General features: G+C 43.1%; 1 protein-coding gene across 4 annotated transcripts; it reads right to left on the reverse strand.

Moving 5' to 3' along the window:
• Positions 1 to 28960: 28960 nt before the first annotated feature.
• On the reverse strand, positions 28961 to 51966 carry LOC112669652 (L-threonine 3-dehydrogenase, mitochondrial). Of its 4 annotated transcripts, none has more exons than XM_025462914.3 (10): positions 51345 to 51445; positions 50906 to 50944; positions 41354 to 41552; positions 39662 to 39704; positions 39365 to 39435; positions 37356 to 37505; positions 37083 to 37255; positions 35987 to 36077; positions 34176 to 34445; positions 28961 to 33853 (listed from the first exon to the last, which is right to left on the reverse strand). In XM_025462914.3, exons 3-10 carry the CDS (start codon positions 41535 to 41537, stop codon positions 33714 to 33716), a joined length of 1122 nt encoding a protein of 373 aa, XP_025318699.1. In that variant the 5' UTR covers positions 41538 to 41552; positions 50906 to 50944; positions 51345 to 51445; the 3' UTR covers positions 28961 to 33713. The 4 variants fall into 4 exon arrangements, with proteins under 4 accessions (XP_025318699.1, XP_035575012.1, XP_025318700.1 ...); XM_035719119.2 differs by lacking the exon at positions 51345 to 51445 and adding an exon at positions 41665 to 41748 and having other exon boundaries at positions 50906 to 51195; XM_025462915.3 differs by lacking the exons at positions 50906 to 50944; positions 51345 to 51445 and adding an exon at positions 51702 to 51966.
• Between the last annotated feature and the right edge of the window lie 6680 nt (positions 51967 to 58646).

A 58646-nucleotide genomic window follows, 5' to 3' on the forward strand; every position in this document is an offset into this window, starting at 1 on the left:
AAGGTGGTAAATTGTATGTTATGTGTATTTTACCAATTTTTTTAAGAAAATGAGGAATAAGGGATCCCTGGGTGGCGCAGCAGTTTGGCACCTGCCTTTGGCCCAGGGCGCGATCCTGGAGACCCGGGATCGAATCCCACGTCGGGCTCCCGGTGCATGGAGCCTGCTTCTCCCTCTGCCTGTGTCTCTGCCTCTCTCTCTCTGTGACTATCATAAATAAATAAAAAAGAAAGACAAAAAAAAAAAAAGAAAATGAGGAATAAGAGAAAGATACAAACCAGTATGTGTTAACAGGTTACTTTCATGTTCAGAAAAAAAAGGTGTGTGGGGTGGTAAGGAGGTGGGTAAGAATCTAGTATTTTATTTTCTTGGATTTGCATTTTTAAAGTCTGGAAAGAATAAAGTTTACCTGGATGGGGGTGTGGGAAGTGGGCAGCTGGAGAGCCAGGGTGAATATGACAGTTGTCACAGTATCCTTTATAAGTAGGTCTAAATGTATATAAACAGGTCTCAGAAATTCCCAGCTGCAGAAATATCCCAATTTGAGAGTTATATAATGGTCATGTGACCTCAGAATGATAACCCTTTCTGGCAAGGGTTTACCTTGACCTGCCATGGACCAGTGCCTTGTTTTCTCTCTTATCTTACTTGAAACCCAGAATGAGCCCTTAAGCCAACTCAGCAGAGCACGTTCCTCTGGAAGGAGTCCCACTCCCTTGAGAGCAGTGAATCCAGGGGGCAAAGAGCCAGCTCAGCTGGGAACCTTCCCTTCAGAAGGTAGTTCCATCTTTCTCCTTGAATTTCCATCATCTCCATGGACATTCTTTCATTCTGTGATCTTTCACTCGTCAGTTCCCAGACCTACTTGCCAAGTGCCCCTTTATCTACTACGGAAGGCTCGAGGGTCCTGTCTCAGGTTTTACTGAAAGTTGACCACACCTGTCACTGTCAGGGAGCAATGAGAAACCCAAGTGAGGTTGGGCAAATCTATTCCTCATCACACTTCTGAGGGGCTGGACCATTGCTCATGGCAATCTCTCTTTCTCACTGTAGGGAGTCTCACTTCCAACGCTGGTCAGCCTCATACAGATGCACAAGGGCACTCTCTGGGCACCATTCCAGGTATTTGGTTGTATAAATGATATGAACCAGTATCACCTGCCCTTGCATCAGAATTACTCGAGTGTTTCACCTGCCCTTGCATCAGAATTACTCGAGTGCTTTTAAAGACATCCATTTGGGACGCCTGGATGGCTCAGCGGTTAAGCATCTACCTTTAGCCCAGGTCGTGATCCTACAGTTCCAGGACTGAGTCCCACATCAGGCTCCCTGCATGGAGCCTGCTTCTCTCTCTGCCTATGTCTCTGCCCCTCTCTCTCTGTGTCTCTCATGAATAAATAAATAAAAATCTTAAAAATAAATAAAGACACTCATTTCCTCAGCCTCACTAGTGAAGAAACTACTAAGAAGGAAACTCCAGAAAATTCTCATTCATTGGGCCCCTACTATGTACCAGGTGCTTCCATCCATCAGCCTATTTATTCTTTCCCCAGTCCCACATAAAGTTGGTACCTCAATTGTCTTCATTCTCCAGGTGAGAAACTGAGGCTCAGATGAGGTGAGTAATTTGCAGAGGGTCACATGGGCAGGAACAGTGGAGTCAGGATTTGAAACTATGATAGTGTGGCTCCCAGGGCCATCCTTTCCCCCGCAGAGATCATTCTTTTCCATATCACTAATTTATTATCTTGTAGAACAACGTTTCTCAAAAACATTCACGTGGAACTTAGCTAATTCTGACTTGGCGGGCGATCATGTTTGGTGTCCCTTGCTATGAGCAGCAACACAAGAAAAGAGGTAGAAGTCACATTACTAGGACCAGGCAATCATGGGAGTTTCTGTTTTAAGGGTGGGTGAGCTAAGGTGCTATAGACCAAATGTGTTCCCCCAAAACTCATCTGTTGCAAATTTGACCCCCAATGTGAGCGGGTGGGGCCTTGGAAGATAACTAAGTCACAAGGTAGAGCCCTCATGAATAAGATTAGTGCCCTTATAAAGAGACCCTAGAGAGTGCCCCCTCCCATCTGCCATCTAAGTACCCGGCAAGACGACCATCCTTGGACCAGGAAGAGGGCTTTCACCAGACACAGAGGTTGTGCACACCTTGATCTTGGACATCGTGCCTCTAGAACTCTGACAGACAAATATCTGCTATTTAGGTCAGTCTTTCTATGGTATTGGTATAGCAGCCCAATCCAACTAAGACATATGAGAAACTGGACGATCTACCTCAGCCTGGGGGTGCCCTCATCAGGCTGCTTCCATCTGCTGACGTCAATCAGACACAAGGCCCAGCCCTCTGCCTGCTTTATACCATGACTGGAGACCTTAGAAACTTCGCTACAGATGTGAGAGGGGACAGGGGGCAAGCTCTCAGGCCACATGCCAGCTTCTCCCTCAGCTCTGCTGCCTTCCTGGAAGGCCACACTTGGGACACATGGTCCCCCTGGGAGGCTAGGTCAAGTCCCTGCTCCAGAAGTTTCTCTCTCAGGGAGCATCTGCTCTGACAAGTCTCTGGTGTCCCAGGGAATAAATGCTCTTCACCACATTACCTCTCCCTCAGAGAAAAATATTGACTGCCCTTTGCAAATGCTTGTTCCTATTGCTGGGTATCTTTTGTTTAAAGGTTTTATTTATTTATTTGAAAGAGAGAGACAGAGATAGCAAGAGAGAGCCCAAGCGGGGAGGAGAGGGAGAAGCAGGCTCCTCGCTGAGCAGGAAGCCCAATGGGGGGCTCGATCCTAGGATCCTGGGATCATGACCTGAGCTGAAGGCAGATGCTTAACTGGCTGCACACCCAGGAGACCCTCTTATTATTGTTTTTAATGTAAATTCTCTTCCCACTCGCTGGAGAAAGACACCAAACACAGTATTTACTGGCCACTCCCAGGCTTTCTCCAACTAATTGTCCTACTCCTAATGATTCGGGCTGGGGCTCTACTTTGAAGCACTTTCTGGGGTTGGCTTTCCAGCTCAGTCTGGGATCAGTGATCATTCTTTCCACCTAGACACACAAGGAAGATGAGAACACACATGCCACATGCTGGAGTACAGGAGGCAGTGCTGCAGTTGACACAGTGTGCTCACCCTGAGGTTCTCTGAGGGTCCTGGAGGGTCTCCAAGAGCCCCCAAGGGCCAAGGGTATCCATATCTCTGCACATTTATGTTGCACTCACAGCACCACAGTTGAGAAGCCCTGGATGGAGATTCTTACACTCCCTTTGAGGACACTGGTTTCCCACACATTCCACTGATGCCGTCTATCCTCGCGGTGAGCGGCTACGGCTCACACTGTGAGGGCTTTAAGGGGACCTGGAAGTGGATCTGAGTTCCAAGCTCCGTCATCAGAACACAAGCCCACCCCATGTCACTGAGAAGGTGCCCTGCTTGCTCTTGTACCCCCTACCCCCCAGGACTGTGGCTTCTGACAAGTGAGCAAGCACTCTCTCCACACCCTCCCCAACCACGATTTTTCATCACATTGTCCTCTCCCTTGGCACCTGACCTGACACCCCGGGGAATGTTCTCTGCATTGGTGCAACCTGCCAGAAGATGCCACACAGCAACAGGCAGGAGTGTCTGCCTCTGAATCACAGCAGCCCCCTAAGCCTGCCCCACAAGGCCCAGGGCCTGCCCGCTGCCACAGGGCGAATCTGCTCCCAGGCACACTTGCACGCACAGTCGTTAACAAGAGTAGCAGACTGGCTCAGGGTTCCGGTTGCTTTCTGATCAGAGGTGAGGACCTGCCCGTCCCTGCTCCCTCCATCTGACCCCAGCAAGCTGAGGACCACCCATCGCACCTGCCCCCCATCCAGTCTGAGCTGCTGCCCCCCCATTCCAAACTGGTGGTTTGGCCTCATTTCCCAACAACATCCAGCACAGCCTCCCTCTCTCTCCCTCTTATGAATTTTGTTTCACAAAGAATGAGAAGGCAGGGCGCTCTCGGCTCTCTAAGTTCTGGAGCTACGATTTTGCCATAAAGTCATTGCCATGATGACCCCCCATCCAGCCGGATGTGCTTCCCAGGAGGCGTAGTCTACATTAATTTCAGATGTCTTTCTTGTCGGAACTTGCTTCTTTCTTCCGGAGGCTGTGGCCGGAACCCCGGCGTGGAAGCCTTGTGACCCTCGGGCCGCCCCAGGAACCTGCACCCAGCCGATGCCCCCTGGAGCATCCCTGAGCCTGCAAATGCTCAGCTCACTGCCATCTCTTCTGCACCCGCGGCCTGCCCTGTCATAATGCAGGGGCGTTTGTCCACCGCGGGTTCAAGGCACCCGCTTGGGTGCCCAGGTTGCATCCCTGCACAAGGCTCTGGTGTCAGAAAGACAGGGTCTGATAGCACAGGTGAAGAGAAACGTTCCCGGGGCCAAGATTTAAAGAACAGGGACTCTTGACAACAGATCCAGGAGAGCCCTAGGTGGGAAAGAGATGCCTCCCTTGGATTCCTGGTAGGGCCTGGGCAGAGAAAAAAATGAGGAGAGAAGCCAGAGGACCTGTCACTTGATGAAGGCCAAGCACACCTGCAGTCTTAGCCACAGGGCGGCCTTCAACCCCCTCCCTAGGAGTTGCCACCGGCTTCCCAGGCCCCCCGCTGTGTTGACTCTGGCAGTATCAGAGGGTGCTATCAGCTCACAAGGTCCGAGGCAAGGGCAGGGTGGCCGATAAGCTAAGTGGGGCTTGGGAACTGCTCCAGGCAGGGGCACACGCCCCCCCACCTGGCTCTTCTCCGGCCAGCAGCTGGGGCTTGGAGGGCTGCCCAGCTCAGCGCCGAGCCCCGGGCAGAGGCTGGGAGAAGGGGGCAAGGGGCCAGCCGTCTGAATTTTCTTCTGAATGCACCAGCAAGGATCCCCTGACACCATGGTTCCTTACCTCCTGGGGTAGAAGAGGACCTTTGAGAAGCTGATAAAAGCCAACTCCTTCTACCTGGAAAATGTGGCATCTAATGCACGGCTGAGTTTGGTTTTCTGACCGCTCTGAGACCTGGTTGATACACAGCCAGGATCAGAGGATGGCAAGGCTCCCTAGGGCGGGGTGAGAAGCTGGCGCAGGTCTCTGAGAGCCTGGAGAGGACAGAGAAGTGTTAACTAAGGTTAAACCCTGAGGTAAGGGGAAAGATGGCATTAAAAATTGGAGTGAATTTAAAGACCTGGTTGGCTTTATTCATCCATTCCTCACCCCGACAGCATCTTACCCAACAAACAGCTCCGAGGTATTGTTGTGCCCAAGATTGCGAATCCAAGAAACCACCAAGGAGCCGACACCGATGCAAACACATGAGCTCGAGCTTGGGTCCAAGTATACCCGACACAGCGGAGCAGGGACTTGGACTCCGAAGTGGGTTACAGCTGGGTTTTTATAGGCTGGTCTAGGGGATTTCCAGAAGGGATGGAAGAATTAGGCTGGTCTAGGGGATTTTCTACCATGGGCGTGGGCTGTTGTCTTTCTGATATGGGATTCTCTGCCGAGGGCAATTCTGAGCTCTGTTGTCTTTCTGATATGGGATTACCTGCCGAGGACATTGAGGACATTCTGCAGTTTTTCCCTTTAAAGTTCAGCTCTTATTCACAGGGGCCTAAGATGGCTGTACTTGTGCTAATGCTAAACTTTAGGTGGGATGGCCTTAATTTTTCTCGGCCTCCACAGTATAAGATAGGTTCAAAACTGAAGCCTTGTATAGGCAGAAAGGAGGTGTAAGATAAGCAGGGAACCAGCAGAAGGAAAGAAAGGATGCTTCAGGCAGGTCATCTTCCTTTAGGAGGAAGGCAGGGGTTTGGGGTTTTTAAAATATTTTTTAATTTATTATTTATTTATTTATGTATTTATGTATTTATTTATTTATTTATTTATGAGAGACAGAGAGAAAGAGATACAGGCAGAGGGAGAAGCAGACTCCCTGGGGGGAGCCTGTTGTGGGACTCGATCCAGGACCCCAGGATCACAACCTGGGCCAAAGGCTCAACCACTGAGCCACCCGGGTGCCCCCAGGCAGGGGATCTTATCAAGCAGATGATCTCACTGACCAAGAAATTCTGGACCGTTGGGTTTAAAATTCCACTCCTGGGGATCCCTGGGTGGCGCAGCGGTTTGGCGCCTGCCTTTGGCCCAGGGCACGATCCTGGAGACCCGGGATCGAATCCCACGTCGGGCTCCCTGCATGGAGCCTGCTTCTCCCTCTGCCTGTGTCTCTGCCTCTCTGTCTCTCTCTCTCTCTGTGACTATCATGAATAAATAAATAAAATCTTTAAAAAAATAAATAAATAAATAAATAAATAAATAAATAAAATTCCACTCCTGGGAGAGGCTAAAATTGCAGCTGGGTAAGATATGAAGTCTTTCTTTTTAACAATGGGAAGCACTCTCACTGGGATGGCTGCTGGAATAAAGAAAGGAAGCCACATTCTAACCTGATGGGGTTAGGTGTTAGCAAAGCTTTTTCAGATGGTCCGAACCTGATCGCCTGGCCATCGAAGTATCCAGCAGGAGACCAAAGAAGAATGTAGTTAATGAAAGGCTGAGAGTAGCACAGAAATATCTCCTTCCTTCCTTTTCTCTTTGGGTCTTAGTAAATAATTTAATGAATAATTTTTTAAAATATTTTATTTATTTATTTATTTATTTATTTATTTATTTATTTATTTATTTATTTATCTATCTATGAAAGACACACAGAGAGAGGCAGAGACACAGGCAGAGGGAGAAGCAGGTTCCCTGCTGGGAGCCCAAGGCGAGACTCCATCCCAGGACCCGGGCCAAAGGCCAGACGTCTTGCTCAACCACGGAGCCACCCAGGCACCCCAATTTAGTAAATGATTTAACACAATCATGTAGAATTCTACATATGGTTTTCAGGTTGCCAGACTATGTTTAAACTTGGCCACTGTAATGGACAAACTATAAGGTGCCACAATCCATGCCTCCTGGGGGGAACCCTCTCCCCTTGGACATAAGCAAGACCTGGCCTCTAACTGACAGAAAGCAAGCAAAGGTGATGGAATGTCATTTCCTTAATTAGGTTACATTATACACTACTCCAGCTTGCTAGCAGAATTACTCTGGAGACCATTCTTGCTGGTTGGATTATTTCATCCATGTTGGGAAAGTCTATATGACAAGAAACTTCCAAAAAGCCTCTAGAAGCTGGGAGTGGCTTCTGGGACCTGAGTGTGACCTCTGGTAATAGTGAGCAAAAAGCCAAGGATAATTTCAAGGAAACCTACCAGCAACCTGAGTGAGCTTAGAAGCAAATTCTTTCCTGACTGGGAAAGAATTTCCAGATGAGAACCTAGCCCTGGACAACACTTTGTTTGCAGCTTTGTGTGACCCAAAGCAGAGAACTCCTTAGCATCTCTTAGGATTTTGACCTGGACTCCAGATCCACAGAAACTACGGATAAGAACTATGCATTGGGGATCCCTGCGTGGCGCAGCGGTTTGGCGCCTGCCTTTGGCCCAGGGCACGATCCTGGAGACCTGGGATCGAATCCCATGTCAGGCTCCCGGTGCATGGAGCCTGCTTCTCCCTCTGCCTGTGTCTCTGCCTCTCTCTCTCTCTCTCTCTGTGTGACTATCATAAATAAAAAAATAAAAAAAAAAGAACTATGCATTGTCTTAAGCTGCTAGGTTTGTTACACACCAATAGATAACTAGCATGGCCATGGAGCGAGAAAGTAGCTAAATGGCTTTCTGCACCTGGGTGGTGGTGACTAGAAGTGTCCATATTGGTTGATAAAAGCAGAGAGGATCCAGGACATGGATATATAGTCTCTTGTTGTGTCTCATGCATTACTGTATTTGCTTTGAGTTTAGCATTTATAAAGTCTTGGACATTATGTTGGAAGAGAATTCCTTTTATTCTATGAATTTATTCTATATCTAAACCTTATTCCTGAGCAATGTTACTGTGAGCCACCACCTAGACTTCAAAGACCTGGATTTGCTTCATCCTCAAAAGAATCCAAAATAGAGATAAGAGATGTGCAGTTATTACTGATGGCTGCAAAAGCACAACTAGAAAAACTTGTCCAGACTTCACTGAAGTCTGAGTTGTCCAGATTGAGTAACCCTACTCATTTGGAGAGCTTTTATATAATTTGGGTTACTTGCGTCAACTTGAATTCTGGTTACCAAACCTTTCTCCAATTTGGCCAGTGAACTGTTACATAATGCTAACATTTGTGTAATACTCGATGATACATTTATTTCTCTTCTATTCACCTAGCATTTATCAGGTGCCAACTGTGATGCCAAGGACCACGAGAGGTAACATATGATGAAAAGTGGCCCAGGTTGCTTACGTGACTTGCTCATTCACACAGGTCTCATGTGATGGAGCTGAGGCTGGAATCCAGTCTTCTGGTGCTGAATGTTTGGGTCATAATGTGATAGTGCAGGGATATCCCCAACCCCTTTCTTTCAAAACTGCCCTTAATCTTTCAAAGAATGATCCTTGGGCAGCCCGGGTGGCTTAGCGGTTTAGCACCGCCTTCAGTCCAGGGCATGATCTCGGAGACCCGGGATCGAGTCCCACGTCAGGCTCCCAGCATGGAGCTTGCTTCTCCCTCTGCCTGTGTCTCTGCCTCTCTCTCTCTCTCTGTCTCTCTCCCTCTCTCTGTGTCTTTCATGAATAAATAAATAAAATCTATATGTAGACAATGGAATATTACTCAGCCGTTAGAAACGACAAATACCCACCATTTGCTTTGACATGGATGGAACTGGAGGGTATTATGGTGAGTGAAATAAGTCAATCGGAGAAGGACAAACATTATATGGTCTCATTCATTTGGGAAATATAAAAATTAGTGAAAGGGAATAAAGGGAAAGGAGAGAAAATGAGTGAAAATATCAGTGAGGGTGACAAAACATGAGAAACACTTAACTCTGGGAAACGAACAAGGGGTAGAGGAAAGGGAGGTGGGTGGGGGTTTGGGGGGACTGGGTGATGGGCACTGAGGGGGGTGCTTGGCGGGATGAGCACTGGGTGTTATGCTATATGTTGGCAAGTTGAGCTCCAATAAAAAAAAAATTAAATAATTAAATAAATAAAATCTTAAAAAAAAAAAAGAAACCGATCCTTCTTGCTCCTACTCAATTCAATCCACTAGGCCTACCATCAGTCTCAGAGACAAATAATGGGCTAAAGGGACCACCTAATGAACCTCTTAAGTCAGAATATCAAAGCTTTCAAGAGGCTGTGAACATGGCAAACTTGTCTGGTGACAAGTTTCTAAAAACAAAGACTCTGTGATTGACTTGGCTTACACGAGAACCAGGCAAGAAGAACTAGGACTCTGGGCATCAGGGTAGGGCAGCATGATACTGTGCTATGGCAAATATGTATTTTGACCTTTATCCCCAGCTGCTGGCCAGAACTCCTAAAACTCCTATAATTTCCTAAGTGATAAGAGTGATAGGAGCATCTTTTTATAATATTTGATTTTTGTCCCTAGTTCCCTAGATAGCTCTAGACTGATAAAGATGAAAGGCACAACTTTTGTTATTTGTACCATACCCCTTTCAATGCCCCCTGAGTTTATATGCATGGGGTGACTTTTGGAAAACCCCTCAAGATGGGACTGGTGGTCAAGAGAACCAGAGGGTTGGAACCTTGGCCCTAGCCAAACTTCTGAGAAGGGGACAGGTGCTGTAGCTTGAATTAATCACTAATAGTCAATGATTTAATTGATCATACCTACATAATGAAGCTTCCATAAAAACCCTACCTGGAGGACTTGGGAGAGCTTCCCGGTTGGTGAGCACATGGAGTTCCGAAGAGGGTGGCATGGCTGGAGAGGGCATGGAAGCTCTGCACCCCATCCCCATACCTTGCCCATGTATCTCTTCCATTTGGCTGTTCCTGAGTTGTGTCCTTTATTATAAACTAGTAATAGCAAGTAAAGTGCTTTCATGAATTTTTGAGCTATTCTAGCAAATTATCAAATCCAGAGATGAGTTTGGAGGAAACCCTTGAGGCCTAGACTTGCACTTGACATCTGAAGTGAGGGCAGGACTATGGGGGCGGGTCCTTAACTGGTGGGTCTGAATTAACTCTAGGTAGTGTCAGAATTGAATTAAATCACAGGATGCCCAGTTGATGTCCACAGAGAACTGCAGAAGCCTTTGGTGTGGAAAACCCACACATTGGGTGTCAGAAGTGTTGACCAATGTTTTCCCTTGTTGGAGGATTTTTCTTTTAGGCAGACATTCCTCCACCATCGCTACCTGAGCCAGGCCCAGCTCGCTGTCTTAGAGTTCAATCCCTGGGACAATCTGTCCATGATGGTGGCAGGGACCCCGGAAGGTTGTTTGGGGTTGAGCCCCCACGGCTACTTATTCTTTCCCTGCTCCCACAAATCCTCCTGAGTCTCCTCTCCTCCATCTGCTCTGGCTACTCACCCTGCCTGGCCCCTAGCTCCTCTGTGTCCTTCTCCTCTACCGCCTAATACTGATCCCCAATCAGGAGCACTCTCTTCTCTTTCTTCCTGGAGCACACTTCTGGCAAGAAGCACATCCTTTTGGGAACTGCTCTCCTTAAGCCCTTCATCAGGCTATTGCCCAAGCCCTGCTCCCTCCTGGATGGCTCCTAGAGCTCCTTTCCATAGGTCCCCAATTCTGGAGACCGATCTGTAGGACTTCACCTGGGGACTGTCTCCTTTTCCTGCCTGTGTAACCTGATCCCTGCCCTTCATCACCTGCCCCACCGCCGCCCCAGGGCTGTCTCCTGTGAAGACAGTCTAGCTGGACCAAGGGATGGGTTCTCCTGAGACCCACATTCACAGTCATACGGGCTTCCTCAGCCACATCTGCAGCCCGCTGGGATGCACCATGCACCATGCTGGCTGCTATAAGAGGTGGGAGCAGGTTTCTCTGCCTTTGTTAAGGGATCCCAGTATCTTGACTCCCGCAGCATTAAGTACAGGCCAGCCATTCGCCCCCCAGCAGTGGAGAGAGATAGAGTATCAGCACATGGCCAAGGATGAAAGTCTCTGGGGAGGTAGGAACCGGATGGTCTTGTTCCCAGGGGGCAGACGGCTGTGCAGATGAGAGCCTGGCAGCCTGTCTCCGAGGCCGGGCAGGAAGAAAAGGAAGAAATACATCCAGACCCTGACATGTCTGGCTGGGAGGGACTGCCCCTCCTTGGCTCCTAATGCATCCTTTTCATCTGGCTGTAGAAGCTTTCTTGAGAGGCTAAAGTTTTGAAATGCCACTTTTGGATCCTGGCCTCAGAATTTTACTGGCTTCACTGGGAGGCCGGTAAATATCAGGCTTCAAACGAACTAACATGTACTTACATGCATCTGCTCTGTTGTGGGTGCTTTTGTGTGCTTTTGCAATGCTCTTTCATTTCTTTCTCACAGCAGTCCTCTTAAACAAAGACAATTTTTGCACAGTTTTTGCATAGCATCTTTGATTCCCTGGCATGTAGTTCAGTATGATGAAGATGTGTTTGGGGTACAGAGGGAACACTCAGCTATCGGAGAGCTCAAAGTTCAAGAGAAGGCAGCTGTGTGAACAATAACAGTGTTCCTGGGAAGAAGTGCCCATGATAGTCTGGGTCCTCTGAGCATCTGACCTCAAGATGTGATTAGATGCGTAAGAAGTGTACTGCGGGGAAGTGCCTGTGAGGAAACCAGCGGTCCCTGCTTTGTGGTCTGAAGGAATTCCCAAGAGCTTTGAAAATCACTCCTGGGGGGAGTGCGGGGATGCTCTTCCCTTTAAAAAACAAAAGCCAAGCACCATTGTATTTCTCCATCACTATTTCTTCTTGTATAGCCCCAACTGTCATATGAATTTTTATAACTATAACTGTGATGCTTTCTATTTCACAGAGAAAACTGGGTAGGGAGGGGGCAATGGGGAAGATGGTCAAGGGAGAGCTCTTTGTCTTACACAAGCATCTGAACAGAATGGCAAAGCTCACAACCACACATAGTGCCACATTCTACAGCCACATGTGTCCCTTTTACATCTTCAAGTAGCAAAAAATGAACTCAGTCATTAAATTGAACCCAAGATACAGCCTCCCTATCACATAAACATAAGAAGCAACAGCACATAAAAGTAAATTTTGTCAGTAATCAATGTTTGAGTATTTTATAGTGTTTAGATGTTATCTAATGATTATCACTAAACTAACTGAACAATATTGGTCCAAGGTTTTAGATTGCCTTAAAGTCTTGGAATGATCTATCAGCCACAAAACCTCAATTACAGTTGGAAGAAAAAGGCTTTCAGAATGATTGAATTGAGCTGAACATCAATTTACATGGTTAATAATCCTAAGTATTAGGTAACATGAAGTGTTAGCTTATTCAATAAGTAATCCTATCTACAGTTAGAAAAGGTAAAGCAAGTAAAATATAGGGTATGATTGCATGACACGCTGATAAATAAGAGAAATGACAAGCTATTTTTTAAATAAAACGATTGAACTAGTCTCATCTGCCAGCCATTAATTTTAATTATACAAACATGGACTCTAAAATGTTTCTGAATTGGTATTAGATATTCAATTTCCTTATTTGCAACAAAACAGATATATAGAGAGCTTATCAGTTTTTTGTTTGTTTCCATAATTTCAGCTATAGAACAAAGAACAAATTGCAGAAGCACAAGAGTATGAGCTGACCTTACACAAAGTGGTAAAGAGCTGTTCTTCCCAGGGGTCACAGAATTCTTCATCAATTTGAGCTAAAAAGAGACAAACAGAAAAACTAAAAAAGCCAAATGGACCAGATTCTCTGTCGTCTTTTATTCACTAGAGAATGGATTAAAAAAACTCACAAAACCAAGCTCATCACTGCGATTTGGGGGATTGCTTACAGGCCATGTGGGAACCAGAAATCAAAACAACACAAAATCAATAGAGAGGGAAGAATAAACTAAAGAAACAAAGAATCAGCAGAGTTAAAGAGCTATTGCTGCTTGGATTTGCTCTGAAAATCTGGAAAAGATGTGTCAAGGCTAATGTCAGAAGAGAGGTACCCCACCCTGGTGACACAGTTTACCTTGTTCTGTCATGGGGATCCATTGGACATCTAGGTGGATGACCTCCAATACTCTTAAAAGATTTTTGGGGAGAAAGATTAAATTACGACTCTCATACAAATATAAAACAAAGGTTGTGTTTAACTTATTAATGAATGAGGGAATCAGTAAGGTGTTACAGTCAACTCAAAGAGTCTCTCTCTCTCTTTCTCTCTCTCTCTCTCTCACACACACATACACACACACACACACACACACACACACACACACATCCCTGTGCAAGAGCAATGAAGAATGCCAAAAAGAATTTAATAGGTACACAACTGACTTCTCGATGAAAGGAATCCATTGTAACTCCACCAAATAAAATCCACTTGCATTCTATGAGCAAGAATCACCTGCATGACTTTCAGTGAACATACGGAGTACACAATAACTCGACAATCATGAAAGGCACAGATAACCCAGAAGAGTATGCTGATAACTTTTTGCCCATTTCAAACTGTTTCACAAACTGTCCTGACAGAAACAAGAGATATATCGTGGACAAGCCAAGTTTGAGATGCCATCTGGATGTCCAGTTGGAGATGAGAAAAGTTCCGCTATATGGACAAGTCTGTCCACAATACAGAGACTAAGTATTTCCTCTTGAGGGAAATGCTTCAGACCAACATTTCCCTGGCCCTCACCTCACCACAAGACTATAAGCCCCTTCCTATAAATCATATGTTACCTTAAAAAGAATTATTATTTAGCATCTACCACAATTGGCCATAACTGCCTTTCGACTGGTTCTTGCTTTTTCCCAGTAGACTCTCAGCCCCTCAGAAGACAGTCTCTTTCTTTTTGAGGATAGGACCCCCAGCACCCAGCAGAAAGCTTTGCCAAGGAAACAAGATAGATAGGGCTGCAACCACACTGTTCTACCATTCTGAGATCTACCTAAGTGTTTGATAAAGAACTTGATAATCCCGTACTGACGTCATGGTGCTGCGTGTGATATGGTGGAAGTCAGAGAAGCAGGTTGGAGTGATCCAAGAATGTAACAAACTGGACCCACTCCAGCCATGAATAAATCAGTTAACTAACTAATTTATTAGTTACTTGGAAAATCAGTGAAGCACTGACCTAGAAGACTGAGCTCATGGAAGAAGTAGGAATGGATGATGCAAGAAAAGATGCCTCAGGAAAAAAGAGAAGGGGAATATAGAGGTTCTGAAGCAAAAGAACAGGCAATGTTTGGGGAACAGTAAATTGGTCAGCATTACTTGAGCTGAATGCAAGGGATCTAGTGGGAAGAAATTCGGCTGGATAGTAGACAAGAGCGGGAAACCTGGAGGGGCCCATAAGCCCGGCCTGAGAGGTTAGATTTTACACTGCAGGCAGTAAGCAGTTAACTGAAGAATTCTGATCAGGGGTGAGGCACACAGATTCCTTATGCTTATCAGTGCAGAGCTTTGATTAGAGGAAGGTGAAACTCGGAGCAGAGTGGCCAAGGCAGCTTGATGAGTCTCATACCCCACAACCTGGCCAGGGTCACCTATTCGTTCTAGGAGCTGTTTTCTGCACTCTATACAATATTTTACATAGCCCATCACATTTTCTGCTAATAAAGACAATTTTATGCCTTTCTCTCTGACTTATTTCACGCGGGCTAGAACCTCCAGATCAGTGTGGAATAGTAGTGGTGAGAGCAGTCCTCCTTGTCTTATTCCTGGTTTTAGGGGGAAAGCATTCAGTTTTCCACCATTAGGTATATAGTATTAGCTGTAGGATTTTTGTTAGTATTCCTTGTAACATTGAAGAAGTTCCTCTCTGATGTGGAAAACAAAGGCGGAAGGAAATTTAAATTCAAAAGTCCTTAAAACCTGCAGCCCATATAGACAAATACTTGAGATCAGCAGAGTTTAAAATTCTTCCCGGAAGCTCCCAACTGTCTTAACATTAATGCCTTGCTAGAGGAAAAACCTTAGCTTGACAATAGCAAGGTCTCTAGGATCCTGTGAGTCTTCTTTAGCGTATGAAAGCCCTTTGGAACTTCCTTTATCTTTACTTCCCTCAACCCAGCTTGCTCCCTACAATCCTGGGGCAGCAACTCTTTCTGCCCAAGATCTTGGCTTTAAAAAAATCACCTTTTTGCACCAAAGATGTCTCAGGAATTCATTTTTGCCATCGGCTCCAGAGCCCAACAACACTATCCCAAAAACGATATCACTCTTCATTCCTTTTTTTCTCTTTTGGAGACATTTTTATCATGAATGGGTGTTGAATTTTGTTAAAGGTTTTTGTGGGGATTTTTTTTTGCATGGATTAATATGATTGTGTGATTTTTATTTTTAGTCTATTAATCGGTTGGATTATATTAAATTGTTTTGGATATTGAAACAAGTGTACCCTTGGGGTAAGCACTTGTAATGTGTGTAGGATTCTTTTTATGTATTGCTTAATTCTATTTGCTAATATTTTGTTAGGGATCTTTGCATCTGTATTCATGATAAATATTGGTCTGGAGTTTTCTTTCTCTGTACTGGCTTTGTCTAGTTTTGACATTCATATAACACTAACTTCGTCAAATTAATTGGGAAGTATTCCCTCCGCTTCTGTTCTCCGGAAGAGATTGTGTAGAATTAGTGTTCATTCTTCTTTCGACATTTGATACAATTCTCCAGTGAATCTACCTGGGTGGGAAGATTTCCTTTATGGGAGTTTTTGTTCTGCTTCTAATTCTCTGAGCTCCCTATGGTTAAGTGTCTTATATTACTTGGAGAAATTTTATGTCATTATTGTTAAAAATATTTCTTTTGTTCCTTTCTCTCTTCTGGGCTTCTCATAGCTAGCCCTTTCATAGCTGCTCCACGATTCTTAGATACTTTGTTCTGAGGGTTGTTGGTTTGTTTCTTTTTTTCAGTCTCTCTGATTTTCAGTTTTGAAGTTTCCATTCAGATAGCCTCAAACTTAGATTTTTGGTTTTCTTCAACCGACAATGTCCAGTCTACTCATAAGCCTTTTTAAAAAACCTTCTTCGTTTCTGTTACACTGTTTTTGATTTGTAGCATTTCTTTTTTATGCTTTCTTAGAATTTCTCCCTCTCTGCTTATATTGCTCATCTGTTCTTGTGTGGTGTCTCTTTCGCCCACTAGAGCCCTTAGCCTATTAATCATAGTATTTTAAATTCCCAGTCAGATAATTCCAACATCTTCATCATAACTGAATCTGGTTATGCTCTCTCCATCTCTTTAAACTGTTTTATACCTTTTAGTACCTCTCCCAATGTTTTGATAACTGAACATGAGGTACTGGGTAAAAGGAACTGCTGTAAATAGGCTTTTGGAATGTGCTGGTAATAAGGGGGGAACAGTACTAGCTGAGGATGAAGCACATTGACAAGTCCTTGAAACAGGCAGAGCGACATTCCTCTAGAGACTCAACTGCCTACTTTGCTGAAGGCAAAAGGCAATCTTAGCCTGACCCCCAGGATCCTAGAAGTCTACTTTAACATGTAAAAATTCCTTTAGAAATGTCCTTTATAAAAAAAAAAAAAAAAAAAAATGTCCTTTATCACTACACCCCCAAAATGCGTGTTGGCTATCATTCCCCAAGTACATGGCCCACCCATATACACTCCGAAGGGTCTTATGACTTAGGTTTTACTAGACAGTAATAAATGACCTTTCCCAACAATACCGAGCCCCCTCAACGTCCTGGAAACCTTGTTCCAAAATTCCTTGGAGAGTACGCTACCCCTAAACCCCTCCCAGTTCCCGTATATAATCAGTCACTCCTCACAGGTCCAGGGCAGCAGCTCTTCCTGCCCATGGGTCCTTTCCCTGTGCTTTAATAAAACCATCCATGTTAAGAAGAATGGAACCCTCTGGCATATTTTAAATTGGTTCCTTTACCTCAATTCATGCCAGACTTGATGAGGGAGCGGAAGGCTAGCTGAGGACAAAGCGGAAGTTGACACCCGGCAACCCCTGCCCCCAGGTGGGATCTGTGTGACTTTCCTTAAGCACTCCTAACTGCCCTAAAGCTAAGAAAAGGGAAAAGTGGTTAACTTACAGGGATCACAGTCCCACAAGACAGGAGTCTCCCTCAGTTTATAAATATCTTAGTGATTTACAAGAACAAAGCATTTTTATCAATAATCTAGCTTCCAGAAGAAAATGTAGATATAATGAAATATCCTTAAAAGCTGCAGCCCATTGACAGATACTTGAGGCAGAGTATAATGTTCCTCCAGGAAGCTCCCAGGATCTTAATTTTAATGCCTTGCTACAGGGAAAAACAACTTGACAATAGCAAAGCCTCCAGGATCCTGTGAGTTTTAATTAACATATGAAAATCCTTTTGAAATTTCCCTTTTCCTTACCTCCCCCAACTCCCAAGTGTATAATCAGTCACCCCTCAAAACCCCAGGGCAGCAGCTCTTCCTGCCCACAGGTCCTGTCCTCATGCTTTAATAAAACTACCTTTTTGCACCAAAGATATCTCACGAATTCTTTCTTGGCCATTGGCTCTGGACCCCACCCCACCAAACCTCACCTATATTCCAAAATTACATCAGATTCACCATGGGCTTTTTTTTTTTTAATGTTCATGTGAGAATCCACTCAAGCTCATAAGTAAAATTCACCAAAGTGTGGGGACCCCGGGTGAAGAAGTCTCCCTGGGATTTCGTTTCAGACTTGTCCATGCTGAGCCGCCAGCAGCTCATCAGTTGCAGCGTGGGCTTCCTATCTTGGACTAGTTCCACAGAGGTTTGTGCTCCGGGGTTTCTGCTCTGGGGAGCTGTGATTCTCTATATTCACCTATAAGTTTCTTCAGTTTTGGATGGTGGCAGTATGCCTTGTGACCTCACTTATCTGACAGACCTAAGAGTTGTTGATTTTCCAGCTTGCTCAGCTTTTTTTTTTTTTATTTTAATGCAGGCTCCACGCCCAGCATGGCACCCAACCAGGGCTTGAACTCACCACCTGAGATCAAGACCTGAGCTGAAATCAAGAGTCAGACACTTGAATAACTGAGCCACCCCCGTGCCCTGGTTTGCTCAGCTTTTTAGTTTTTGTTAGGACAGGGTGATGATTTCCAGCTCTCTTTCTAAAAAGAAAAGAAAAAAAAATCAGTTTAATATATGTTAAAAGTTTCTTTAAATTTTTTTCTAGAAAAACATCTTTTTTATTTAAAAAATCTTAAAGTTTTTATTTCAATTCCAGTTAGTTAACATAATATTAGTTTCAGGTGAGCCATATAGTGATTCAATACTTCCATATATCACCCGGTGTTCATCACAGCAAGTACACTCTTTAATCCCCGTCACCTATTTCTTTAAAACCTCCCTTTGATCCATGGATTATTTATAAGTATGTTGTTTAGTCTCAAATTGTTCAGATATTTTCCTATTATGATTCTGTTGTGGATTTCTACTTTGTCTCCATTGTGGTTGGAGAACACATTCTATATGATTTCAGTCCACTCAGGTATGTTAAGATTTGCTTTATGGCCAAAGATATGGTCTATCTAGCTAGAGTTTCCATGGGCACTTGAAAAGAATGTGTATTCTGCTGTTGGGTAAAGTGCTTAATGAATGCCAGTTATGTCCCATTGGTTGATGCTGGTTCTTTTTTTTTTTTTTTAAGAGATTTATTCATTTATTTGAGAGAGAGAGAGCGAGAGAGAGCCGGAGGGAGGGGCAGAGGAAGAAGGAGAGAGTCCCAAGCAGACTGCCGCACTAAGCACAGAGCCCAATGTGGGGCTCGATCTCACTACTCTTAGATCATGAAGTCAGCTGAAACCAAGAGTCAGTTGCTTAAGTGCCTGAGCCACATTGACTTAACTGCTATATTGAAGGCTTTAAATCACTTCCAGTAATATAGATCTAAAAGATCAATTGTGTAAGATAAGAGGTACATTTTATTTATGACAATTCACATCTACTACTAGAAACACTACCTTTGAAGATGTCTCCATTAGATGGCCAATCCCATAAACACAGAGACTGTCTACTTATCTGCCAACACCTACTCTATCATTTTCTTTTCATTGGATGCACAAAATAAATATGTAATAATGTAGGAAAGACGTTAGGTTTCAAAGTCAACAGCCAAGAAAGAATTCTTGAGACACCTTTGGTGCAAAAAGGTGGTTCTATTAAAGCACAGGGACAAGACCTGTGGGCAGAAGGAGCTGCACTGGGATCATGAGGACTGGCACATTATATATTTTCAAGTTGGGAAGGGGTTAGAGATAGCATAAGTCTCTGAGGAATATTGGGAGCTAGGTTTCTAGGACCTTGAGGGGGCTAGCCATTATTGGGAAAGGGTCATTTATTATTGTTTGGTAAAACCTGAGTCATGAGACCCTTCAGATGTGTATCAGTGGGCCATATGCTTGGAGGATGATTGCCAAAATGTATCTTAGGGGGTAGAGATAAAAGAAGTTTCCAAGGGAACGTTTATATGTTAAAGTAGACTTACAGGGTCCTGGGGGTCAGGTTAAGATTCCCTTTTGCCCTCAGCATGGAGACAGTTGAGTCCCTAGAGGAATATCACTCTGCCCATTTCAAGGACTTGTCAATGGGCTGTAGGTAGTAAGGAAATTTAATAATTTCTTTTTTGCCTTTGTTTCCCACATCATTTGATAAATTAAATTCACTCATTTCCTACAATCACAAAATCTATGAGGTTAAGAATTCTTTAATTCCATTTTCTGAACTTCTCTAATAGGTTTAGCCTTTTAAGCTTTTATAGGAGAAAAATCAAATTTCTCACAGAAAACAATGTGACCCATTTTTAAAAGAGAAAGAAAATAGAACATTCTTTTGTTCAATGATTAAAAGAATATTGAACCTACTTTTTAAAGATCTCCTTTTTTGACATCGCATTAATTTTAATAATGTTCAAACCAAAGTATATGACTTCACCTTTCTCAAATCTAGACCCATTTGTGATTCCCTTCTTTCATTATGATCTATAATATTGTATACTACTACCACAGTTCTAAGCAACAGAAATCAATTTTGCCATATTTCAGCTGAAAAGAACTTATCAGAAAAATTTTGCCCCCCCCCCCCCCCCCACACACACAAAAGGCAGGCCCAGATGGCTTCACTGGTGAATTCTTCTAATATTTAAGGGGAAAAAAATAACACTAACATTATGCAAACCATTTCAGAGAACAGAAGAATATCAAATAGTCCTCACTTCATTTTATGAGGCCAGCATAATTTTGATAACTAAACCTAATTAGGAGATGCAAAAAAAGGAAAATTATAGACTAATGTCTCTCCTCAACGTAGATCCAAATATCTTAAACAAAATATTAATCAAAACCAGTAATACTAGAAAAAACTGGTATCTCTAGGAATTGATTTAGCTTTCAAAAATTAATCTATGTAATCTGCCATAGCAACAGAATAAAGGAGAAAAATCATGTGATTGTTTTAATAGATGCAGAAAAAGCATTTGATAAAATTCATAGTAAGATCACATACAGCAAATAAGCAAGGAAAGGAATTTTCTTTAATCTAATAAAGGATATCTATAAAAAGCCTAAAGCAAATATTATACTGAATGGTGATATCTTGAAAGCCTTCCCGCTGAGATGGGAACACACAAATGTGCTAACAAGTATCACTTCCACTCAACCTCATGTTCAAAGTCGTACCCAGTGCTAAAATGAAAGATAAAGAAATGCATAAAGATTGGAAAGGAAGAAACAAAATTGTCAAGATTCACAAGTGATGTGATTTCTTTTTTTATAGAAAATCCAAAAGAAAAAAAAAAAAAGAAAATCCAAAAGACTCTATAAACTATAAAAATTAGTAAGGAATTTAGATAGGCCAATGTACAAAAGAAGAAAAAAACTAAAATATTTTAGAGACTATTTAAATAGCATTGAAAAAAATGAAGTACCTAGGAATAGATCTAACAAGAGATGTAAGTCTTCTCTTGCATAAGAAAAGCACAATTGAGAAAAATTATAGAAAATGTAAAGAATGATGATCAGTTGGGAGATGTAGTGATCTGAAGGGCCACCTGCACTCCAATGTTTATAGCAGCAATGCACAATAGCCAAACTGTGGAAAGAGCCCACATGTCCACTAACAGATGATTGGATAAAGAAGACGTGGTGTATATATGCAATGGAATACTACTTGCCATTTCCAACAATGTGGATGGGACTAGAGTATATTATGCTAAGTGAAATTATTTAAGCAGAGAAAGACAATTATCATATGATCTCACTCATATGTGGAATTTAAGAAACAAAACAGGATCATAGGGGAAGAGAGGAAAAAGATAAAGTAAGATGAAATTAGAGAAGAGAACAAACTGTAAGAGACTCTTAATCATATGAAACAAACTGAGGGTTGCTGGAGGGGAGGGGTTAGGGGTTTGGAGTAACTGGGTGATAGACATTAAGGACGGCATGTGATGTAATGAGCACTGGGTATTATATAAAACTGAGGAATCATTGACCATTACCTCTGAAACCAATAATATATTATATGTTAATTAATTGGATTTAAATAAAATCAAAAAAGAATTATCTGGATAAAGAGATAATGGAGTTGGGAGATGGGCCTTGTTCATGGATTTAAAGACTTCATTGTAAAGATGTCAGCTCTCCTCAAATTAATCTATAGATTCAATGTAAATCCCAGCAGAGATTTTGAAGAAACTAAGCACACATGGATGATTTAGCCACTTTCAGCCCAGGGCCTGATCCTGGAGACCCTGGATGGAGTCCCATTATCAGGCTCCCTGCATGGAACCTGCATCTCCCTCTGCCCGTGTCTCTGCCTCTCTCTGTGTCTCTCATGAATAAGTAAATAAAATATTTAATAAATAAATTTAAATAAATAAATCATTAAAATCATTTTAATAAGTCAAAATTTTAATTAATTAATTAATTCTCTTAATTAATTAATTAAGAGAGCAAACATGAGACTGAACAAGCAAGTAGAATGGGAAGGAGGGCAGGGGCAGAGGGAGAGGGAAAAGCAGATTCCCCACTGAGTGGGGAGCCCAACACAGGGCTTGATCCAGGACCCTGAGATCCTGACTGGAGCAAAGTGTTTCATGCATGTTTCAACTGGTAGGAAACTGGGTGCATATTTATCACTATTAAAAAACAATACTGGAAGTAATGAAAAAAAATGATCAGAAATAGCCAGCCTGACTTCAGATTTTAAACATATACTAATTCTATTTCTGGATTATATTATGAAGCTTTTATGTGAAACTTTTTTTTTTTTTTTGTAATGAAAACCACATTGAAGATGTTTAATAATCATACTTTGTTAGTGGTATCAAGACTATTAAAGAACTCTTTTTAGGGAGGTACTTGAGCCTTTGTATCTTGTAGACAGAGAACCCATGAGATACAGCACCTCTCCTGGGTATGCTCATTTTGAATTACTGCTCATCTGATGCTCACGTACTGTCACTGCCTGCCTGAGTAGACAGTGTAGGAAAGCATGTGTCCCCTGTCCTGATTGCCTACATTCATGCCCCCTACCACCCCACCCCAGCCCCTCACAGTTGGCACCTATTTGCTTTGAAAATCCCACTGATTTTGAATCATGTAAGACAAATAGAATCTAATAAATGTTTTTTTAAAGATTGTATTTATTTATTCATGAGAGACACAGAGAGAGAGAGAAACAGGCAGAGACACAGGCAGAGAGAGAATCAGGCTCCATGCAAGGAGCCTGATGTGGGACTCAATCCCAGGACTCCAGGATCACACCCTGAGTTAAAGGCAGGCACTAAACTGCTGAGCCACCCAGGGATCCCCCTAATAAATGTTTTTATTTAATTTGTGGTGCCTTGCACAATGGGCAGAAGGCTCAAGTATTTGTGAAGAAGGAAATAAACTATTTTTAAACCAAAAAAAAAAAAGGTGGTTGCTTAACCAACTGAGCCACCCAGGTGCCCCAGTGTGTGCTCTCCCTCTAAAAATAAAAAGACAATATTTGCAAAAGATGGATCTGGAAGAAGATTGTTATCTAAAATACATAGAGGACACTTAAAACTCAACAATAAGAAAATGAAAAACCCAATTTAAAAATGGACAAAGACCTGAACAGACACCTTATTGAAGATCTACAGATGGCAAATAAGCATATGCAAAAGATGTTTAGCATCAATGTCACTAGGGAATTGAAAAACAAAATGACACTACCACTACACACCTAGTAGAATGGCCAAAATTCTAAACACCGGCAACACCAAATGCTGCTAAGGATGTGGAGTGACAGGTACCCTCATTCATTGCCGGTGGGAACTCAATACAGCTGTTTTAGAAGACAGTCTGGCAGTGTCTTAAAAAACTGAACATATTCTTACCGTATGATCCAGCAATCTCACTCCTTTGGTACTTACCCAAAAGAGTTGAAAACTTAAGTTCCACACAATAACTTCCCCAAGGATGTTTATAGCACTTGTATTCATAATTGCCAAAGCTTGGAAGCAACCAAGATGTCCTTTGATAGGTGACTGGATAAACTGTGGCACATCCAGACAATGGAATAGTGTTTACCACTAAATACAAATAAGCTATCAAGCTGTGAAAAGACATGAAGGAAACATAAGCACGTATCACTGAGTGAAAGAAGCCAGTCTGCAAAGGCTACACACTATATGATTCTAATTCTATGACATTCTAGGAAAGGCCAAACTATGGAGACAGTAGAAAATCAATGATGGGGCAGCCTTGGTGGCTCAGCGGTTTAGCGCCGCCTTCAGCCCAGGGCATGATCCTGGAGAACTGGGATCCAGTCCCAAGTCAGGCTCCCTGCATGGAGCCTGCTTCTCCTTCCACCTCTGTCTCTGTCTCTCTCTGTGTGTCTCTCATGAATAAATAAATAAAATCTTAAAAAAAAAAAAAATCAATGATGTTCGAAGCTACCCAGGACCCACAAAAAAAAAAAAATAAATATATTAGTGGTTGCCAGGAGGGAGGGATGAATAAGTAGAACACAGAAGGTTTTTAGGACAATGAAACTATTCTGCGTGACACCATAAGGCTGTATGTTGGTCATTATACATTTGTACAAAGCCATAGAATACACAGCGCCAGAAGTGAACCCTAATTTAAACTGTGGAATTTGGGTCATTATGATGTGTCAGTGTAGTAGGTTCACTGATTGTACCAAATGTAACACTCTGGTGGAGGAAGTTGATAGTGGTGCAGGTTGTGCATGTTGGGGTCAGGGGTATATGGCAACTCTATACTTTCCACTCCACTTTGTTGTGAATCTAAAACTGTTCTAAATGATAAATCTATTAAAGTGATTAAAACAATGTTATTAAGCTCTATGAAAAAAAGTAACCAAGTTTCTCTGCCTTATGCATTTTTAAAAAGATTTTATTTATTTCACAGAGAGAGAGCGAGCACAAGCAGGGGGAGCAGGAAAGAGAGAAGTAGGCTTCCCACAGAGTAGGGAGCCTGTTGTGGGGCTAGATCCCAGGTCTCTGGGGTCATGACCTGAACTGAAGGCAGATGCTGAACTGACTGAGCCAGGCAGGCAGGCACAGTCTAATAGAAATTAGACAAAGAAATAAAAAACGGAATGAGATCTTACATTCACCAGAATAACTGAAATTGAAGACCCTGCTGACACTAACGCTAGCAAGGATGTGCAGAACCCGCGTACTGTTGGTTGGCACTGTTACGTAGGGTACACCAAAGAGGAGCTTACAGTACGACCCAGCGTGTGCTACAGACCCTAGGTCTATGCTCAACAGAAATGCAAACTTGCACTCACCAACAGATACATCAAAGAAAGCTCAGGGCACCCCTGTTCATAATAGTCCCAAGCTGGAAATGACCCAAATGTCCATCAGAATTTAAATTGAATTTTTTCAGGGCAGGGGGATTAAACCACCAGCACTTTCAATGGTCTGGTTTTCTCCTTCCTGTTTCCCCACTGTTGCTATACTATTACTACAAGAATAAAGGATTCCTGAGAGCCTGTCCTCTCCTCTCCCTTGGGCCCCCTTGACGAACTCATTCCCAGCAACCCCCTCCCTGCTGGATTTCTGGAGGGAAAAAAAAAAAAAAAAAACAAGTGCAAGGCACTGCAGGGGGTGGGGCTCAAGTGCCAGGGAGCCTGATGGGTGGTACAGGGGCTGGGGCAGGCCCACCAAGGTTGAGGAGAAAGGTCTTGAGATCTGGCAGGCTTCCGAAAGTCCTTCCTCCCATCCCCAGACCCACTTGGGGGTCTGTAGCAAGAAGATAATTAGTGTTGGGCTCAGAAAGGAAGAATGGAGGGCCCACTCTACTAGGACCCAAGGGCCAAACCCAAAGAGAAGGGGTTATGCAAATCACTGTATTCCTCAAAAGCCTGTTATCTTTGTGGAAAATTAATTTTTTAATGTTGATTTTGTCATACGCTGGAATACTATACAGCAGTGGAACAAACTATGTCTACACACGGTGACATGGATGCATCTCATGAATATCACATTGAACAAAAGAAACCAGGCACCACGCAAAGGACTCTATGATTTTATTTATGTAATTCCAAAACAACCAAACTGATCTATAGTGTCAGAATTAAGGGTGTTGTTATCTTTGGGACAAGATTGGTAGTGACATAGAAGGGATGTGAGAGGCATTCTGGGAAATCACATATTTTATTCTGGGAAGTGGTTGCATAGATTTGCATATCTCTAAAAATGCATCCATCAGAACATGTAGGATTTTATACAATGTTATGTTATACTTTGGTAAGAAATGTTTAAGAATTTTGGAATCTATTAAGATTACACCTGCCATTTACCCTCACTAGAGTTGATGGCAACACATGGCACACAAGTGAATAAAATAAAGGGAAACAAAATTGTAAATATGCATGCATCTTTTAAGTAAAAAGGGGGAAATACCAATCAATATTTTTACATTTCTATGAGAATAGGAGAGGTGTAAGAGATAGATTTATTTTTTTTAAGATTTTATTTTTGTTCATGAGAGACACACAGAGAGAGGCAGAGACACAGGCAGAGGGAGAAGCAGGCTCCATGCAGGAAGCCTGATGTCGGATTGGATCCTAAGATCCTGGGATCACGACCTGAGGCAAAAGCAGATGTTCAATCCTGAGCCACCCAAATGCCCCAGTAGGAGATAGATTTTTTAAGTAATGAAGTCATTCTGGGTTCCCTGATACTTGCTATGAAAAATGATAGTGAAACAGAAGCATTTACCAAAGCGAGTATTAAAACATAAAAAGCATTGTGAGGTTTTGTTTTGTTTTGTTTTGTTTTTTTGTTTTTTTTTTTCAAAAGAGTCCTTCCAGGGAATTGTAAATTGTCTTTACTGAAGGGAAGTGCTGAAAATAGTTTCTGTACAATTACATAAACTACTACCTAGTGATCAGAATTCAACATTAACGGGAATAGTTTTAAAATCTGTATTAAGATGGATTCTTTTTTTTTTAATATTTTATTTATTCATGAGAGACACACAGAGAGAGAGAAAGAGAGAGGCAGAGACACAGACAGAGGGAGAAGCAGGTTCCATGCAGGGAGCCTGACGTGGGACTTGATTCCAGGACTCCAGGATCAGGCCCTGGGCTGAAGGCGGCGTTAAACCACTGGGCCACCAGGGCTGGCCCATTAAGACGAATTCTTAAAAATTTTTCATTTCTTCCCTTCAAACAGAATCCCATCTGTTTTAAGACTGACTAAATGTGTCAGCACAGCAGTTCATTGCCAGAATTTACTAAACATTGCAAAATTAATTTCAAGGCATATGGCAGATATTTAGCAAATCTTCCCCCAAACAACTTTAAGACTTAAGGAGAAAACTAGAAATTTTTGAAATGTTGCAATATAGATGTTTTACCTATTTCACTGAGTGGAAACTGTTATTTAGCAATTATATATTGCCCAACCAAATAAATTTTCTCTAATGTATATGAATGTGCCAAATAATTTTAAGAAAAGTATTTCTAAAATTAAACTATTTTGACACTAGTTTTAGGGTTTTTTTTTTTTTTAAGATTTTATTTTGTATTTGAGAAAGAGTGAGTGAGAGAGCACAAGCAGGGGGAGGGGTAGAAGGAGAGGGAGAAGCAGACTTCCCACTGAGCAGGGAGCCCAACGTGGGGCTCCATCCCAAGATTCTGGGATCATGACCTGAGCCAAAGGCAGACGCTTAACTGAATGAGCCACCCAGGTACCCCAGGAAAGACAGGAATGGAAATATTGACTCACCTTCACTAGAACCTTAATGTCTCCCCATTGAAGTATCATCCTTAGCAAGAGGTCTGGTGCCCATCTTACCCATTAACTGTCCCCAGCAATGTAAAAGGCAGGTAGTTGGCCCAAGAATGGCCAGTTACTGCAGAGCTTCCCTCTTCATCTCTTCAGCCCTTGTGGCAGCCGGAACAGCTGGGGGCTGCCCTTGGACTCCACGAGTACAAATGCAACCATATCTATCCGTCATACATAGCTATCTGTACTGACTTATATTTTTAGAAATTTTTAATTTTATTTAAATTCAATGAATTAACATAGTGTATATTTAGTTTCAGAGTTAGAGTTCAGTGATTCATCAGTTGTATATAACTCTCAGTGCTCATTATATCAAGTGCCCTCCTAATGTCCATCTCTCAGTTACCCCATCCCCCCAAACACCTCCCCTCCAGTTTGTTTCCCATGGTTAATTAAGAGTGGTTAATTAAGAGTCTTATTTATTTTTAAATAAATATTTTTGTCTCCCTCTCTGATTTCGTCTTTATTTTTCTCTCTGTTCCCCTAGGCCCCTCTGTTTTGTTTCTTAAATTCCACATATGAGTAAAATCATATAATTATCTTTCTCTGACTGACTTACTTCTCTTGGCATAATACCTTCCAGCTCCATCCACAGAGGAAATGCAAATGGCAAGATTTCATTCTTGTTGACGGCTGAGACTTACATTTTCTTCTGCCCTTTAAAGTCTTTGAAATCAGGCTGTATCTTATAACTGCTGTTGACCAGTGGCAATTTTAAGAGTGTTGGCATTGCCTACATAGGCACTTTGAAAAGCACGGCAGAGAAACCTGCAGGGTGGGTGTCAGCTTTCAAACTCTTGGGAGCCAGTTGTAGGTGAATGAGATACATTTAGCTTCACCCCTGAAGCAGGTTCACCAGTACACTAACTTAATACAGTTGTAAAGCTGATTTAAAGCACCAATGATTTTTAGTTTTTATGAATTCTTTTAAGAAATGCCATATCATCAACCCTTTTATTAGCACAGAGGATAACACGGGATACAAAAAAGGAGATATCTGAGTCAAAAGTGATTCAGAAAGTCAGATTCAGGTATACCAAATACGCATTTGACTATTTTTCCTTTTACGTATGCATGAGTGATAAAAATCTATGTCTAGTAAAGTCAAAAGGAGTCCTCCAGTAAGATATAAAATATTAATTCCAAGTAATGTAAAAGTATTGCCTGTTTAATTGGACAAGTTTTTTCTTTCTTAATGGAACAGAAAAATGGTATTACACAAAATGGCATATTCGAATGACATTTGTAAATTATGTTTTGATGATGTATTTTCTCCATGCCTTGAACGTGAAAAAATTGGGAAAGCACAATCCTTACTCTGGTTAATTCTTACACACTGTAAATTATCTTTAAACTTTTCTCAGTAATCTATATATTTTAGGTTTTTGAAGTCACATGAGAATTACACTTACATTTAAATAAAGAATTGGTCAGGATGCCTCTGTGGCTAAGCGGCTGAGCATCTGCCTTCAGTTCAGGGTGTGATCCTGGAGTCCTAGGATCAAGTCCCACATCAGGCTCCCTGCATGGAGGCTGCTTCTCCCTCTGCCTATGTCTCTGCCTTTCTCTGTGTGTGTGTGTTTCTCATGAATTAATAGATTCTTTAAAAAAAAAAAAAAAGAACTGGTCAAAATAAACATTTTTAATTGTTTCTTTTTAATGAATTATTGTCTCTTGTTAATACATTTCTTAAATCTTTTTTTCTTAAGGATTTCAAACAAAAATAATAGAGAAAATATTACACATCCCCCTATATAAGGCAAATTTTTCTTCCAAAAGTATTCCTTAGAGAGGGTCACCTTATACATGAGACATCACAAAGTCTTTTTGATACCCTAAGCACTGTCAATAACCTGAACAAAATGCTGTTGATGGAAATATATTATTAGCCTCAGAAATCTACAGCAATGCTAATACTAGGTGCTGGTAGAGCAGACCGTAAAGAAGGCAGTAAATTAACATATTTTCTAACGCTCTCTGAGATTATAAAGCTACAATTTCAAGCGTTAAGTGTTGTTTAAGAATCACTGAAAGCAATACTGTAAGTGATGGTGTGGCAATCACAGGATGGATTTTGAATGCCCTGGTATTATGCAGAGAGAGAGAGTTCTGGTTTGCGATAAAATTTCCATCAACAGCATCACATATGGTTTAAACAGTGCTGCTTCTAGGAGTATCCAGCTGGCTCAGTTAGGTAGAGCAAGTGGCTGTTGATCTCAGGGTCTTGTTGGGGATAGATTTTTAAATGAAAATGCTACATGTCCAGCAAATTGGAACAAAAGATCACTCACTCTTGATTTGTTAGAATACAAAAGTTAATGTCAAAGGTGAACTTGAGGGGCACCTGGGTGACTCAGTTGATTAAGCATCTGCTTTCAACTAAGGTCATGATCCTGGGATTCTGAGATTGAATCCTGTGTCTGGTTCCTTGCTCAGTGGGATGGCCTGCTTCTGCCTCTCCCTTTACCCCTCCCCACTCCGTGTCATGCTCTAATTGAATAACGTTAATGAAATGTGAATGTAATGAGGGGAAAGCTCATTTCTTGGTTAATAGTTGAACAGACTGCCGATCCCCCAGGACCAGTGCAGTACCACACCAAGAGGTCTCTCCTGAGCCTCTGGTTCTCCCAGAAGGAAGAGAACCCAACGGTAAGAACCAGCCACCCGTGTTGTGGGTCACTTTGCAAGAGCCTGTATTCTGATCTTGTACTACAGGGATTGCAGGGGAATCTGCAGGGCTCAGCCACTGGGATCTGATTGTGACCGAAGGGCCAAGGGGCTTGCAACACACAGGCACACAGATCTTGGCAGACTGAGCACAAACCTGAAGCACCCTCATAGTCATCCCAACCAGCAGCACGGCTCACCTGCAGAGCCATGTTGCCGATGTGTTCTAAGGACTTAGGGTGTACATCTGCCTGATTTAGGGCCTCACACAAGAAATTTCACCAGCCTGAGAGCCTGGCTTGCCCACATTCAGGTAAGGAGTTGAATCACAGCCACACCCACTGTGGAGCATGTCTTCCAGTTCCATCTGACCAGAAAGGGCTGGCCACAACCAACCCCTGCAAGCTGTGGGGCCCAGCAGCACTTGAAGTGAGAGACCGGTGGGCAGAGCTAATTGCCTTCAGAGACAAGTCAGTCCTGGGAATGGAGCATTACTATGCTATACCCAGGCAGGGCAGATTAGTTCAGAGCCAAGTCTGAGGATCACTCCCTGCCCTTCCCAAATGAAGAGCCTTGACTTGTATCTTGATAATTTTTTTTTTTTGATATGACACCTAAAGCTCAAGCAACAAAATAATTTAAAAAAAATCAAGCTAAAAAGCTTCTGCACAGCAAAAGAAACTGTCAACAAAGTGAAAAGACAACCTACTACTGGATGGGAAAAAATATTTGATGAGGGGTTAATGTCCAAAATATATAAGGAACTCCTATAACTCAACTGCAAAAAAACAACCCAACTCAAAAATGTGTAAAAGACCTAAATAGACACCTCTCCAAAAAAGACATACAGATGGCCAACACGTACATGAAAAGATGCTTAATCACTAATCATCAGGAAAATGCAAATTAAAACCACAATGAAGTATCACCTCACATCTCTAAGAATGGCCATCATCAAAAAGACAAGAGGGAGGTGTCTGGGTGGCCCAGTTAAAGGTCTGATTCTTGGTTTTGGCTCAGGTCATGATCTTAGGGTCCTGAGATGGGAGCCTCACATCAGGATCTGTGCTCAGCAGGGAGTCTGCTTCCCCTCTGCGGCCCCCTCCCCCACTCATGTACTCTCTCCCTCTAAAATAAATAGATGAATCTTAAAAAAAAAAAAAAAAAAAAAAAAAGAACAAGTACTGGCGAGGATGTGGAGAAAAGGGAGCCCTTATGCACTTCTGGTATACCAGATTGTATACCAGATTTACAACCAGATTGTAAACTGGTACAGCCACTGTAGAAAACACTATGGAAGTTCCTCACAAAATTAAAAATACAACTACCCTATGATCCAGCAATTCCACTCTGGGAATATATCCAAGAAAGGCAAAGACACTAACTTGAAAAGACATTTGCACCCTCATATTCACAGCAGCATTATCGATAAGAACCAAGACACGCAAATAATCAAGTGTCCACTGATGGACAAATGAATAAAGAAATGATGGTGTATATATATCCACAATGGAATATTATTAAGCCATGAAAAGATGAGGAATCCTACCATTTGCAACAACATGGATGGACTCCAAAGGTGTTATGCTGAGTGAAATAAGTCAGACCAAGAGAGACAAATACTGTAGGATCCCACATGTGGTGGGGAAAAAAACCCAGAAAATCCAACCTCAAAGAAAAAATAATCAGTCTGAGAATTGTGGTTATCAGAAGTGGAAGATGGGGGAGGGGGAATTGGAGTAAAGTGGTCAAAAGGTTCAAAGTTTCAGTGATATGATGTGCAAGTACCAGAGATGTCATGTCCAGCATGATGACTCCAGTTACCACTGCTGGATGATCCATAGCACAGCTGTGAAGAGTCAAAATCTTAAGAGTTCTCATCACAAAGAAAACCTGTTTTTCCTTTTATTCTTTTTCTTTTATATTGTATCTCTAAGAGATGATGGATATCAGTTGAACCTACTGTGGCAATCATTTCACAACCAAACCATCATGAAATATACCTTGAACTTTTGCAGTGATGTGCATCAATGATTTCTCAGTAAAACTGGGGGAAAAAAACCCAAACAAAACTTCGAGTGAATTTAACAGAATATATCTAAGTTTAAAAAAAAAAAAACCTCATTAATGTTTGGTTTTAGAAAATAATATACACTAATATAATACGCTTTCTTTAAGAGAAAAAACTATATAAACTATTAAATCATTCAATTATTTAGAAGTTCTTCAGTTAAAAGCTATATTAATTTTCTACTTTTTTAAAAGATTTTATTTATTCATGAGACACACAGAGAGGCAGAGACATAGGCGGAGGGAGAAGCAGGCTCCATGCAGGGAGCCCAATGTGCAACTTGATCCCGGGACCGCAGGATCACACCCTGAGCCAAAGGTAGATACTCAACCACTGAGTCACCCAGGTATCCACCCGACCCCACCCCCCATAGCTTTTTTAAGTAGGCCTGGCACAGAGCACAATATGGGGTATGAACTCACAACCCTGAGATCAAGATTTAGACGCTTAACTGACTGTGCCACACACAGGCACCCCAAAAATTAAATAGATTTTAAATCCAGTTATGTCTCCAAAAAAAAAGTTCATGTTTCTATGCCACAGTTGAAAATTCCAAACAACCACATCATTAAGCACATAACAGAAATGCCTTAGTCCATGACAGCTTTGTCCAATATGCCCATGATTAATCTGTGCAGTTTTACTCTCTAGTGATTTCACAGATGTCCTGAGGCTGTTGGAAGAAGTAATCTGTGTATCTTTATATAGAAATTGCTTCAGAAGGGTTTGAGGGGGCTATCCTAAAAGCTCAATCTAAGAACATATATTAAAAGAAAATGTTGTCACAAGAATAGTTCTCTTTAGAAAACAGTGTTTGGACCTGGTCCAGTGGGTTGTAGCCGAAACAGAATAACAAGATGGTGCTTTAAGATTCCCATCCGCATCTATTGAGTCAATCTGAAGGTATGGAACCCAGAAATCTGTATATTTATATAAGCTCCTCTAGGAGACTGACACAGCCAGGTAAAAGAATGACAGTCCTGGTAATCAATACTTAGTTCACGAGCAGGAAGGTAATCAAAATAAGAGGTGCTCCCCATTACTAGTTAGATCATCTTTGATATTCTTCATTTCCTATGGATATATCTTTTTACAAAAAAGTAAGTTAGAAGTGATCATTTTTGAAGTGTTAAAATGTCTTGAACATTATGAACACATGGGATTATACAGCAAACATTTTTTATGTCCTGATGGGACAGTACACTCTTAAAATTAGGAGATTCATCTTTGACAGTCTTTAAAATGTAATCTTTGGGGTCTAGTCAAGAGAATAATGGAGTCTTAGGAGGGATATTTAAATTAAATTTAATTAAAGACAAACATCACATATGTCTACCTTCCCCAAAATGGTCAATTCCTCTGAATTAAGGAAATGGAAACTATTCTGACCAAAATCTTCATTCTGTGACATGTGTGTTTGGGCAAGTTTAGGCAAACACCAAAGGTTTAGAAGTCCCACCACCAAACCTACAGCATTGAAAATGCAAAAGCCAACTTGACTCTCCAATCTGGCAGTTCAATGTGAGCTGCCAAACTTTCATCCAATGAGTCTTTCCCACTCCACATAATCTAGGTTCCTTGGGGTAGTTATGGTTTTCCCTTGACAGTTGACCAGGAGTTCAGGTACATGAACTCTCCCTTCTGATTCCCTCAGTTAGCTTGCGCAATTCTGGTATCAGAACCATAGAAGTTCAACATCGTTGTCACCAGCTCTGGAAGATCAAAATCGTGTTTCCACCCCCAGTCCTTCCGAGCATTGCTGTCATCAAAGTTCATCGGCCAACTATCCGCTAGGAAAAGACATGGAAGAGAAGCTTAAGTTACTCAGGCTCTATATTTGCAAAAACGGTCTAGAACATTTTATATAAAGGTCTATCATACAAGGTACCACAAAAGAGATTCACTCTTTGAAATTCCTCCTTTGAGCAGACCAGAGTGGCCATTATGCTCATACACAGCCATCCTCTTAGATTAGAAGATTCCATTACATGTCCAGTGTCAGGCACTGTGAATTGGGACACACTATTAAAATCTCACACAAAGCTGTAGGGTAGGAATCTTCTACTCCAACCCTGCTCAGGGTTTTCAGGGAGTTTGCAATGATGTACCAACCTATGGCCTGGCGAACAGAATCCACGTTGTATGTAATCTGGAATTCTGGTATGTGCTTAAGAACCTCCTGGGCCAGGTCCTCTGGGGTGAAGCTCATGGCATTGACATTGTAGGTCCTCATGGAGAGGGACTCTGCTGGGGCCTCCATGACCTCCAGGGTGGCTCTGAGACAGTCATCAATATACATCATTGGGAGCCTTGTGCTGGGTTTCAGGTTGCACTCAAATTTGCCACTCTTTATGGCATCATGGAAGATCTGGACCGCATAGTCTGAAAGAGAATCCTGTCTGTAGGTCTTCTCACAACAAAATGATGAATGAGCCTTTTGCATTAGGGCAGTGTTTCTCAAATGCCTTAGTCTTAGAACCTCTTTATGATCCTCAACAACACAGAGGACCCCCAAGGAGGTCTTACAGTGTGGGTCCTATCAATATCTACTACATCAGAAATTTTTTTATAAACTTTTTTTTTAAGATTTTATTTATTTATCTATTCATGAGAAATAAACGAGAGACAGAGAGGTAGAGACACAGGCAGAGAGGGAGAAGCAGACTCCATGCAGGGAGCCTAATGTGGGATTCAATCCCGGGTCTCCAGGATCATGCCCTGGGCCAAAGGCGGCACTAAACTGCTGAGCTACCCAGGCTGCCCTACTACATCAGAAATTAACTGAGCATTAAAAAAATATTCCTACATCTTAAAATGATAATAAACCCAATAACATATTCATATGTATGATATTATACAAGAACATATATTCCAAACAAAAGAACATTTAGTGAAAAGAATCAGGCGTGTTTTACATTTTGACAATCTCTCCACTGCCTGGCTTAGTAGCAGACAGCTGGGGTCTCCTGTGCATTTAGGCCACTGTGCTGCCATACCTCACACAGCCTCTGAAAAACTCCACAGGGCACTCATAAGGGTGAGTGGAAAAAAGGCAAATAACATCTTAATACTGACATGAAAAAAGCTTTGACTTCTTGGACTCCTTGAAAAAGACCAAGGATCCTGAGAGATTCCCAGTGCAAACCTGGAGAAGCACTGTATTAAGGCAAAGGCTTTTTAAAAAGTAACCCAAATGAAAATCTCCTTTAAAATCCTTTGGATTTTATCAGGCTTAGCTTTTATAATGTTTTATTTTATTTTATTTTTAAGATTTTATTTATTTATTCATGACAGAAAGAGAGAGGGGGGCAGAGGGAGAGGTAGAGAAGCAGGCTCCATGCAGGGAGACTGACGTAGGACTCGATCCCGGGTCTCCAGGATCACACTCCGGGCCGAAGGCAGCACCAAACTGCTGGGCCACTGGGGCTGCCTAAGGCTTAGTTTTTATATTGTACCTCAGGACCCCTCACATGGGGAGGATTTCTAATACAGGAGTTACCAAACATAATGCATGATTGAGTCCAAACTCATAATAGTAACAATACTTACGTTCCTTTTAAGATATGCAATGCATACATATAGTCCATTTTCGTGGAGCTTTCTGCATTAAGAAATAAAGGCTGGATTCAAAGAAAGAGGCTATTTCCTATTTGGTGTCTTCCTACATCGCAGATGACAAATTTGTTCTTGAATATGATCTGATTTCAGCACTGTGGATGGCCAATCCTGAGCTGCATTTGGAACACCAGCATGAGCTGCCCTTAACAAGTTAAAGTCAACAGGATTCCATGAGCTTCTCAGATGCACTAGCCAGAGGGGATGTAGAAAGTCAGCACGCAGCTAAAAAGACGGCCAGTCCCTTGCCACTCTTCGGGGCACCTAGAAAGCCCATCTAATGAGCAGAAGCAGAAAACAGCACTTACCAGTTGTTCCTCCTCCAGGCTGGGAATCAGCTGAAATGATTCCAGGATATCTCAGGCATCGGAAATCTAACCCATACCGGTAATGATAATACTACGAAAAAGACAAAAGCTACTTTAAAACAAATCCTTAAATCAGATAGAGCAATGCAATGAAAAAACAGCTCTTTGGGGCCTTAGGGATGGGGTGGGAGAACGTGTGGAGTATATTTCCATGCAGTTCTATTAAAATACTGCTAAAAAAAATGAGACTGTAGAATTTCTAATAGCCACTCACTTTCTTTAATAAATAACCCTTAAGTTTTTATCTTTAAAAAAAATTGTCACTCTGGTGACATTTCAACACGGTCAATAATCAGCCTCCACTGATTTCCAACCTTCCTCTGGAAGAGTCACTGCTGCGGTTCGGAACAGCCCTCCGGGAGCATGTTCCCACAGTGCGGCATTGGACAGTGCGCAGAGGACTTTGAGAGAGGAGGGCAAGGCCAGCTACATCGGCTAAGGGAGCAGACACCAGCTCACATTTGCCGTGGAGTTATAAAGACGAAGAGTATTTAAGAAAATAAAACCAGGGCAGCCCGGGTGGCGCAGCGGTTTAGCGCCTGCCTTCGGCCCAGGGCGTGATCCTGGAGACCCGGGATCGAGTCTCACATCAGGCTCCCTGCATGGAGCCTGCTTCTCCCTCTGTCTGTGTCTCTGCCTCTCTCTGTGTCTCTCATGAATAAATAAATAGAATTATATAAATAAATAAATAAAACCAAAAGTCATTTGACGTTCTCCATAACACAAAGTTTTAAAATCACCTCCCCTAACTGCCAATCCTGGGAGCCGGAAAGAATGGAGCAGTACACATTTGCAGGCAGCAAATGAAGAAGGGGGTGCCATCGTGGGGCCTCTGGGAAGCACGGAGTGCTAGCACATGGCCAAAGGCCAAGGAGTCCTTCTGGAGCTATCAGTACCCTGCCACTTGGCAAAAACAGGACTCGGTAGGAGCAGTTCTGGGGGCTAGGCCAGATCCCCCCAAAGACGAATCAGCAAGCATATGAGGCAAAAAGAATAGAAAAGGCAATGCTGAGTCATCTTGCCAAACAGCGCTTACTTCTCCCATGAGCTCCGCGTGGACTTTGGACACCCCATAGATAGTCCTGGGCCTCTGAACACAGAGATCAGGAGTTGGATTCCGGGGAGAAGTAGGTCCGAAAGCTCCGATCGTGCTAGGCACAAACAACCGCAGATTGTGCTCTGCTGCGACGTCCAGGACGTTATGCAATCCTGAAACGAATGGACACACCACCGTCTGAAAAATCTCTTACCAAAGAACTGAAAAAAAGCCTGGCAAACCAACCATTTGGGGCAAGACCCAGAAACTTACCGGTGATATTTACGGCTCTGGCCAAGGATACGTTTGCTTCCCCAACGGCACTGAGCAAAGCGCTATAATGAAACAACCAGGTGATGCGGTTGTTTACCACGATCTCCCGAAGATTCTTGTAATCCAGAATGTCGGAATAAATAAATGGGCCTACCAGGAACACAGCAAAACCACAGAAGTGCGAGTTTGGGATTTAAAAAGCTAAGTGGCCCTTCACCCCTTCCCCTGTTGACTCGTGAATTCCACTAGGACCGCTTGGTGACTAAGGCACTTGGACACTCTGCAGCATTTTGCTTATGGAAGAAAAAACCCCAACCACCCCCAGGTAATAATAGCTAGTGCTTACACAGGACTTACACTTGCCAGGCACTGTCCTAAGGGCTTTCTGTATATTTAGCTCTCATACAATCTTTGAGAGATATATTTTACTGGGAAGGAAACGGAGGCACAGAGAAATCAGCAGTAGCCAGGGTCAAATAGAGAATAAGTAGAAGAATTGGGCTCCCAACCAGTCAGCTGGCTCCAGAGTTGATGCGGTTAATAACCACCCCTACATTTCACTCTGATGAAAAGTGACATATTTTAAAAAGGATATAGAAGTGGATTTTTTTTTTTAAGATTTAATTTGTTCATGAGAGATAGAGAGAGAGAGGCAGAGACATAGGCAGGCTCCTCGAGGGGAGCCCGATGTGGGAGTCAATCCCGGTACTCTGGGACATGCCCTCAGCCGAAGGCAGAGGCCCAACCACTGAGCCACCCAGGCGCCCCAGAGGTGGATTTTTAAAAGAACATAGAGCTTGGTATAGGTATAGAAGGACCACAAGCCTGAGCTAGGCAGAGCAGGTTTTGTTCAGTGGCACCCACTTAACAGCAAAGTACCAGCAAGCTGAAGGCTGACATGGAACCAGGAAGGACCAGGAGACTTTCTAAAAATGTTTGTAAGGTAGGAGAAAACTTGAGGAGTCTGAAGTGTTTGTGTGTGTGTACAGCAGTTTAAGAGGAAGTCTATGTTGGGGCGCCCGGTGGCTCAGTCGGTTCAGCACTGGACTCTTGATTTCACCTCAGGTCATGATCTGGGGTCGTGGGATTGAGTCCTGTGTCAGGTCTGTGCTCAGCATGCAAAGCCTACTTGGGATTCTCACTCTCCCCCTCTAAAATAGTAAATTTTTTAAAAAAGATTTTATTTATTTATTCCTGAGAGACACAGGGAGAGAGGCAGAGACCTAGGCAGAGGGAGAAGCAGGCTCCCTGCGGGGAGCCCAATGTGGGTCTCGATCCCAGGACCCTGGGATCATGCCCGGAGATGAAGGCAGACACTCAACCACTGAGTCACCCAGGTGGCCCTTTTTAAAGAGCAAGTCTGTGTTGAAATAGGAGGATTAATTGCTCCAAATTTTTAAAGTTTCTTTTCCTCATTACAGAACTTGATTTTGGTGTTCCCTCTGAGCAGAGAAGTTAACTAAAACCTCAAAAAGTTGGGAATCAAAGTTTTTATTCAGAAAATACTATTCCAAATAAGATCCAAAGATGTTATTCCCAACTTCACTTCGAGTTCAGAAGAGCGCTCCTGTTCTTGTAACACCTGAACAAGCAGCAGCATTACTGTAGACACTTCACAGAACTATGAGGGACCAAAATAGATTTTTTTTTTTTTGAAGAGAGAGAGTGGGAGAGCAGGGGGGGAGGGAGGAGGGGGGGGGAGAGAGAGAGAGAGAGAGAGAGAGAGAGAATCCCAAGCAGGCTCCACACTCAGCATGGAGCCAGACCCAGGGCTCGATCTCATAACCGTGAGATCATGACCTGAGGCAAAATCAGAAATCAGACACTTAAAACGACTGAGCTACCCAGGTGCCCCAAAACAGGCAATTTTTAAAAGTCACACAACTGAGCCTTAATAACGCCTTTCTTTTCATCACAAGCCTGGTTATGAGCTGATCCCATGAGCCACCTCTCTAACTGCATTTTGAAAATCAAAGATAAAACAAAGGCAAGGCGTCTTGATCTCTTACCACTGTGGAAGATGTGGTCGGGGGGTTTCCTTATGTCAGACAAAATCACACTGTCCTTCCCAAATCGTTTCCTGAAGGGAAAAATCAAGACCTGTGAGTTGTACATCTAGGATATACCTGGTCCAGTGAAAACACTGTCTCAAATAGGGCAAAGGCCCAGCGTGGTAAATGATGAGCCACGGATCTGCTACAAGTCTATGATACTAAGAGCAAAATAAAATGATTAAATATTGCCAAAGACAAGATATATATACTGAAGAACTCAGATTTTCAATTTCAGCTTTTTTGGGCTCTTACCTCAGAAAGTTAGCAAGCCCCACTCCAAGCTGGCCAAGACCCCCTAGATGAAGAAGAAAAAAGTGGAACTTTAATCCAAATCTAACCAATTCAGTTATTTCCAGAATGTAGTAGCAGAATAAGACTATATGACAATCTCAGCTAATTAGGGAAAGCCCCAGTCTGACTTGGTGGAACTAAATTATATCTTCCGAGCTAGGACAGAGATCAATGTAGGTGATATTAGTTGTAGAGATAAAACTCTTTCCATGGAGTGACTGATGGCAAGCAAGGGTGCAGGAAGAGGACAATCACAAGAAAGTCGAACCTCCTACCTCCTTGGGCCAGCAATCCCCTCAGACCTGCCCTTATTATTTGAAGCTTGAGTACGACAGGTGCCAAAACACTCAAAGCTAAATATAACAGTCTGAGATCAGCCTTGGGTGGGGTTACCCAGAAGCCCATCCCCCATTAGAACTGGGCTGGGGTAGGGGAGGGGAAAGAGGGGACAAACCAGGAAGCCATCTGTTAAAAGGGTAGACAACTGAATCGACAAGGAGCCCTAAAGAAAACTAAAAATGACTATTAGAGGGACAACCTGGCTCAGTGGTTGACCATCTGCCTTTGGCTCAGGGCATAATTCCAGTTCTGGAATCAAGTCCCACATTGGGCTCCCTGCAGGGAGCCTGCTTCTCCCTCTACCTAGGCTGCTGCCTCTCTCCCTGTGTCTCTCATGAATAAATAAAATCTTTTTAAAAAATGACTATTAGAGCTTCCTAATTTAGAGGCTCGAAAATGCCACCAGTAGGAATGGGCATGCTGCAGGCTGGGAGTATAGCTGGAGGAGGCAACCACAAATTTCATCTGGGAGAAATAAATGAGGTAGGGTGATACAGAAAGTGGGATTTCCTGTAAGCACTTGTTGCCATCGGACTGGAACCAGGAAGGATGGTGTATAGGGGAAATGACTATACCTTAAGTCCATTTCCAGAGAAGACCAGAAAGAGGTAGTGAAGATACACACACACACACACACACACACACAGTGAGAAATGTCAGAAGCCAGTGAAAGACAATCTGGTGGGAAGAAGGAAATAAAGTGTGTCCATCAAGTCAGAGGTGGGGTTGGTTTGGCTGGAAGGTGTGGAGTGCCAGGGAAGGCCCGGAGCAAGGAGGGCAGGGCAGCAGGGGCTGGGTGGACACAAGGTAAGGGCCACAAGGAGCAACTCTGGCGACGACGTGATCAACTACATTGTAAGATGATGGGGACAGGTTCCTTGGATGTGCAACAACTGCTGGGAATCGAGGACATCGAATTTAGGTTGAGGAGTTTGGCCAAGGCAAGACGCACCTGATGCGCTGCCCATGCCCTGGTCCCTGCCCACTCCCTATACAGGAGCGCCCTCACCCCCGGGCCACCCCGGCTCCACAGCAGCTTCTGCTCCCGGTTTCCTGCAGCCGACCTTCAGAGAATACAGAATCACGACATGGACACAAAGCACTGGCAACGGTGGCACAGCGAGGATTTCAGGCTTGCGGGATCCTGGAGGAAGCCAACAGTGGAAAAGGCTGTTTCTGATGAATACATGTTGGCTGGTGGCATGGGAGCTGTTCCAAACACAAAGCCGTGCAGAAACAGCACAAGAAAAAAAAAAAGAAGAAGAAAGAGGATCAATTTGCAAATCCTGAAAAAAGGGGAAAAAAAAAACCAACCTGTAATTAAGACACGTGGCTGGTCTGTTCCAGAGAAAGAGGCGGAGTGGAAGCTGGCATCTGCTGGAATCTGCCGAGGGGAGGTGCCCAGAAACCGCAGCGGCGGGGCAGGCATCCAACAGCCACAGGCTGGGCTCCCCAGCATCTGGCCGGCGACCTGCCGCAGCATCCTAGCGAGAGGCATTTCTCTACAAACACCCTGCAGGAAAAGGGGAGCAGGGTTCATTATGCCACCTTTTATTCTCCCAACCTCTCCAAACGCAAGCTAAGATTGTCAGCTCATGGGCAAAAAGCAAGCTGGACTCACGAACCGAACTAAAGAGGCTGCTGAGTGGGCCGACAGGAAGCCGGTCAAGAGCCTACGGTGAGCTGGGCTCTGCAAAGGGGATCAAACACTGCAGGCAGACAAAAGCCGGGCAGAGATTTAGAACTGAAACCGCATAATGCTGACATCAACTGCATCTAATGGTCACGGTGGAGGTGACCCCACATAGAGCCAGAAATGCCAGATACACCAAGTCAGGGGATCCTAGCGAGGTCTTCACATCTTTACCACTGTAAGCAATTTGTTCACACACCACGGGAAGGCACATATGGGCCCCAGATTAAATAACCTCATGCCCTACAAATCTTGTGCTAACGCCTAGATGTTCTCTTTAGAACAAATGCAACTAGAAAAGCAGGTGGTTAAGATAGAAAGGCCCTCAGTGATACTCCATAAGCTGTGACTACTTTTTTTTTTACTGCCCTCTTCTTAGGACAATTTGGAAGAGCCATCTTCTTTCCTTCCAGATCATGTACATTTTAGTCTTTCTCCTCTTTCTCACCAGTTTTATTGCTTCTGGACCATGAATCCATTTTGGCCTTCAGAGGTCAAGATGGTCTGATCATATAAGGCTTGAGACTAGAGGCACATGCAGGGCTTTCATTTTGCTGATTCCATCCCTCACACCCAGGCAAGCATGTCGCAAGAATAAATAGTAAATCAGAGCCACCTAGCCTGCTCCACTGGTTCCCACCCTCTAAAGTCAGGCCTGTTGCACTCTGCACATGGCCCTATGGCTTCCTTCCATGGTAAGATTTCCAAGAGCTGGGAGATGAGCCTTCAGAGCTGACTCTGGTGACCTACCACCTTCCAAGTTGCTCACCAGATCTAACCATCTTATATTTGTCAACTACATTTGAAGACTGTTTAAAATCTGAACTTAGCCTGCTCCCACACTCAACTCAGGGCCTTAAGAGAACAGTAATACACAGCCCTTCAAAGTCCCTGGGGCTCTTCGTCCCAGCGAACTTTGCCAAACAAGTAGGAGAGAGGCTTCTGCTACAGCATTTCTGGCTGCTGGGGGAGGGGGGGAGGGGCGGGGGAGGGGGGAGTCAGGACTATGCAAGAGGTCCGCACTGTGGGCCACATTATAGGAAAGGCCCAAATATCCCTTGGAAGACCTTTGGGTTAATCATCCTTACAGCCATTGTGGTCATCTGAAACCAGGTAAGAACTCTTGATTCTTTTTTGGGGGGTGGGGGGAGCAGAAGGTGGTAAACTGTAATTTTCTTATTGGAAAACAAATGTATAACTCGGAATGGACTTGAGGCAAACTGTGCCATAAACAGATTTTCTTTAAGCGGCTAAACAGAGTTTAAAAAGCAAGTAACAGGGGATCCCTGGGTGGCTCAGTGGTTTGGCTCCTGTCTTTGGCCCAGGGCGCGATCCTGGAGTCGCCAGATCGAGTCCCACATCAGGCTCCCGGCATGAAGCCTGCTTCTCCCTCCTCCTGTGTCTCTGCTCCTCTCTCTCTCTCTCTCTCTCTCTATCATAAATAAATCAATACATCTTAAAAAAAAAAAAAAAGCAAGTAACAATAAAAGAAAAGGTTTCTAGTAAAGGACCAGCAGTACAAAAAAATACTGTATGAGTACATGGATAATACACCCGTTTTGCAATAGTGCAACTCTGAAGTACATGTTGCTGACTGTCCATACTCTACATATAGAGTTATGGCTCCTCGCTTTTACAACATGCTGACACTTCCTAATGAAAACCACTTAAAAAAAAAAAAAAAGGCATAACCCAGATCTTCCCTCATTTGACCAATTCCATTTAGGATGAGGTGTGCAGAAGGGCTTAGATTTATCCAGAGGAAGCCATGTGCAACATGTGACTGGATCAGTTGGCTCAAATAAGGTTTCAGGACAATGACAGTAGGATAAGGGAAGAAAACAGAGGAATGAAATCCTAATCACTATACATGTATATTTTTGGACAGCAGGGGGAAACCTTTTATAGAGAAGTTACAAAGAAGAGGTAAATAAACAATTTGGTACAAGAAATTGAACCCATTCTATACAATGTCCACACAGTGCTGTCATCATGTATACAGTCTTCACAGTTCATGTGCCCATCACCATGATTATCTGCTTCCCTGTCCATTTTGTCAACCTCAGCATCTGCTCGCTTCTCTCTCAGGTCTGTCATCACACGGTGAAGCCCAGCACTCATACAGTCACTGCCATCCTTATCAAACACATGGAATGCTCTCCAATTTCTCCCTCACTGTTTCATTCATTTTTCTTGCCAGCATTGTCAGAAATTCTGGGGCTCTGTTGCACCATGACCATCAGCATTCACTTCATTGATCGGGTCTTATAACTGTGCTTCTGGGAGATTCTGCCCAGAGGCCTCGTTACAGTTCCCAACACTTGTTGGGTTTTTTGTTTGTTTGTTGTTAAGAGTTGGGGTGGGGGGGGAGCAGAGGGAGAGGGAGAAAGAGAATCCCAAGCAGGCTCCACAATCAGAGCCCAATGTGGAGCTCAATTCCACGACCCTGAGATCATGACCTGAGCTGAAATCAAGAGTCTGACACTCAACCGACTGAACCACCCAGGCACGCTGATGCTCACTTTTTTTTTTTTTTTTTTTTTGAGGCTCACATTCTTAACTGAAAATAAAGCATTTTAGGTTAGCCATGTGAACAATTTGTAATTGAGTTGGTCCTTCTTATTTCACTTTGATTAACAGCTAACATTTTGATGCTCACTATCTCACTATATGCCCAGGTCAGTGAGTGATGCAGCTCTTAACCACCAAGCAGCACTACCGTCCCCATCATACAACTGCTTTGATTAACAATGCATGAACCTTTAAAACAAAAAACTGCCAACCATCTACAGCAAATAGCTTTTCCAAGTCAAGATTATCACCTTGCTCTCACCAAGTTCAACTGAATAGTGTTAAGGCAACAGTTTTTTTTTTTTTTTTAAGGCAGCAGTTCTCAAGTTTTTTGGTCTGTGGGCTTCTTTATATTCTTAAATATTGAGGACTCTGAAGAGCTTCTGTTCATGTGGTTTACATCAAACAATGCTAGTTGTGTTAGAAAGCAAAACAGATGAATGTTTAATATAATAATTCATTTAAAGCCAATAAAAATTTTTATGAAATAATTATATTTAAAAAAATAGCAAAAAGAGTGCCATTTGTTTGTACATCTTTGTTGTCTGCCTTAATGGAAAACAGCTGGATTCTCATCTGCTTGCACCCAATCTGTTACTTAAATTGAAGTATATAGAAAAAAAAAATCCAGACTCACGAAGTGAAATACTGGGAAAAGGGAGCAGTATTGTAAAAGCCTTTTCAGAAAATTCTGGATACTCATCTTTGCAAACCAAAACTTGACACGTGGACACGTGGTAGTTTTGTAAAGGTTAGTTGCAATGTAGAATCTGAAGCCATTATCAGTGAACCTTTTGGATTATGTATCTTAAAAGCCACTGGTCTACCTAGTGCTTGGAGCAGATCTTTACCCCTGAAGAATTTTGTAATTTTGTGCACTGGTCTTTTGGAAAATATTGGTTCAGCAAATTATGCAGGACTTCCCAGTGTTAACACACTTCACTATAGAATATCAAAAGGTCATAGTGATTTTATCAGAAAGTTTCTAAATACTGAGAAGCTATCAAGCTCACAGTGGTAGATACAAGTTAACAGGCAACAAATGCCATTAGTTGTTTCCTCAAAGGGACAAGCTCACTTGGTTCATTTTTTAAAAACTACATCCGGGACGCCTGGGTGGCTCAGCGGTTGAGCGTCTGCCTTTGACTCAGGGCATGATCACAGGGTCCTGGGATCAAGTCCCGTATCGGGCTCCCCACAGGAGCTTGGTTCTCCCTCTGCCTAAGTCTCTGCCCCTCCCTCTCCCTCATGAATACATAAATAAAATCTTAAAAAAAATAAAATAAAACAAAAAACTGTATGAATAAGCATGAATAACTCTAGTTTTTCGGTCATTCCTTGAGGCAAAAATGATTTTCTATAAGGAAAAAAAAGTGGCCAGTTCCACCTACAATTCAATCATACTAAAGTGCTTTACTTCAAGATAGCCATCACACCTTAACACAAACAAGTGCATCCCCTCAGCACAAGCCATACTGTAAAGATAAGTTTTGAGCCTGGGTGGATCAGTCGGTTGAGCATCTGCCTTGGGCTCAGGTCATGATCCCAGGGTCCTGGGATCGAGCCAGTATGGGGCTCCCTATTCAGCGAGGAGCCTGCTTCTCTCTTCCCTCTGCCCCTCCCCCTGGCATTAAAAATGTTTAATAAATAAATAGATACATTTTATTAAATATTGACCCTTGAAGACCTAACAATTTTACTGTTACAGAAAAGGCATTCCTAAGTAAAACTGGCAGATTTTTTCTTTTTTAGAAAGCACATGAAGACCATCTACTAGTACTTTGATGCCACTGCCTTGATTCCTGCAAAGACACCTGTGGTTTTAGCCAGCATTGCTTTGGCCCCATCAGTGCAAATTCAATCTAGTTGTCCCAAAATAAACCATGAAATTCAAATAAGTTATTCTACACCGAATACCTTGGCACTACTTGTGTTTGCTGCTAAGTGTTCGCCAGAAAGATACTCCCTGATGACTGGTTTGGTGCTGATACCAGATGAATACAAACAAAATGACAAATCCAGCCATGACTGCAAATTCTTCCTTTTTTTTTTTTTTTTTAAGACTTTATTTATTCATGAGAGACAGAGAGAGAGAGAGAGAGTCAGAGACACAGGCAGAGGGAGAAGCAGGCTCCATGCAGGGAGCCCGATGTGGGACACTTTCCTGGGACCCCAGGATCACAAGCTGGGCCAAAGGCAGGTGCTACACTGCTGAGCCACCCAAATTCTTCCATTTGTAAGACAAAATACACTTCTGTTAAGATCCTAACTCAGTCTTCATGTTTGCAGCTAAATTTTTAGTTTGACAAGTTTCTATATTATTACAAAGTGACAGTGCTATGATTTCTTTCAATGCTTTTTTTATCCAAACAAGGCTTTATTGTGTTTCTCCAGCCACTGCAATCTTATAACCTATCCTACTAGATGCTTTAAAGCTTTTTCATTTCTAGTTTGGAAAGCTATAACAAATCATTTTTGGCTTTTCAAGAGCTCATCATAACTACATTTAGGTCACTCAATTCATTTTTCTTCAGAGGATTCGGAATAGTTGATCTCAGAGTTAACAGCACTGACACCATAATATGATTCAAAAGGGTTCTCCAGCATATAAGACACATAATGTAAATTTCTAACAACTGTAAAATGGTCAAAATTGATCACATTTTTAGGTCTTATTTAGTTCTGTATACTGCTCTGGAGTAAATTCCTCCCTTCCTTTATTCGAGGAACTCTGATAGATCATTTCATTTTTTTTTCCCCAGCATTTATAGACATGGATGATACAGCTCTGAGTAGAAAAATGTTTTCTTAGCATCCCCCTGTTTAGCCAACAATCCTTAAAAAATACATAAGTATCCTTTCATTTTAGAATACTTTCATATCAAAAAAAGAATACTTTCATATCATTTAAAAATTTAGAAAAGTTTTCAAATCAAGACTATGAAGCATACTTACTTTTTGTTATTTTTCTTTCCATATAGGCACACGGAAAACCTAGGGATTTCAAAGTGATGACTTATTAAAGGAAATGAGGTCGCAGAAGTGATAATGGGTATAACTGAAGGTAGCTAGTAAGCATACAGTAGAAGTACTAAGAACTGAATTCACCTCTGAAAACACTTATTTATATTCCAAGCCTACTTACTCTTAGAAGGTTCTAGAAACACAAGATTCTGGAATACACGCAAACACACTTCATTAATCAGAGGAAAAGCTCATCCCAAGTCAGTGTACACTGGAAAATGCTACTGTATGCTTTTAAGAGAAAGGATGTAAAAGGCAAATGACAACTTAGTCTTCTTTTTAGAATAGCTGGACCTCACAGACCCTACAAAATATCTCAGGGAAGCCCAGGATTCCCCAGATCATACTTTGAGAAGAGCTGTTCTACAGTAAAATTTGCTCTGCCAATCTAGTTATTAAATTTATATAGAGAGAATCCATCAAACAGTCTCAGTCCCTCTTTAAAGATTAGATTATAGTCCACAGACTTTCTCTCTCAAGCACCTTGTTTATTTAACCTGCAAAGGGACAAAAAAGAAACAGGTCAATAGACTCTTCTCCAGAAAGAAGGGAGTGCCTCCCCAGCCCAGGCCTTTAGGGGTGGTTGTTATACCACTTTCCCCAACTCTTGGCGTGTGCCCTCTGGGCAGGAACCACAGAACTCTAAGACAGCAGTGACCTCATGAAGAGGGTGGGACTGACGGAGATAGAGACTCAGAGCTCAGGCTGCTTTGGTCATGTATGGATATGGGGGGTGGTGCTGGTTAAGGAATCAAGGAGAAGAATACTAAAGTCTCTAATTTGCACGAAGCAGGTGAGGTGAGAAGGCATTGAGTTTGGTTTTGTATACATTGGTCTTAGATGCCAAGAGACAACATGGCTGTCTCTCTCACAAAGTTGTGAGCTCTTAGGAGCAATTCCTGGCAATACCTGATACAGGTCAGTACTCACCAAATCCTAGCTCTAATCATTCTTAGCTATAGAGACAGTAAATAAGAACGTATTAAGTAATATCTCTGGCACTAAAGCATGAAGGTAAAAGTATCCAGCCACTGACAAATGGATGGATGCACAAAATGTGGTATATACACACAACAGTATATTGTTCAGCCTTGAAAAAGGAGATCTTGCCACATGCTAAAACATGGATAAACCTCCAGAACACTATGCAAAGTGAAATAAGTCAGTTACAAAAGGCCAATTACCAAACCACTCCACTCTTATAAGTTATACAAGGTACCTAAAGCAATGAAAATCACAGAAAAAGGAAGTAGAAAGATAGTTACTAAGGGTGTGGAATTAGGGGGAAAGAATATCGGTGTTTAATTCCTTGGCATATAGTTTCAGTAAGATGAAAACGTTCTACAGATCTGTTGCACAGTAACCTAAATTTAACACTGCTAAAGTATACACGTAAAAATGGTTAACATGGTAAATTTAAATTATGTGACTGCAACCACAATTTAAAATATTTAAATTCACTTAAGAAAAAAACAAACAGGGATCCCTGGGTGGCGCAGCGGTTTGGCGTCTGCCTTTGGCCCAGGGCGCGATCCTGGAGACCCGGGATCGAATCCCACGTCGGGCTCCCGGTGCATGGAGCCTGCTTCTCCCTCTGCCTGTGTCTCTGCCTCTCTCTCTCTGTGACTATCATAAATAAATAAAAATTAAAAAAAAAAAGAAAAAACCAAAAAAACAAATGGTCTGCACACACCTATATTGCTGAGGAGCTACAAAATTTACGCAATAGAGATCAGTGCTGCCTCCAGAAACCTAACAGTTCAGTTGGTGCCTACCAAACCCCAGTCTCATTCAAACTCCCAAGCCCTGGAGCACCCGAGTGGCTAAGTGGTTGACCAGCTGCCTTTGCCTCAGGGCTTGATCCCAGGTCCTGGGACCCAGTCCCACATCAGGCTCTGCTGGGGGGTGGGGACTACTTCTCCCTCTGCCTCTCCCTGTGTCTCTCATAAATAAACTCTTAAAAAACAAAATCTCTCAAGATCTTGTCCCACTTAACTCCCCAATGTGTTTTTCTCCCTCTGCTTATAAACCTGCTAAAACCTATCTTGTCCTCCTGCTGGCTTTGTTTCCTCTCCCAGTCCCAGGGGTGTTGGGTTGCTCCCAACCTCCATTCCCTACCCCTCCTAGTGGGGCTTCCTACCCTGCACTCTGGGACACTGCTTTCACTAAAGAGGTGCCATGTGCCTGGCTGACGACTTCCAGGCTCCAAATTTTCCAGCACCAGGAAGCTACTAACCATGCCCCCCCACCCCGGCCCCCCCAAGCCCCCAGGTTCTCCTACCTCTTTGCTGTAAAGACCCATAATGCTTAAATAACACATTCGCAAGGCAGTCTCTCCTTTTATTTTAAGATTTTTAAAAAATTTATTTATTCATGAGACACAGAGAGAGAGAGAGAGAGAGAGAGAGGCAGAGACACAGGCAGAGGGAGAAGCAGGCTCCATGCAGGGAGCCCGATGCGGGACTCGATCCCGGGACTCCAGGATCACGCCCTGGGCTGAAGGCAGCACTAAACCGCTGAGCCAGGTGGGTTGCCCCAGTATCCCCTTTAAATCGTCCTGTTCCTTAAATAAGCAATGTGTACTCTTCATAGAACTGACCCAAGGAAAAAAATCAGGCCCCTGACTACAGCAGCACAGATGAAAGGCCTGCTTTCCTGAACTCTTACTTAACCCTCAACTACCCCTGAAGCTGGGATCTTTTCTCCATTTCGCAGGATGAACTGACCTGCCCAAGGTCAGGCAAACACACCACCAAGAGGGGGTGCGAAATCGGATTCGTGGAGTCTCAAACAAACCCTCCTTCCAGGGTGTTATGCTGAGTGAAGTAAGCCAACTGGAGGACAATCATCATATGGTTTCACTCATACGGGGAATATAAAAAATAGTGAAAGGGAATAGAGGGGAAAGGAGAGAAAACGAGTAGGAAATATCAGAGAGGGAGACAAACCATGAGAGACTCCTAACTCTGGGACACGAACAAGGGGGTAGTGGAAGGGGAGGTGGGTGGGGGGGTTGGGGTGACTGGGTGACGCGCACTGAGGGGGGCTCTTGACGGGATGAGCACTGGGTGTTATGCTATGTTGGCAAATCGAACTCCAATACAAAAATATACTAAAAAAAAAAAAAACAAACCCTCCTTCCACCACCCTCACACGTCTCCCTCCAGAGGAGGGATGCGGGATCCCTGGGTGGCTCAGTGGTTTAGCGCCTGCCATCGGCCCTGGGCGTGATCATGAGGTCCCGGGGTCCCGGGATCGGGTCCCCCGTCGGACTCCCTGCAGGGAGCCTGCTTCTCCCTCTGCCTGTGTCTCTGCCTCTCTCTGTCTGTGTCTCTCATGAATAAATAAATAAATCTTAAAAAAAAAAAAAAAAAAGAGGAGGGATGCGACCAGGCACCCAGGAAGAAGACAAAGAGGACTCATCTGCGTGGGCGCGGAGGGGGGCACCCACCGGCCCAGGGCTCAGATACCCCCCCCCACCCCCGCCTGCTGAGAGCGTTTAACAGAGCGAACCACGAAGAGCACTTAGCAAACTGCCCAACGTAAAGACTGCACGAGCAGGTCAAGTCCGGACTTACCTTGGCGATGAGCCGAAAGCCAGGGGGAAAAAAAAAAGCCTAGAAAAACAAAACACAAACCCAGAGCCCTAAGCTTGAGATACAGAGGGTCTTGGAGGAGGCCTGGCTCTGCGGGACGCGAGGAGGGGACCCAAGAGCCGCACACGGGTCCCCGGCCTGGCCTGGCCCTGGGGGAGGGGGTGTGGGGTCGCATCCTTCCCGGGAAACGGCCGGAGAACCGTGGCGCCCACCCTTATTCCTGGGCAGAGGGGGTCCTCGCAAGGTGGAAGGGGACGTGTCGACCCCAGCAGCGCCCCGCCCTCCCCGCCCCCCCGCGGCCCCGGTGTCGGCTGGAATCCCGGGGTCACACCGGGGGCCCCGCGACGTCGGCCTACGCGCCCAGCGGGGATCCGTCCCGGGCACAGCCCCGGGGGGCACGTCCGGCCACCCCCGCACTGACCTTCCCGCAGGGCCGCCCCGGATGCTGCGCCGCGGGAACCCGAGCTGCGGCCGCGGGCGGAGAGCCGGGCAGCCCCGTGCGCCGCGCCTTTATTCCCCTCCTCCCCTGAACCCGCCCCTCCGCGCACCAATCCCCTTCCTCGGCGGGGGCCCCGGGTCACGAGGGGGCCGGGGTGCTGGACCGGTCGGGCGAGGGAGTTCCCCGCGGCGGCAGGTCCAGGCTGCGCGTCTTGGCCTGGGCCCCTCTGCAGGGTCAGGGTGCGCGCAGCTCTGCAAGGGCCTCCCCCTCCGCGGGCATCGGCCCCCCGTACCACCCCCCACCCCACCGCGGGAACCGGCTCGGGCAGGCGTGCAGCACCTCTGCCGGGGACCTGGGGAGCGGGGCGGGACCGGCCGAGGACGCAGCGCAGGACCCCGAGCCAGGAGAGCGAATCCTTGAGCGAATCCTGTCCTCTTGGTTTCCCACGTGGGAAGCATCACCCCCCAAGGGCACGGAGCGGCCCAGTGAGCATCATCTGGGTCATCTGGGAACTTGTTAGACCTGAAGGTCTCCGGCGGCGTCCCGGGCCTGCAGAGTCAGGCTCTCCGGGGCGGGGCCCCGCGAGCTGCGCTCCACCAGCCCTCCAGGTGATGCTGCGCGCCTACTGCGATCCCCGGGGACTTTTTGAACCTCCCAGTGCCCAGGCTGCGTTCAGCCCTGAGCGAATCAGAATCTCCTTTGGGAGGTTTGGAGGGGGAGGAGCCCAGGCTTAAGTTGTTTTGTTAAAGCCCCTCAAGTGATTCCAGTGTCCAAGGTGAGAGCCACCAATCAACCCGTGCTTAAGGGCTTGGTTCAAGGTAGCCCCCACTCCGTCTACTGAATCACGCACTTTTAAAGATCCCCAAGCAATTGTCAAGCACGTCAGGAGTTTGGAAAACTCTAAGGAAAGCGACCTCCAACATTAAAAATCTATGATGTGGGACGCCTGAGTGCCTCAGCGGTTGAGCCTCTACCTTTGGCTCAAGCCCTGATCCCAGGGTCCTAGGATGGAGCCCCTCCCAACCCCCTAATGCCCCGGCTCTCCACGGGGAGCCTGCTTCTCCTTCTGCCTATGTCTCCACCTGTTTCTGTCTCTCATGAATAAATAAATAAAACCTTTCAAAAAAAATAAAAGAATCTATGATGTTATGCAATGTCTAATTTTCTGTTTTACAGGTTCTTAGAAGGCTCCGTTTCTTCAACATTTTCTTGTACGACATATTTTTTTTTAAGATTTTATTTTTTATTTGAGAGAGCACACAAGAGAGTGGGGGGTCAGAGGGAGAACAAACTCCCCAACTGGGAAGGGAGCCTGATGCCGGACTTCATCCTGGGACTCAATTCCAGGACTCCCGGGGATCAAGACCTGAGCTGAAGGCAGACGCTCAACCAACTGAGCCACCCAGGGGCCCATCATACAATATGATTCTCATTATTGGTCTTTCTCTGGTGTATTTGAACTCTAAAATCTTAATTATAGGCTTTTTAGCCTCTCAGGAGGCCTTAGAGATTATAAAGGGCACCATACCCACTTCACAGTAGAAGGAGCAAAGCTCCTTCCAGAGAAGAGAAGACATTTGTTCAAGGACTAGGGACCAGAATGGTGACCCAGGCACTGGATCACTTCCCTTTCTAATACACCACATCGTATCATGAGCAGTGATCTTTGTTGTTTTCCTCAAACCTTGTGATGGTGTCAGAGATCCTGAGCTTACTTTGAGTGCGGTTGCTGGTAGGGATGTTGCTGAGTGGGGCAGCTGGTCTGGATTGGGGAGCGGTTTGGAGAGGGAGAGACATGGCTTAAATCTTTGTTTCTGAGGCACATGAAGAAGGGCTAATCTACAAGGAATTGAAAGGTGAGTGGTTTCTGGCTACCTGCCATCTATTTCCTGTCTTTCTCAGGGAAACAATCTGGTATTAATATCATCAGCCCCTTTCCTCTTCCAGCCAAGGGACAGGCACTTCCACTGGATTTGAATCCTGGTGGGAGTGAGGGAGGGGCTGAAAACAGAAGGACTGGTCCCCACCAGCGCAAGACCCCTCTGAGAAGATCAGTCCTGGCTGGCAGCCACTGCTGTAGGCTTCCTGTCCTTGGGAAGCCTTGGGACCTACCTCTTTCCAGGCTAGATTTCCAGGTTTGCCAAGTCTGTGTCTTCCTCCAATCCTTTGGATTAAGTCATCAAAGTAGGTTTCTGTTACCCTAACGTAGATTCTGATAATATTCAGACTTTCCCTCCATTTTCAGGGTTGAGGTTTTGGCTTTCACATCACAAACCCAAATAATACAAAATAATAAAAATATCCTCCAGGCTATACAGTCTGTATTGATATAAATAATGAATAGATAAATGAGGTAGAAGGGGCAACTCTTTTTTTTTTAAAGATTTTATTTATTTATTCATGAGAGACCAGATTGAGAGAGAGGCATAGACACAGGCAGAGGGAGAAGCAGGCTCCATGCAGGGAGTTAGACGTGGGATTTGATCCCAGGTCTCTAGATCACACCCTGGGCTGATGGAGGCGCTAAACTGCTGAGCCACCCAGGCTGCCCAGAAGGAGCAACTCTTACAGAAGAATTCCAACTAGTAAATGTGGAAGAAATGAGGGACATGGACATTCGCCATAAGAAGACCACAGCAACAATTGCTGCAGGCAATTCTCCCTTCGTCTGCATTTTTAAATTTTTTTAATTTTTTTTTTTTTTTTTAAGATTTGAGAGGGGTGGGGCAGAGGGAGAGGGAGAAGCGGATTTCCCTATGAGCAGGATGCCTGATGTGCCACTTATTTCCAAGGCAGATAATTGAGCCACCCAGGTACCTCCTCTGCATTTTGTTCTATTCAATCCTTCTATGTATTAGATGATACCAGCTCCCATTGGGTAAGGCAATCTAGTAAGTCCACCGATTCAAATGCTAATCTCATCTGGAAACATCCTCAAAGACACTCAGAGATATTATTTAAGAATAGTACTCCATAGCCCGGCCAAGTTGACAAAGAACATTAACCATCATTGTTTCCATAGTTTTGCCTTTTCCAGAATATCATATAGTTGAAATCATACAGTATGTAGCCTTTTCCCATTGCTCTCTTTTATATAGTAATATGCATTTAAAGTTTCCCCGTTGTCTTTTCATAATTCTAAATAACATTCCTTTGCTTTTTAGCACTGAAAAATATTTCATTATCTGGATATACCATAATTTATTTAAATATTCATCTACTGAAGGACATCTTGTTTGCTTCCAAGCTTTTTCAATTATGAGTAAAACAATAGTAAATATTCATTTGCAGGTTTTATGTGAACATAAGTTTTTAACTCCTTTGGCTAAATGCCAAGGAGAATTGCTGATTTGTTTGGTAAGAGTATGTTTAGTTTTGTAAGAAATTCCCAAACTGTCTTCCAAAGTGGCTGGACCATTTTGCATTCCTATCAGTTATCAATAAGGTCCAATGAAAGTTACTACACATCTTCACCAGCATTTGGTGACGTGTTTTAGATATTCACTGTATAGTAGATGTGTAGTGGTATCTCCTTGTAGTTTTAATTTGCAAATTCCTATTGACATATGATTCTAAGCGTCTTTTCATATTTGCTTGGCATCTACTTTGGTGTGATATATGTACAGATCATTTGTTCATTATTAACCAGCTTGTCCATTTTCTTTTTTTTTTTTAAGGTTTTATTTATTCATGAGAGACAGGGAGAGAGGCAGAGACACAGGCAGAGAGAGAAGCAGGCTCCCTGCGGGGAGCCCGACTTGATCCCAGGTCTCCAGGATCACACCCCGGGCTGAAGGTGGCGCTCAACCGCTGAGCCACTCAGGCGTCCCCAGGTTGTTCATTTTCTTATTTTTGAGTTTTAAAAGTTTTTAAAAGTACTTTATGAATAACAGTTCATTATCAGATATTGTCTTTTGCAAATAATTCCTCCCTCTCTATGGTTTGTCTTCTCTTGAATGAGAATCCAATACATTCTATTCTTTTGCAGAATAGAAATTTTTGTTTTAACGAAGTCCAGTTTACTGATTTGTTTCTTTCATGGATCATGTGTTTGGTATTGTAACTAAAAAGTAATCACCATATTTAGGGTCATCTAGGTTTTCTCCTATATTATATTCTAGGATTTTTATCATTTTGCAGCTTACATTTAGGTCTATAAATCGTTTTCAGTTAATTTTTATGAAAGGTGTATGTGTGTGTATATATGTTTATTATATAAATATAAATATCCAGTTGTTTCAGCACTATTTATTGGAAAGACTCTTTATTGTGTTGCCTTTGTTCCTTTATCGAAGATCAGTTGCCTATATTTGCATAAGTCTATTTCTGGAGTCTCTATTCTGTTCCACTGATTTGTCTAGTTTTTCACCAGTTCTATACTGTCTTGATTACTATAGCTTTATAGTAAGTCTTGAAGTTGGGTACATCAGCCTTCTGATTTGGGTGTTCTCCTTCAATACTATGTTGGCTATTCTGCTTCTTTGGCCTCTCCATATAAGCTTTAGAATCATTTTGTCGATAACCACAAAATAACTTGATGGGATTTTCCTTGGGATTACATTGAATCTATAGATCATTTGGGGAAGAACTGATATCCTGACAATATTAATCTTTTTATCATTAACATGGGATCAAGCTAGTTCTTTGATTTTTTGAAAAAGATTTTATTTACTTGTTCATGAGAGACAGAGAGAGAGAGAGAGAGAGAGGCTGAAAGACAGGTTCTGCAGAAAGAACTCGATCCCAGGTTCCCAGGATTACACCCTGGGCCAAAGGCAGCGCTAAACCGCTGAGCCACCCAGGCTGCCCAGTTCTTTGATTTCTTTAGTCAGATCTTATAGTTTTTCTCATAGAGATTTTGTACATATTTTGTTAGATTTCTACTATTTTGTTTTTGGAAGTGCTAATGTAAATGGTATTATATTTTACATTTCATATTCCAAGGACACCTGGGTGGCTCAGTGGTTGAGCGTCTGCCTTTGGCTCAGGTCGTGATCCCAGAGTTCTGGGATTAAGCCCCATATCGGACTTCCTGCATGGAGCCTGCTTTTCCCTCTGCCTGTGTCTCTGCCTGTCTCTCTGTGTCTCTCATGAATAAATAAATAAAATCTTTAAAAAAATAAATTTCAGAAAAATAAAAATAAAAAATAAATTTCATATTCTACTTGTTCATTGCTGGTATATAGGAAAATGATTGACTTTTTTTTTTAAGATTTTTATTTATTCATGAGAGACACACAGAGAGAGGCAGAGACATAGGCAGAGGGAGAAGCAGGCTCCCTATAGAGAGGCTGATGCAGGACTCAATCCTGGGACCGCAAGATCACACCCGAGCCAAAGGCAGATGCTCAACTACTGAGCCACCCAGGTGTCCTGATTTTTATATATTAACCTTGTATCCTGCAACCTGGCTATAATCACTTGTAGGCCCCCCCCACCTTTTTTTTTGGTTAAGTCTTCCTGATTTTCTAATAGATTATTATTATCTCAGCTGCAAAGATAGTTTTATTTTTTTATTTTTTTTTAAAAGATTTTATTTATTTATTCATGAGAGACATAGAGAGAAAGAGGGAAGCAGAGACATAGGTAGAGGGAGAAGCAGGCTCCATGCAGGGAGCCTGATATGGGACTCGATCCCGGGACTCCAGGATCACACCCCAGGCTAAAAGCAGATGCTTAACCACTGAGCCACACAGGTGTCCCTGCAAAGATAGTTTTATATCTTCCTTTTCAATATGTATATCTTTAATTTCATTTTCTGTCTTATTGCATCAGGTAGGATTTCCAGGTAAATGTTGAAAAGTAGTGATAAGGGGATATTCATGTTTGTTCCTGATCTTAGTGGGGAAAGTTTCCAGTTTTTTGTTTTGTTTTGTTTTTACCAATAAGCATGATATTAACTATAGGCTTTTTGTAGATGTTCTTTATTTAGTAAATGAAATTCTCTATTCTTAGTTTGCTTTGAGTTTTAATAATGAATTGGAGTTACTTTTGGTCAAGTGCTTTTTCTAAATCCATTAGTAGAATCACGTGATTTTTGTTTTTCCCTGTGATGTGATGGGTTCCATCAATTAATTTTAATTTTATTATTATTTTTAAGATTTTATTTATTTATTCATGAGACACACACACACACACACACACACACACACAGAAGCAGAGACACAGGCAGAGGGAGAAGCAGGCTCCATGCAGGGAGCCTGATGTGGGACTCGATCCCTAGACACCAGGCTCACTCCCTGGGCTGAAGGCAGGACTAAACTGCTGAGCCACCAAGGGATCTCCCCATCAATTAATTTTTAAATGTTGAACCTATCTTGCACAGCCAGGAGATCATGGTGTTTTTCAGATTTATTCTTCCCTTTACTTTTATTGTAATTTGTAATTTATTTACATTTAAAATAATTACTGATAAGGAATAATTTACTTCTACCATTTTGCTATTTCCTTTCTGTATGTCTTACATTTTTTTTTTGTCCCTTATTTCCTCCATTACTGTTATCTTTTGTGTTGTTTTATTTGTAGTGGCTTTAGATCTCCTTCTCATTTCCTCCAAAAGATATTATTTTTATGGTAACTATAAGCATCATATATAGCAACCTAAACAATCTAACAAATAACAATCTAATTTGAATTGATATCAACTTAACTTTATTTTTTTAAAGGGAGAGAAGCCTTTTAATTTAATTTTTTTTTTTAAAGAGAGAGAGTGCCTGAGTGGGGCCAAGGGGTGGAAGGGGGTAGGAGAGACTCTTAAGCAGACTCCATGCTCAGCATAGAGCCTGATGCAGGGCTCAATCTCATGACCCTGAGATCATGACCTGAGCTGAAATCAAGAGTTGGATGCTTAACCATCTGAACCACCCAGGTGCCCCTATCAACTTAACTACACAAATCTGCTCTTATATAACTCTGTCTCCCACTCTGCTATTGATATCACAAATTACATCATTATTCATTGTGTGCCAAACAGCATAGATTTATAATTATTTTTTATGTCTTTGTTTTTTAAATCCTGTAGAAAATTAAAGTGGAGATACAAACCAAAATGCAATAATATTGGTTTTTATATTTGTCCATATTTTACACTTGCTGGAGATATTTATTTCTTTATATGGGTTTCTGTTATCGACTGGGGTTCTTTCATTTCACCTTGACTGACTTCTGTTAGTAGTTCTCGTAGACCGAGTCTAGTGGTAACAAGCTCCCTGAACTTTTGTTAATCTGGAAATATCTTAATTTCTCCATTATTTTTGGAGGACATTTTTCTGGATATAGCATTTT

The sequence above is a fragment of the Canis lupus genome, chromosome 25 (assembly GCF_003254725.2).
Source record: "Canis lupus dingo isolate Sandy chromosome 25, ASM325472v2, whole genome shotgun sequence".
NCBI lineage: Eukaryota > Metazoa > Chordata > Mammalia > Carnivora > Canidae > Canis > Canis lupus.

Coding starts and splice junctions, on each gene's coding strand:
- LOC112669652 (XM_025462915.3), bottom strand. CDS start 41,537: ATGCCTCTCGCTAGGATGCTGCGGCAGGTCGCCGGCCAGATGCTGGGG. Junction 39,705..41,353: donor GCCACGTGTCTTAATTACAG/GTTGGTTTTTTT, acceptor TTCTTCATCTAG/GGGGTCTTGGCCAGCTTGGA. Junction 37,506..39,364: donor CGACCACATCTTCCACAGTG/GTAAGAGATCAA, acceptor TGTTCCTGGTAG/GCCCATTTATTTATTCCGAC.